We start from the raw sequence: 72,089 nt of genomic DNA, 5'->3' as shown, positions 1-72,089 counted from the left end.
CTAACAATAAACTGTAACTGCTATTATTACTATTCCTATTATGTCATGATAGCAAGATAGATTTAAACTTAAAATGTTTAATTGGGAGACAGTAAGGTAAGGAAAGCAACATGAACAAAGTGGTGTGAAGAAAAGGGTACTGGAGAACAGAAAAGGCTAGAACTGGAGACCAGTTAATCCTGAGTGCTCTGTTTCAGCACTTTTCATTTAAAATAATATAGTTTCATTCCAGGTTTCCTCAGTTTCTTAGTTCCCAGACTATATGTTTTTTAAAGTCCTTATAATAAGATATACACCATGATACTAATAGGATTTACAAATGAATTTGTGATGCTGGGTCTTATTTACCTTTTTATGTTTATAATATTTTCTATTTTTTTATTCTATTTTTTCAATTTATTTTTTATTGGCATATAGTTCATGTATAATACTAAACGTACAGGTGTACAATATAGTGATTGTACTATAGTAATATTTTCTAATTTTTTCACTATAAACCATTTTAATCTGTTTTATTTTGAATAGTTTTTATGTAAATATTTTTTAAATAAAAAGATCTATTTTTTAAATATAAAGAGTTACAGTGAAGTCAATTTTGAAAGCTGGGATCTCTTTAATAAAGTCTTCTGATCATTAATTGATATTTATTGAACAGCCTAGATGGACTGAGCAAACTCTTGGCACTAATGTCTGTCTCAAACCACCAGCAAACCACGGAGTCATTAAGAGTGAACAGGTGGTTTCTCCAAGAAGCTGATGTATCTTCCAGGACAGGAACTGATGGTACCCAGGTAAGCAAAGGGAGGGGCGAGGGCCACAGCTTTGTTCCCAGGCTTCTGGAACTCAGTTACTTTCCCCATCACTTTTCACATCATGTCCCACCAGAGAGAATTTCTTTCAGTCTTGGATAAGTATTAGAACTGGGTTGAAATAAAAAGCTATTTATTTAAGACAAGTTTTTAAGGCTTTGCTTTAGGTTTCTTTCTGAGTTTATCATGCTCCTTTGCTTATAAAATGCAATAAATGTTTGTTGATGTGATATGTTATCCAAAATATGACAACTATAATAGCAAACAGTGATTGTTACAGCTACAAGGCAGCTGTATTCAACACCGTTCATATAATTATGCTCCACTTCACAATAGTTACAACTGTATTGTACAATACTGGAGGCAAATTATCAACAGTAGTGATTTTAGCATTTAAATGTGTATACAGCTTAGTTTGTTCCTTCTCTTATAACATGGCAGAAAAACAACTATTTGAAAAGTTTAAAAATTCCATCCAAATGGTGATTTAGAAGAATGTAGGTTTTTTAATTGTATGTACATAGACACAGCCTTACACTGAAATTTCGATATGTGCTATGAATTGGAAAGTTCAGCTGTAATTTGGTCCAGTTTATCAAAAGGTTTCCCACCTATCCTGAATAACTGAATTTAACTAGTCAACATGCAGCTAACATTAGTAGCTTTTGGAGACATTTTTTGATCAAAGGATTTGTTTTAACTTTACACCGAGGGAAAATAAAGACATAAAGGGAGAAAATGCTGTTCGGCCCTTCTTAAGCTAAGCTTTTGGATTGTCTCCCTCTGGGACTTAGTCACAATGATTAAAAAAACAAAAAAACTAGCTTTTATTGAGCACTTAACTCAACATCGCTAATCATCAGAGAAATGCAAATCAAAACCAAAGTGAAAGGGGGATTCCCTGGTGGCGCAATGGTTAAGAATCCACCTGCCAGTGCAGGAGACACGGGTTTGAGCCCTGGTCCGGGAAGATCCCACATGCCGCGGAGCAACTAAGCCCTTGGGCCACAACTAGTGAGCCTGCACTCTAGAGCCCGTGAGCCACAACTACTGAAGTCCACGCACCTAGAGTCTGTTCTCCACAACAAGAGAAGCCACCGCAATGAGAAGCCTGTGTGCCACAACCACTGAGCCTGCACTCTAGAGCTCGCGAGCCACAACTACTGAGCCCATGTGGTACAACTACTGAAGCAATAATAAGTAAATAAATAAAACCACGGGCTTCCCTGGTGGCGCAGTGGTTGAGAGTCCACCTGCCAATGCAGGGGACACAGGTTCGTGCCCCGGTCCGGGAAGATCCCACATGCTGCGGAATGGCTATGCTTGTGAGCCACGGCCACTGAGCCTGCACATCCAGAGCCTGTGCTCCACAACGGGAGAGGCCACAACAGCGAGAGGCCTGCGTACCGCAAAATAAATAAATAAAACCACAATGAGAGGGACTTCCCTGGTGGTCCAGTGGTAAAGAATACGCCTTCCAATGCAGGGGACACAGGTTCGATCCCTGGTCAGGGAAAATCCCACATGCCGTGGGGCAACTAAGCCCACGTGCCACAACTACGGAGCTCGCACGCCTCAACTAGAGCCTGTGTGTTGCAAACTACAGAGCCCACAAGCTCTGGAACCTGTGCACCGCAACTACAGAGCCCACGCACCCTGGAGCCTATGCACTACACTAGAGAAGAAAAAACCCTCACACCACAACTAGAGAGAAGCCCGCATGCTGAAACATAGAGCCCACACACCACAACGAAAGATCCCGCATGCCTCAACGAAGATCTCACATGCCGCAACTAAGACCCGATGCAGCCAAAAATGAATTAAATAAACAAACAATAAATTTATCTTTAAAAAAAACCCACAATGAGGTATCACCTCAAACCTATCAGAATGGCTATCATCAAAAAGTCTACAAATACAAATGTTGGTGAGGATGCAGAGAAAAGGGAACCCTTGTACACTGTTGGTGGGACTGTAAATTGGTGCAGTCACTGTTGAAAACATTATGGAGGTTTCTCAAAAAACGAAAAATAAAACTACCATGTGACCTAGCAATTCCACTCCTGGGTATATACTCAAAAAAACCAAAAACACTAATTTGAAAAGATAAATACACCCCAATGTTCACAGCAGCATTATTTACAATTGCCAAGACATGGAAACAACCTAAGTGTCCATCAACAGATGAATGGATAAAGAAGATGTGGTAAATATATGCAATGGAATACTATTCAGCCATAAAAAAGAATGAAATTTTGCCATTTGCAGCAACATGGATGGACTTGGAGGGCATTATGCTATGTGAAATATGTCAGATAGAGAAAGATAAATACTGTGTGATATCGCTTATATGTGGAATCTCAAAAATACAACAAACTAGTGAATATAACATAAAAGAAGCAGACTCACAGATATAGAAAAAAAACTAGTGGTTACTAGTGATGGGGGGAGCAATATAGGGATGGGGGAGTGAGAGGTACAAACTACTGGGTGTAAGATAGGCTCGAGGATGTACTGTACAGGATAGGGAATACAGCCAATATTTTCTAATAACTATAAATGGAAAATAACCTTTAAAACTGTATAAATATAAAAAATGTAAAAGTAAAATTTAAAAAATAAAATATTAAAGGTTTAAAAATCTAGCCTTTATTGAGCACTTACCATGGACCAACAACGTACTGTGCAAAGTGCTTTCCATACTTCGCCTCTTTTAATCCCTCCCCAGTGATCCTTCACAGGTGAAGAAACCATGACTCAGAAGAAGTAAGGGACCTGCCTAAGGTCACCCAGCTGACAAGCGGCAGAGCCAAGATTTAATCCCTACCTGTTCAACTCCAAAAGCCCTTGCTCATGACAACTCCACTCTGGTCTCAACTCACGTGAGCCTGAGCCATCCTGAGTGATAAATGGCCAAATCAGAAGCTGCATCAGGCCATTTGCAGTGGTGTTGTGTGTCTTTCAGGCCATCTTGGAGATGCTGTATGTCTCCTATTAATGTTCATGTCAAGTAAAAACCATGCCTTAGAGAAAAAGACCAAATTTTTATAGTATACACTTAATGTAGCATTTACTATATGTGGCAGGCACTGTATAAATATAATAATGTTTATTTTTAATCCTCAAAAGCCTACACATTAGGTATTATTACTGTCAGCCCTAATTTACAGATAGTAATTTAAAACAGAGAAATTAAGTAAATTGCCTAAGGTGACATGGCTGGCAAATAAAAAATCTGAGATTCAAAGGCAGTCAGGCTAGTGACAAGGGCTGGATCCCAACCACCACCTACAACCCCCTCTCAGAGACCAGGTTCTTGTTTTCACATCTCCCACTGTCTCTGAGTAGAGCAATGACCAAGGCTTCTGGAAGGAGCTTTACTAACTAAGGTTTGGAAATAACACACTTCTTAGCAAAGTGTTTTGGGATGTAGAGATAAATTATCCAATTCAATAAATAAACGTTCTGTTTGTATGCTCGTGTACTTTTTTGTACAAAACACTCCAGAGTTATATTTTCTTTGGTAAGACCTAAAGGGGAAATAAAGAGGAGAGAAAAATCTTAGTGAGAAAAATGCTATGACCGTAATAAAGTGACTTTTTAAATATATATAGACCCCAAGGCCTTTCTTTTAGTCAGATAATATATAACTGGCTATAGGAAGATTAACAAGTGTAAGACAATGCATTTGAATTGCAGACAATTAATATTTAATTTGCCATCCATGGTACATTCTCAGGCACAGGACAAGGTGATTTTTAAAAGCAAAATAAGGAGATTAAAAAAAATAAAATAAAAATAAGGAGATAGCACAGTTCACATAACACTCAGTCGTTGTGAGCCACCTCTAGGGCCAGATTCACATTAGTTATAATCAGTCTATTAATAATTCAACCACCTATATGAACGCTTTTCCTCATATGATCTCATAACCTTTGGCCCCACAGAAATGGAACTTATACAAATCAATTAAGCCACTGCACACTGGCTACCTCAGGCAGAAAAAAAAAGAAAATCTCTCATCCAACAATGTTCCAGGGCAGAAGAGAGATGCTGGAGGCTGGGAACAAACCCATTTTACTGAATGCCCCCTCTCTCCTCATTTAAGTGTACTGCACTGAACTGACTAACAAGACCAAAATGAGAAAACCCATCCAGTTATTAAGAATAGCCCTTCATACACCATTGGCTTGATTCACTTTGGAAAGCAATGCAGATCCAAGCAATTCAAATATTTAAGTAGACTCTTTTCCCTGGGAGAGAAATGGTCTTGTCACAGGGTTGAAATCATCCTGCAGTACAAGACAGGGTACACAGTGCAGAAAACTGGGACCCTGGGAACTAAAAGGCAGCCTAAAATAATCCAAAGAAATAGCAGAGCTCTATTTTATACTATGTATGGTTGCAGAAATAGAAATAACTGTCATTTACTGAGAACTTACTATGTGTGAAGCACTTGCTAAACACTGGTGGGACGTAACATATTGAGACAGACACAGTATTAGTAATCAGACAGCCTGGGGTCTAGTGCTGATACCTCCACCTGTGTGGCCTTTTGATGTTTACTTCCCTTTGTAAAAAGGGGTCTAATGACACTCACCTGAGTCACTGTAAGGATCAAGTAAGATAATGTATATGTGGCAGAGATTGCTATAAGGACTCCCAATTTTTAGGTAGATGCTTTGCCTACCTGGAATAAATACTATTTCCCAGACTCCCTTGCAGTGAAGTGTGGGCATGGACTACATTATGGTCAATGGGAAGCAGACAGCTGTAGCATGTGGTAGTTTTCATTCACCACCTTTAACTCAATCATCCTCATGAGTGCAGGCTTTGCCTCTTCTTTATCCCTTTCTCCTGCAAGCTAGATGGCCAGGTTGCCATGTTGGACCATGCAGTTGTGGTCACACGCAGTCAAGCAGAAAGATAGAAGGAGGGGTCTCTGACACTACAGAGTGACACATTCCTGATCCAGCTGCCCAGACTTTACCAGAAAGGCAAACAAGCTTCTATCTTGTTTAATTCGCGGGTATACTTTGGTTTTCTATACAATTCTGTTGTCGCAGCTCAGCAAACAGAAAGCAAACTAGGTTCTTCTCAAATGTACCCTGAGGGACCCATCTTGTAAACCTATAGCCTCTTCCTTTCCTGTATATCTACATTCACGTGGTCTGGCCTCCAGCTCTAAAATGCTATCGTCCTATTGTTGCTCCCACATAATGTGAGCTCAGAATAAGAGTCTACCCACCAGGGAGACTTAAGGTCACCACCCCAGGAAATGCAGCAAAAAAACTCCCTAGGACCAGCTGGAAGAGGAAGGCTGCAGCAGTGTGGAGCCAGGCAGGGTTAGGGCTCCAGATACGGCTTTACTATGTGGAGATAAAGGGCATTAGACAGACAAAAGGTGTGGTTGAGATCGCAAAGGGATAACTCTCGTCACCCTCTGGCTCAGAGCATGGATCCGGCTTTACAGCCCACCTGCCCACATTGAACACAGTCCCGTGTGTTGCTGATGTCCGTGTGAGTCCCTGCCACACTCACCCTTCTCAACCTTATCCTAAGTATTGATGATCAAATCTGGCCCCTCTACTGCCTTCTCTCACCCTCTGGAAGTGCCACAGACCTAATGCCTAGTCATCTGCCTTTATTACTGCTGCTTTCAGTTGAGACTGTTAGCCAGGAAGACATGCACACCATTGCCACCTCAGTAGTGTGACACTGAACAAGTCGGTTTCTTCAACTATAAAATTGGAGGCATATATCAATTACATCTCAATAGAACTAAGAAAATTAATTAAACTAATTAATTAAAGTGACAAAAGAAATTGGAGAACTAGAAAATCCCTTGCTAACATCCTTTCCAACATCATGGTCAATGATCACTACAGTGAACCTCAGAACTCAAGTGGAGTTCTGAGCCCTAAGTGAAGAGCAAAGGCCGCCGAAATTCTCACCAGAGTTGGCATAATATAGATTCTGCATCAGCGTGATTTTTACTTTGAAAAAAATCTGCCACTTCTGCCCACGACAGGTAAATGACTTCACTCTCACCTGGACTAATATCAGTCACAGGTGTTTAATGAGAAACTGTGCCCTCTCTCTCCCATTTTCCCACCTTTAATGCTACCTCTTCCACCGTACGTCTCAGTGCCTCTGACGTCAGGAGAATAAGGATAAAGGGTTTTTCCGGGAAGATGGCGGAAGAGTAAGACGCGAAGATCAGCTTCCTCCCCACAAATACACCAGAAATACATCTACCCGTGTAACAACTCCTACAGAACACCTACTGAACGCTGGCAGAAGACCTCAGACCTCCCAAAATGCAAGAAACCCCCCACGTACCTGGGTAGGGCAAAAGAAACAACACAGACAAAAGAATAGGGACGGGACCTGCACCAGTGGGAGGGAGCTATGAAAGAGGAAAGGTTTCCAAACACTAGGAAGCCCCTTCGCAGACACAGACTGCGGGTGGCGGACGGGGAAAGCTTCGGAGCCGCGGAGGAGAGCACAGCAACAGGGGTGCGGAGGGCAAAGCGGGGAGATTCCCGCACAAAGGACCGGTGCCGACCAGCACTAACCAGGCCGAGAGGCTTGTCTGCTCACCCGCCGAGGCGGGCGGGGCTGGGAGCTGAGGCTCGGGTTTCGGTCGGTCGGAGCGCAGGGAGAGGACGGGGGTTGGCGGCGTGAACACAGCCTGCAGGGGGTTAGTGCGCCACGGCTAGCTGGGAGGGAGTCTGGAGAAAAGTCTGCACCTGCCGAAGAGGCAAGAGACCTTTTCTTACCTCTTTGTTTCCTGGTGCTCAAGGAGAGGGGATTAAGAGCGCTGCTTAAAGGAGCTCCAGTGACGGGCGCGAGCCGCGGATAAAAGCGCGGACCCCAAAGACGGGCAGGAGACGCTAAGGCTGCTGCTGCCGCCGCCAAGAAGCCTGTGTGCGAGCACAGGTCACTATCTACACCCCCCTTCCGGGGAGCCTGTGCAGCCCGCCGCTGCCAGGGTCCCGGGATCCAGGGACGACTTCCCCGGAAGAACGCACGGAGCGCCTCAGGCTAGTGCAACGTCATGCCGGCCTCTGCAGCGCAGGCTCGCCCCGCCCTCCGTGCCCCTCCCTCTCCCCGGCCTGAGTGAGCCACAGCCCCCGAATCAGCGGCTCCTTTAACCCCGTCATGTCTGAGCGAAGAAGAGACGAGCTCCAGAGACCTACACGCAGAGGCGGGGCTACATCCAAAGCTGAGCACCTGGGAGCTATGAGAACAAAGAAGAGAAAGGGAAATCTCTCCCGGCAGCCACAGGAGCAGCGGATTAAAGCTCCACAATCAACTTAATGTGCCCTGCATCTGTGGAATACCTGAATAGACAACGAATCATCCCCAAATAAGGAGCCGTGTGGATGAAAGGCTCTTGGTGCTTCACCCAGGAGTCAGTGCTGCACCTCTGAGGTGGGAGAGCCAACTTCAGGACACTGGTCCACAAGAGACCTCCCAGCTCCACATAATATCAAACGGCGAAAATCTCCCAGAGATCTCCATCACAACACCAGCACCCAGCTTCACTCAACAACCAGCAAGCTACAGTGCTGGACATCCTATGCCAAACAACTAGCAACACAGGAACACAACACCACCCATTAGCAGAGAGGCTGCCTAAAATCATAAGGCCACAGACACCCCAAAACACACCACCAGACGTGGCCCTGCCCACCAGAAAGACAAGATCCAGCCTCATCCACCAGAACACAGGCACTAGTCCCCTCCACCAGGAAGCCTACACAACCCACTGAACCAAATTTAGCCACTGGGGACAGACACCAAAAACAACGGGAACTACGAACCTGCAGCCTGCGAAAAGGAGACCCCAAACACAGTAAGATAAGCAAAATGAGAAGACAGAAAAACACACAACAGATGAAGGAGCAAGATAAAAACCCACCAGACCTAACAAATGAAGAGGAAATAGGCAGTCTACCTGAAAAAGAATTCAGAATAATGATAGTGAAGATGATCCAAAATCTTGGAAATAGAATAGACAAAATGCAAGAAACATTTAACAAGGACCTAGAAGAACTAAAGATGAAACAAACAATGATGAACAACACAATAAATGAAATTAAAAATACTCTAGATGGGATCAATAGCAGAATAAGTGAGGCAGAAGAACGGATAAGTGACCTGGAAGATAAAATAGTGGAAATAACTACTGCAAAGCAGAATAAAGAAAAAAGAATGAAAAGAACTGAGGACAGTCTCAGAGACCTCTGGGACAACATTAAACACACCAACATTCGAATTATAGGGGTTCCAGAAGAAGAAGAGAAAAAGAAAGAGACTGAGAAAATATTTGAAGAGATTATGGTTGAAAACTTCCCTAATATGGGAAAGGAAAGAGTTAATCAAGTCCAGGAAGCACAGAGAGTCCCATACAGGATAAATCCAAGGAGAAACACACCAAGACACATATTAATCAAACTGTCAAAAATTAAATACAAAGAAAACATATTAAAAGCAGCAAGGGAAAAACAAATAACACACAAGGGAATCCCCATAAGGTTAACAGCTGATCTTTCAGCAGAAGCTCTGCAAGCCAGAAGGGACTGGCAGGACATATTTAAAGTGATGAAGGAGAAAAACCTGCAACCAAGATTACTCTACCCAGCAAGGATCTCATTCAGATTTGATGGAGAAATTAAAACCTTTACAGACAGGCAAAAGCTGAGAGAGTTCAGCACCACCAAACCAGCTTTACAACAACTGCTAAAAGAACTTCTCTAGGCAAGAAACACAAGAGAAGGAAAAGACCTACAATAACGAACCCAAAACAATTAAGAAAATGGGAATAGGAACATACATATCGATAATTACCTTAAATGTAAATGGACTAAATGCTCCCACCAAAAGACACAGATTGGCTGAATGGATACAAAAACAAGACGCATATATTTGCTGTCTACAAGAGACGCACTTCAGACCTAGAGAAACATACAGACTGAAAGTAAGGGGATGGAAAAAGATATTTCATGCAAATGGAAACCAAAAGAAAGCTGGAGTACCAATTCTCATATCAGACAAAATAGACTTTAAAATAAAGACTATTAGAAGAGACAAAGAAGGACACTACATAATGATCAAGGGATTGATCCAAGAAGAAGATATAACAATTGTAAATATTTATGCACCCAACATAGGAGCACCTCACTACATAAGACAAATACTAACAGCCATAAAAGGGGAAATCGACAGTAACACATTCATAGTAGGGGACTTTAACACCCCACTTTCACCAATGGACAGATCATCCAAAATGAAAATAAATAAGGAAACACAAGCTTTAAATGATACATTAAACAAGATGGACTTAATTGATATTTATAGGACATTCCATCCAAAAACAGTAGAATACACATTTTTCTCAAGTGCTCATGGAACATTCTCCAGGATAGATCATATCTTGGGTCACAAATCAAGCCTTGGTAAATTTAAGAAAATTGAAATTGTATGAAGTATCTTTTCCGACCACAACGCTATGAGACTAGATATCAATTATAGGAAAAGATCTGTGAAAAATACAAACACATGGAAGCTAAACAATACACTACTTAATAACGAAGTGATCACTGAAGAAATCAAAGAGGATATCAAAAAATACCTAGAAACAAATGACAATGGAGACACGATGACCCAAAACCTATGGGATGCAGCAAAAGCAGTTCTAAGAGGGAAGTTAATAGCAATACAATCCTACCTTAAGAAACAGGAAACATCTCGAATAAACAACCTAACCTTGCACCTAAAGCAATTAGAGAAAGAAGAACAAAAAAACCCCCAAAGTTAGCAAAAGGAAAGAAATCATAAAAATCAGATCAGAAATAAATGAAAAAGAAATGAAGGAAACTATAGCAAAGATCTATAAAACTAAAAGCTGTTTCTTTGAGAAGATAAACAAAATTGATAAACCATTAGCCAGATTCATCAAGAAAAAAGGGAGAAGACTCAAATCAATAGAATTAGAAATGAAAAAGGAGAAGTAACAACTGACACTGCAGAAATACAAAAGATTATGAGAGATTACTACAAGCAACTCTACGCCAAAAAAATGGACAACCTGGAAGAAATGGACAGATTCTTACAAATGCACAACCTGCCAAGACTGAATCAGGAAGAAATAGAAAATATGAACAGACCAATCACAAGGACTGAAATTTAAACTGTGATTAAGAATCTTCCAACAGGGGCTTCCCTGGTGGCGCAGTGGTTGAGAGTCTGCCTGCCAATGCAGGGGACACGGGTTCGAGCCCTGGTCTGGGAAGATCCCACGTACCACGGAGCAACTGGGCCCGTGAGCCACAAATACTGAGCTCTGTGCGTCTGGAGCCTGTGCTCCGCAGCAAGAGAGGCCGCAACAGTGAGAGGCCTGCATACCGCGATGAAGAGTGGCCTCCGCTTGCCACTACTAGAGAAAGCCCTCGCACAGAAACGAAGACCCAACACAGCCAAAAATAAATAAATGAATAAATAAATTTAAAAAACAAAAAAAAAGAATCTTCCAACAAACAAAAGCCCAGGACCAGATGCCTTCACAGGCGAATTCTATCAAACATTTAGAGAAGAGCTAACACCTATCCTTCTCAAACTCTTCCAAAATATAGCAGAGGGAGGAACACTCCCAAACTCATTCAACAAGGCCACCATCACCCTGATACCAAAACCAGACAAAGAAAGAAAACTACAGGCCAATATCACTGATGAACATAGATGCAAAAATGTTCAACAAAATACTAGCAAACAGACTCCAACAGCACATTAAATGGATCATACACCATGATCAAGTGGGGTTTATTCCAGGAATGCAAGGATTCTTCAATATACGCAAATCAATCAACATGATACACCAGATTAACAAACTGAAGGAGAAAAACCATATGGTCATCTCAATAGATCCAGAGAAAGCTTTTGACAAAATTCAACACCAATTTATGATAAAAACCCTGCAGAAAATAGGCATAAAGGGAACTTTCCTCAACATAATAAAGGCCATATATGACAAACCCACAGCCAACATCGTCCTCAATGGTGAAAAACTGAAAGCATTTCCACTGAGATCAGGAACAAGACAAGGTTGCCCACTCTCACCACTCTTATTCAACATAGTTTTGGAAGTTTTAGCCACAGCAATCAGAGAAGAAAAGGAAATAAAAGGAATCCAAATCAGAAAAGAAAAAGTAAAGCTGTCACTGTTTGCAGATGACATGATACTATACGTAGAGAATCCTAAAGATGCTACCAGAAAACTACTAGAGCTAATAAATGAATTTGGTAAAGTAGCAGGATACAAAATTAATGCACAGAAATGTCTGGCATTCCTATACACTAATGATGAAAAATCTGAAAGTGAAATCAAGAAAACACTCCCATTTACCATTGCAACAAAAAGAATAAAATATCTAGGAATAAACCTACCTACCTAAGGAGACAAAAGACCAGTATGCAGAAAATTATAAGACACTGATGAAAGAAATTAAACATGATACAAATAGATGGAGAGATATACCATGTTCTTGGATTGGAAGAATCAACATTGTGAAAATGACTGTACTACCCAAAGCAATCTACAGATTCAATACAATCCCTATCAAACTACCACTGGCATTTTTCACAGAACTAGAACAAAAAATTTCACAATTTGTATGGAAACACAAAAGACCCCGAATAGCCAAAGCAATCTTCAGAACAAAAAATGGAGCTGGAGGAAGCAGGCTCCCTGACTTCAGACTATACTACAAAGCTACATTAGTCAAGACAGTATGGTACTGGCACAAAAACAGAAATATAGATCAACAGAAAAGGATAGAAAGCCCAGAGATAAACCCACGCACATATGGTCACCTTATCTTTGATAAAGGAGGCAGGAATGTACAGTGGAGAAAGGACAGCCTCTTCAATAAGTGGTGCTGGGAAAACTGGACAGGTACATGTAAAAGTATGAGATTAGATCACTCCCTAACACCATACACAAAAATAAGCTCAAAATGGATTAAAGCCCTAAATATAAGGCCAGAAACTATCAAACTCTTAGAGGAAAATATAGGCAGAACACTCTGTGACATAAATCACAGCAAGATCCTTTTTGACCCACCTCCTAGAGAAATGGAAATAAAAACAAAAATAAACAAATGGGACCTAATGAAACTTCAAAGCTTTCGCACAGCAAAGGAAACCATAAACAAGACCAAAAGACAACCCTCAGAATGGGAGAAAATATTTGCAAATGAAGCAACTGACAAAGGATTAATCTCCAAAATTTATAAGCAGCTCATGCAGCTCAATAACAAAAAATCAAACAACCCAATCCAAAAATGGGTAGAAGACCTAAATAGACATTTCTCCAAAGAAGATATACAGACTGCCAACAAACACATGAAAGAATGCTCAACGTCATTAATCATTAGAGAAATGCAAATCAAAAGTACAATGAGATATCATCTCACACCAGTCAGAACGGCCATCATCAAAAAATCTACAAACAATAAATGCTGGAGAGGGTGTGGAGAAAAGGGAACCCTCTTGCACTGTTGGTGGGAATGTAAATTGATACAGCCACTGTGGAGAACAGTATGGAGGTTCCTTAAAAAACTACAAATAGAACTACCATGTGACCCAGCAATCCCACTACTGGGCATATATACCCTAAGAAAACCATAATTCAAAAAGAGTCATGTACCAAAATGTTCATTGCAGCTCTATTTACAATAGCCCGGAGATGGAAAAAACCTAAGGGTCCATCATCGGATGAATGGATAAAGAAGATGTGGCACATATATACAATGGAGTGTTACTCAGCCATAAAAAGAAACGGAATTGAGCTATTTGTAATGAGGTGGATAGACCTAGAGTCTGTGATACAGAGTGAAGTGAGAAAGAAAAAGACAAATACCGTATGCTAACACATATATATGGAATTTAAGAAAAAAATGTCATGAAGAACCTAGGAGTAAGATTGGAATAAAGACACAGACCTACTAGAGAATGGACTTGAGGATATGGGGAGGGGGAAGGGTAAGCTGTGACAAAGCGCGAGAGAGGCATGTACATATATACACTACTAAACGTAGGGTCGATAGCTAACGGGAAGCAGCTGCATAGCACAGGGAGATCGGCTCGTTGCTTTGTGACCGCCTGGAGGGGTGGGATAGAGAAGGTGGGAGGGAGGGAGACGCAAGAGGGAAGAGATATGGGAACATATGTATATGTATAACTGATTCACTTTGTTATAAAGCAGAAACTAACACACCATTGTAAAGCAATTATACTCCAATAAAGATGTTAAAAAGAAAAAAAAAAAAGGATAAAGGGTTGTTGCACTAAGGCCCACCTGGTGAACTCCTACGTGTCCTCAAGGTCAACTCAGTATCACCATCTCTGGGAGACTTGCTTAAACCTTCCAGGTGGTTTTGTGCTGCTTCTCAGGTACGCTGTACATCAACAGTCCCCAACATTTTTGGCACCAGGGACCGGTTTTGTGGAAACAATTTTTCCACCGACAGGGCAGGGAAGATGGGTCAGGTGGTAATGTGAGCAATGGGGGGGATGGGTCAGGAGGTGATGCGAGAGATGGGGAGCTATGGGGAGCAGTAGATGAAGCTTCACTCGCTTGCCCACCGCTCACCTCCTGCTGTGCGGCCCGGTTCCTAACAGACCATGGACCAGTACCAGTCTACAGCCCAGGGGTTGGGGCCCCCTGCTGTACATGACTCTGTTATAAGACTCAACATGTTGTGAGGTATTACCTGTGTGTGCATGTGTATCTCCAGCTAGACTGTGAGCTCTATGAGAGCAGGAATCAAATCTTACTGATTTGTCTTTCCTTTTTAGAAAAGCCCTTGACACACAACAGGAGCTTAAAAAATATCTGATGAATGAATGAGTAAATAAATGCTCTGCAATTATCATTGAAATGTATTTTTAAGCTCCAGGATTCCCTTGAGGAGGTAATTTTATCCTGTTCTTGGGTAGATGATTACATGGCCCTACATGTGGTTGACTTAACACTTTCTACAACAATTTGAGCCACTTCCCGTTGTTGGGTCCTCAGTGGAGACAGAGAACAAGTCAGCACCATCTATGCCTCACTGACCTTGTGGAAGATTCTCAGGTTTGCTTCAGGCTGTAGAATGGTCACCCCAGGAAAGGCAATAAGAAGGATGTCCACTTCAGAGGTCATCCTTTAACACCCTTTCTTTCTCAAACTGGCAGCCAACGCACTGGGGACAGGACAGAAGCAGAGAGGAAGGTGTCACCAAAAGAACCCAATAGGAGTTGGGTAGCAGTTTTGCTAATGAGCTGTAGGTTTTGTCTTTATAATCCCCAGTGAATTGCTGCAGAGACTCGACTTCTGGAATGGCCTGGCAAACCTGGGAAATGAACACACCTCCTGGGGGCTGAGAGTGGGAGGTTGGCCAGATTTAATGACTGAGCACAAGAAAATGGAAAAAGAAAATAACCTGGAAAGAGATTTTGTCTTTCCTTAGTTGGCAAGGGGGAAAGGGAGCTATTATTGTTCTGGAGAAGGTAGGGAAGAAAGGAAAATTGTGGTAGTGTCAGTAAGGGTTGGAGACAAGGATCCCCCTTATTCACACTCCCTGCTAATACCAAGGATGTGAGTAGGAGAGGATAACTGAGGAAAAGGCTCCTTGGAGCCTCCTTGGAGGAGGAGACATAGGCAGAATTGTCCTCATGGAGACCAGTGATCCCAAAAGAGGGGACCTTTTGCCTGAGCCCCCAGTGTGGCCATAGAACGTAAAGTTTCTTGACACCTTGGGTAATCCAGAGTGACGTGGTGGAAATTCAAAAGTCTGGGTTTGTAAAGGGTTCTCTTTACCAGTGCAGCCAACAGTAATTTGTGATACTGTTTTCCTTTGATAAAATCACTATTTCTATAATCATGAGTCCAAAGAGTTTGCAAAACCTCTCACAATCTGACCTTTGCCCAGCTTTGGAAGTCCATATAAGTCATTCGAACGTGCAGTTCCCCTCGTGTGTCAAGCTGTATGTTCCCACCCCTTGCAATGGCTCACATCCCTGCCACCTATTGGACCTCTAGACATCCTTCAAAACTCAGCTCAGATGTCTCCTCCTTTGTAAACCCTCTCATGATCTCCACCCTCTCATGATAGAGATAAATGCTCCTCCGACACACTAGCCATTGCAGCATTTTCATGAGGCTGCAAGGGTTGTTCACATGATTGTCTTCCCCACCTGACTGTGAGCTCTTGCAGAGTAGGGATCACACATCTTTGTATTCCCAGCATTCAGGACTTAGATATCTTAGACTCTAAACAAGTTACTGATAAATTTACTAAGTATCATTTAATCAAAAAGTAAACAGCTGTCTAGGTAAAGGGAGGTCTTCATGATCTGAGTGGACTCGAAGTTAACCTCCCCCCAAAATAAATCAGCTCTTGAATATCAGGAACATCATACCCCAGGGAGATACATGTTACATTAGCAAATCTCTTAGACTGTTTTTCATAGGTAGGACCAGGATGCAAAAGTTTGAGGACTGTTAAATACTTACACACCCTATGACCCATCAATTTCACTCCGAGGTTTATACCCAAGAGAAATGAACATGCATGACACAGTTACACACAGTTACACATAGCACCTTTATTCACAATACTCAAAAACTGGAAACAACCCAAACATCTACCAACAGGCAAGTAACTAAACTGTGGTATGTTCATACAATGGGATATGAATATTACCCAGCAATAAAAAGGGAAAAGCTATGAATACATGGAACAACATGGATGAATCTCAAAACGATATGTTGACTATTTATTCCATTTATATGAAGTCAAACAATAGGCCGAAAAAAATGTATCTATAGTGGTTGTCTTGAGTGGGAGGATTTGACTAAAAAGGGGCACATGGGAACTTTCAAAGATTAAAAAAATGTTTCGTATCGCGATCTGAATGATAACCCAGGTGTACGTACTTATCAGAAATCATTGAACTTAAGATCTGTGCATTTTACTACATGTAAATTATTCTTCAATAAAGAAAAATGTTTGAGGATTACTGCTATATAAAAACCATGCACTTCAAGAAGTAATGCTATACACATTTTCCCTTGGGAGATGGGAAACCTGGAGTATTGCTCTGTTCGAGACGTCACCTCGTAAGAGAGAATATATGGCACTATACCCAGCATAACGACAGTGCGAAATACAAACCCTTTTAAAAATGACAAACTGTCAGTCTGTTAAAGAATCAAAGAGGAAAAAGTGTTGTTCAAGAGTCTTCATTAAAATTTCACTTTTGCTTGCCTGTCATAATAGATCTTAAATCAATTCTCTGATGATGAATTGACGATTATAATATTGCCTATTATTTTTAGCCTCTTTTTTATGAAAGTGGAGAAAAATACTTTAACTTGAGGAGGCAATCAGGGAAATGTAATTGCAAATGACAGCGAACAAAGGCATTTTATGAAGCCAGAATGAACTAAGAGCTATGAGGCATGTGTCCGGTAGCTCAATAAGAAAATGCTTTCCTTTTCAACAATCTGCACAAAGACTTCAACTGGCATCAGTGGGCAACATATTTACCCAAAACCTATTATCTTACATTTGCTCCTCGGACTCAATTCAATGTTTCTCAGCCTTTAATACTAAACACCTCCTTGGTGCCCCAGTAAATACAGTAGATTCAGGAACTCCTTTACGTGTACACACACACACACACACACACACACACACACACACACGCATACATTTATCTTCCACTCACTGGGTGTGCTTTGGAGTTATGTTCCAAACTCTGCCACTTATTAGCTGTGGAAACTTGAGCAATTTATTTAACCTCTGTTTTCCAGATTCCTCATCTGTAAAATGGGATAATAACAGAATGTACCTCAGAATCATTTACAGGTTAAATATGTGTTTAGCACAGCACCTAACCCACAGTAAGTCTCAGCAAATGCTAGAAGAAAAGCAACCACACAGTGGAACTTTAGAGATGGAAGAGACATTAGACATTATCAATTCATAAATAAGGTTACTGATGCTTAAAGAAGGAAATTGACTTCCTAAAATCATGCAGATATGTGATGACAGAAATGGTATTAGAACAGAAATTTCCTGACTCCCAGACCAATGCTTTTTCCAAAATCCCTGCTCTTTTCTCTTCTGTCCCCCAACTATTACTATGCCAGGTACCCATGAATAAGAAGACCCTGTGATGAGCAGAGTCAAGAGACACATATTCTACTCCCAGACTGACATCTCCCTGAACTTCTGATTTCTCTTCTGTAAAATGAAAGGATTGGACACATATGATCGCAAAGATTCTGACCAGCAACAGCATTCTGTGAGCCCATTAGCAAGTCTAAACCCTGCACCATTTCTATGGGTGAAGAGTGGGACAGGAATCACTTACACCACAATCTACAATCTTCTGCTCTGACTGATCACTTTGTAAAGTTGTCCAGCCTTGCGCTCACCGCCTTGACATCTCCCTCCGATGTTTTCACCCTCTGCCTGGAGCAATGTGGGCAGCAATGTAATGAGCACAGGTGAGGTAGGGAAAGGAGATCTAGGGAGGTTCTCTAGAAGGAGACGTGAGGGTGTGTTCCTCGTGCCTGATGGTCTATACAACAGGCATCTAAATTAAAGAGCAACCAGCAGTTCTATAAGGGCACATATAACGCGTTTTGCGGAAATAAGCAGTAGACAAAGTCTGAGAACTAAGTTCAATTCTGACTCCAGGATAATGTGTTCCTCTTCTTCCTCTACCATGAAAAAAGTGCTCATTTAAGGTAACAAGTTATGTACACACGAATTTTATAAGAACTGCCAGGTGTAGAAAGCATGAGAATGTCATAGGTTAAAGGAAGAATAGAGGTGAGCCAGACCACCGTGATGAGACAGAAGAAGCCAACTCGTCATCCTCTCCACTGGCTTTTAGATAACTTAGGACAGACCCAGATTCAAAGCCGAGCTTCCAAAGAAGCAAGTGGCATAGAAGAGGCTGGCAGAGAAGACAGCACAGGACAGGTAAAATGAATGGAGGTGGGGGGAAGGAAGCAGAGAAACACAGTCTGTCCTCTGGGCAGAACTGGGAGCACGAAATAGCTGCCTATCTTGTCCCGGAATTCTTTTTTCCTATATACCGCACGTAGCCCATCATGTCCAAGGGCAGTGCCAGAGGAGTTGACCCACATAGGTGGGAACAGGTGGTTGATCAGCTCATCAAACATGAAGTAAAAGTAAGGACACTGAATAGTCCTACCCTTCACCCAGAGAGAGGACATTACAGGCATCTCCTTCATAGGATGAACAGAGGAAGGAACTGAGGATGCTTAGCTCAGAGAAGAGGTCAATTGAAGCAAAGAAGGAAGCTTCGAACATGAGAAGGGCTAAGCCATGGTGAAGGAGAGCAGTTACTTCTCCTTAACTAGAATGAACATAACTCTCATTGTCCCTAGGACGGTACTGGCTTTGTCTGTTGACCCAGGGCCAGTTTAGCCTTCGTCCTACTGGGAACATTTTTATTAAAGCTGCATGAAGATAACTCAGAATGGGTTTGGTAGACTTCCACTTTGTACTTCCGCCTTAATTTTCATTTAACTTTGTGTAAGACCTATATGCAATGAACAGAGATCTAACTTTTACACATGGTTTCCAACTGAAAGATGATTAACAACCCATCTCTCTTTTCCAGACTCTTTCCAGAGACAATGTAACCAGTACCTCCCTTTCAAGAACAGCATGCAGGGTGCTCACTCACCCATATGATAAACGACATTCGTATACAAACACAGGAGAAACTACCCATCTCAGGTGTGGAAGACAGATTCAGCATTGCTCCCTCTACTGGCAGCTTGGTGGACTGGCCCCTGAGATGTCTGGATGCACAAAGACGGCACACCCCCCCCAGTTCACCAAAGCAGGGGTTCCCAAGCCCCAGGCCTTGGACCCTGGGGCCGTTAGGAACGGTCCGCACAGCAGGAGGTGAGTGGCGGGCAGGCGAGCGAGGAAAGCTTCATCTGCCGCTTCCCATCGCTCCCCATCGCTCACATAACCACCCGAACCATTCCCCACCCGCACCTGCACCCACGCCAGTGGAAAAAATGTCTTCCACGAAACCGGTCCCTGGTGCCAAAAATGTTGGGGACCACCGCACCAAAGAGTGGGAAATGTGGGAAATTTAAAGCGGTCTCTGGCCTGTCCTGCCATAGACTACAACACAGAAAGTAGTCTAAACACCCTACTCCAGTGTTTTTGCCATTTATTGTAGGGAGTTTTATTATTTGGTAATGCTTTTTTATTTTGTAATAAACCTTTCGCAGCAATGATTTTTTAAGTGCTTATTAATAAAATAATAAGTACTAAATTTCTATTTTTCAAGAACGTTAAGAGTTACCATCCACCATGGGGGCTATAGTGATGTCACTGACCACATGAAAACCTGAAGACACGAATCTCTGAAAAGAGTCAGCGTCTACTTCAAAAGTTATTTTCAGAAGACTGTGCCCAAAGATAAAGGTTTAACACTTTCAACTGCACAAGATTTATTTATATATCGCTCTGTGAGACACAACTGTTGATCTAGATCAAATGACTGTTCTTCTAAATTAATTCCACTTATTTTATATTCCAAATGTTTCTGTGCAAATACCAAAAATAAAGAGAAGGCTGCATGGAATGACTCTGTAAGCAGAAAAACTTCACAGTTAAAAACTGTCAGTTTTCCATCAGGATCAGGACTGAAGTTTCAAAGAGAAAATCAGTTAATTCCAAAAATAGCTCTTATATTTTCAATATTTCTACTCATCTCACGAAGAAGTTCAACAGTGGATATTAAAATTTCTATGGTGGAAATATAATTTTCAGAGTACAGTGTCACGGTCAAAGCAATATTCTTACTAAATTAAGGAACCCATGGAGAGAGCAGCTGAAAAGAAAACCTTGATTAAAATCCATGTGTTCTAATCATGCTGTGTCAATGGCTGTTCTGATAAGTCTGATATATTTCCTAGTACAAACAACAACAAAAAATATATAGGTACAACCTATGGAGCAGAAATGACTTGGCATTGATTACAGTATAACGTAATTTATAATTATGTCCAAATAAGTTGCAACATTCCACCAACAAACATGTAACTATAATGGTAAAATTTACTAATTTTTTAATTTATATACATGGCTACAGTAATTGAACTTGAAAAATTTTTAATGAAGTTGGTGTAAAATCCAAAAAAAAAGCTTTGCTAATGAATTAGAAAACGCATCAAAACACGTTCAGTTTAATTATCTGTAGCTCCTTTCACTTTCAAAACTCTTAACTCTTCTCAAAAGTGTCCTGATGGGCACCCCATCGAAAGCTTAGGAGAACAAAATGAATACAGTTGGAGGAAGGCGGTAAGAGGCAGATTTCAATTCAAAGCAAGAAAGAGCTTTCTTATAATCAGAGGTATTTGACAGGAGGGAGCACAGTGTGGTAGGAAGATGACGTGGCATAATGTCCAGCGTGGTAGCTGATTTCATTATTGACGATGGAATGGGCCACTTGAAGAGGCCATGTGCTCACCGTCACTGGAAATGTTTAAACACTGTCAGTGAAGAGAACTGCTTGAATTGGAGGAGGATCCAGAATACCTCTGAGGCTCCTTGAAACTATATGGTTCATTCATTCAACAAATAATCACTGGTGTCTCTTGCACTGCTCACCCTAGAGGCAGCTAGCCGCCGTCGCGAGGCCTCTCACAAAGAAGGTGTGTGAGATGATAAATGTTTGTTGTTTTAAGTCATTAAGAAAAAAAAAAACAGTGCCCACTACATGTTAGGCACGGTTCTAGTGGTGGAGAACAGCAGTGGTGAGTCCATGCTGTAACAACTGTATGTGAAAAATGTGAAAATAAGTATCTGAAAATGCTCTGAAAACTGTCAAGTACAACTCAGATGCGAGCTATAATTACGGTTAAATTGAACTATATATTTATGTCTTTATCGTATATTTGATCATTAGTCATACATATGCTGTTTTATATACATGATTCTAGTCTTCCAGGTTCATGTTTTCAGATTTCTGTTTTCATTTGGGCACCTCTTAATTGGTGTTAACTTGTATTTAGTTTTGTGAAGCCATACTTCCACGTAAGAATGTTCTACCTCCCAGAATAGGTTATATGAATCTCAAGGTCAGGTCCCATCTTCCACCTTCCCACTTAGCCCTTACAGTGTTCAGATCAAGGTTTGGTACTCAGAGGTCTCTCAGGACACAAGACTGGCTGCACAAAGATACTTTCTTCCCCATTTGGTGAGAGTCAAGTCTCAAATCTTTCGCACTTTTTTTTTATAAAGAGTAAGCCCCCTTCTGTGCTCCTTCATTGTTCCTGCCTCCTATTATTTCCCCACAAAATGAAATGTTATTATGACCAGGATTCAGCAAACAAAACTAACACGACTCAAGTCCTTAAAACCCTAAGAGTACTTCTCAACAGAAGTTCAAATCCACTGATGTGCCCAGCAGCTTTTGATTCCCAAAAAGATAAAAACTTGTGCCTTAATATCTAATTCTTTTCCACTCTCCTCAATCATACTGGATCCTTTTATCATTATTTTAATGTTTCTTTGCATAAATGGCTGAGAGCCTTCATTCTGTGCTCTTGAGAGCTGATCTGAATCACACCCACACAGATCATATTGTGTGAACTTGCAATTATTTCCTGTGAATGTTCTGTGAATGTGCTGAAACCAAGCATGAACATTTCCAGCCAAACTGCAATTTTTTTTCAGGACCTTTACAGCAGCCAAGTTCTGAAAGCAGGGAGTTTTAACAGCAGTTTCTAACACAAAACTGTGGATGCTCAATTTGCAGAGGCAAAAGGTTTCCAGTTCCCACATTTATGATTTTAATGTTTAGTAAAACCATACATAGTATTTGATCAACCACCACTCCTCTTCCATTCCCAACAACTGTTACAACAGAAAACTTCCACAACAACTGTAAGGATGCCAGGGGCTCCCCACTGTCTCCTAATATGCACATAACTGGGAAAATATTTGTGAAACTATTACTGATGTATGGTTCTTGTTCCCTGGCAGCCACTCCGTTATGATGGTGCAACAGGAGGCGAAAGTCAATGCCACATCAGGAAGGAGGAGAATACGATGTGGAGAAAGGCCCTTCCAGACAGGAAGAGAAAATGGAAAGCTTTCCACTTCCAAATCCCAGGTGCAATACGGGGAGGAGAGATCAAATGCCCGTGATTTCACTGTCCACTCTGAAGTGGGGCTCTAGGAGTAGGAGGCATGTTAGAAACATCCACACAGACAGACACAGATAAGCACTGGAGCTTTTGGTAGGATTTGTGATTTGGTGTGCTTTCCTGGGCAGAGCTTGGGAAGCCTGTGAGGCTACAGGGAGGGCTTCATCCTAAGCAGCATGGGAAAAAAGTGCAGCCCTGGTAGAGGGAGGAGCCTAGACAGAGGAGCCCTGGCAGTGCTCCTGGCTGCCCAAGGCTTGAGCAAGGCATGCAACCAGCAAGGACCTACTGTATAGCACGGGGAACTATACTCAGTGTCTTGGAATAACCTAGAATGGAAAAGAATTTGAAAAACAAATATATATATATATATATATATATATATATATATATATATATATATATATATATATATATATAAAACTGAATCACTTTGCTGTGCACCTGAAACTAATTCAACATTGTAAATCAACTATACTTCAATGAAAAAAAACTTTTTTAAGAAGGCATCCAAGGGCTTCCCTGGTGGCGGAGTGGTTAAGAATCCGCCTGCCAATGCTGGGGACACGGGTTCGAGCCCTGGCCCGGAAAGATCCCACATGTGGCGGAGCAACTAAGCCCGTGCGCCACAACTACTGAGCCTGCGCTCTAGAGCCCATGAGCCACAACTACTGAAGCCCGCGTGCATAGAGCCCGTGCTCCACAACAAGAGAAGCCACTGCAGTGAGAAGCCTGCACACCACAACGAAGAGTAGCCCCCACTCGCCGCAACTAGAGAAAGCCCGCACACAGCAACGAAGACCCAACGCAGCCAAAAATTAATTTTTTTTTTAAGTTTAAAAAAAAAAAAAAGAAGGTATCCAAGAGATCTGGGACCTCTCACCTGCTCCGGAACAGGGGTTCAGAGACCAGAGGGGACCTGTGAGGAGCTGCAATTAGGACAAAATGGTTGCTGCAGTCAAGGGCTTCATGATCAGAGCCTAAAGCAAGAACTCAGTATTGGGGATCTGACCTCCAAATGAGCAGATAGGCCCTCTCCAACAGTAGCACAGGGAACAGACAGATCAGCCATGGCCCAGTGAAGATCAATGAGGAACCAAAGGACACTGCATGGGTCTGAAACTCCCATCTCTCCCCTGCTAACACGAGGTCACACACACCCTACCCTTCCATCTATCTAGGTACCATTTTAGAGTGGGAGGGGCAGGGGGGATGGGCATCTAAAAGACTGAATATTTACCCAAAGGGAACTTAGTCATCCAAGAGAGACTATTTAAACCCAAAGGTACAGAGATAGCATAAATTGACAAGTTTAAAGTTAATTTCCACACTTCCCACTACCTACCCCCACCCAGCTTGAGTGTGGTCTGGTAAAGGAAGATTACATCAGTTTTAGGAAACAAAGAAACTCCATTTGCTTTGCACATCTGTGTGAAGCATGTGAATTTTAACATACCACTATCCACAGTCCTAAGTTCTCCGTTGTTACAGCCAATTTTATTTCAAAATGTTATTTCAAATGTTGTATTTTTTGTTCAATCCCAGTAAGATTTCCCTTTTTCTTCTAGGTCTCATCTCATCAAGATATATCTGAGAAAATTTTGAGAGCTGGTAAAAGATGCCACCAAAAAATCCCAATACCGCCCTGACAAAACCGACGGGGGACGTCCCCGGACTGCCAGCCACGGGGTCCGAGGGCTACGCTGACTTAACACAATCAGAGGAAGGAAGAAGTGTGTGTGTGCAAGGTTCCAGCTGCCAGTGCCAAAGAGCTCTGCCATTCACCCACTGAAACATTCATAACCAGACTGGGGCCTCCAGGGGTGGCTAAATGTTAAGGGAGACCTTTAAATTTCCCCAAATGAAACACACAACCCCTCCAAATCTGTGAAGCCTTAACAGTGGCTGCAGGCTGACCCAGTAATAGGAGGTGAAAATGACCACCCTACACATACACACACACACATACGCACGTGCACACACACACACACACATGCAGCAATCTTCTGTTAAACAGCTCCCCACAGCCACCATAGCATGCCATCGCCATTGCTACTAGGCAAACCCGTCCCCTCCCTCATCCCACAGGCACAATCTCCCGCTTGAGACTCCACATTACCTATTTGTAAGTTATTTTCCTCCATTTGAGTTCACCCTTGATGTTCCATTAACTTCTTCAAATCCTTTTTGGAAAGAGAAAGTGAATGAGCAACTTCATTTTATTCGTATAAAAGTAAATGCCATTGGAGAGTAACCTGGGACAGGAGGAAAAAGGTAGAGCGTGTGCGCTTCTCAAGGCAGCCAAAGCCCTACAGGACAGGGCTCCAGGGTTTGACTGCTCTGTTCCTTCTACTGCTAAAGACAAGGTCCATTCCCACTCACAATTTCCTCTGCTTTCATCTGTCCAGAGCCTGCCACTGTTGTAGTTGTTCAAGCCTGAGACTCCATTCTGCATAGTGATGTCAGAGGCCTTTGCCTTCTTCTAATTAGCCTTGCTTCTATTGCTGAGGCCAATTTACACCTAACAACTTCCCTCTAAACCCTTTTCAGGGCAGCATGCCCTCAGTTATAGAAGACACACAGTTATACTCTGGTTTGATATCAGTAGTAAAGTGCTAGTTCTTTCTTATATTCTGCCTTGTAAAATGTCTCCTTTGGCTCACATGTCAGGCAATAATTAGAACCTGGGAGGCCTGTTGTTAAAAAACAAATAGGAAGGCATCCTCCTTCCACATAATTTTCTTACTCCTTGAGGTCCAAGTCTCATTGGATGAAAAGTCCAGGGCACATTGATTATATTTCCCAGTTGTTCCCTTCATTTTAACTTCTAGAAACTTAAAAAAAAAAAAAGGCTCTATCAATATTTAATGATAGCAATTATCTTTAAACTGGCAAAAGTGCCTTCCATTACAAAAGGTAAAAGGACAACACTTGTGTAGCCCTGGTATAAAGATTCTTGTTCCGTTACATCCACTAGGGGGAAAGGATGTAATAAATAATTAACTACCTAAAATTGTTGCCATGAATAATAACGTAGTCAGCCAGGACTTCCATCAATATACAAAATCAATCCTGTGAGGATGCCACCACCTGCAACCATACACACAGCCCTCTACTGCTCACTCCTGAGGCGACCCCAAGTACCTGTTTCCACCCTGACTACACCGCCTCTTCCTGAACTCGCAGCAATGAGACCTGAAATCCTGAGAGAGGCAAGATGTTTTCTAAAGGGAAATGTTAGGTGCAAGCAGAGACCTCAGCCTAACATGTCACTACTGATGCAGAGAAGCAGCCTGGACCCCAGTGCTGTCCTCACAGACTCTGTGAACTCCGGCCACTGGCCTGAACTCTCCCAGACTCTTCCAAGGACTGACTGTGTGACTTCCACCAACACAGTTTAAAAAAAGAAACAGGGCTTCCCTGGTGGAGCAGTGGTTGAGAGTCCGCCTGCCGATGCAGGGGACATGGGTTCGTGCCCCGGTCCGGGAGGATCCCACATGCCGCGGAGCGGCTGGGCCCGTGAGCCATGGCCACTGAGCCTGCGCGTCCGGAGCCTGTGCTCCACAACGGGAGAGGCCGCAACAGTGAGAGGCCCGCGTACCGCAAAAAAAAAGAAAAAAAGAAAAAAAAGAAACTGAGTTTTCATACGAAAAGTGATCGAGCATTTACATCTTCCCAAATATTTCTAGAACTCTAATCCAACAAAGCTGTTCATAAAAAATTACTGATAAAAACAAATTAGAAGCCACCTTCTTAGCAGTACAGCTGACTAGCTCTGCCATCTGGACCACAGTGCACTGTGGCTACTCACCGCTGGGGCTCTCACTATTTTGACCTACCTGGCACTTTCTGCCACTGCTACTGCAGCTCCTCTATGAAGAATGCAGCTCTCCCTGGAAAAGGAGTAAAGAAGACCAAGAGGCTATCACATCTGATCCTTTATCACCTCTTCCTGAACACGGAAGAAAAGTTCTTCACAAGGGAACCCTGAGAATTTTTCCCAGCTTCATCCTAAACCTGGAATCCAGACCTTCCATGCTTTACACTGGGTTTATTGTGTATTTTCTACTCAAAAATATCCCCGTCATTACTGCAACCACCTTCTCCACCAACACAACATTCTGTTGCTTATCCCTGTAACTAAAAGAATATGGATCATCTCTAGGAGAATCAGCTGCTAAATCCAGTGGGCAACTATTCACCTAGCTAGATGAGCGACGCTCACTTCAATAAGCACATCCAGGATTTCACTGATTGGGAAAAGGTAACAGGCCTCGGTTCAGATGCCCCACTATCTGTTTGATGTCCATAAGAAAAATATTCGTCACGGTCTTGAAGGATTCTTGCCCAAAATGGCACCATGATAAAGAACACAAGGAAGCAAAGAATCACATGGGCTACCAGAACCTGATGTAGAATATAACATGTTAGAGGAACAGAATCACGTAGCCAGTGGTGTGGAGCAGAAACTGTACAGCACCTCTGCCTGGCAGGAAAGGAGACAAATGCCAAGAGCAACTCAGATTTGAAGCTGCAAACCGAGAAGTTTCCGTAAACGCATCTCATTTTATGTGACAGAGCCGGAAGCATTTTGTAGTCTGAATGGAAACTAGTCTATATGACAGTGAAACCTTTCTCTGTATAATGTTGGTCCTAAAACTAAACCTTACCTTCACTGAAAATAAAAGTTTGGTATTTGGCAATACTTACTCAACTATCTCTCCCAACTCTACATTTTTTTCATTTTTCTGTGACTACTAATAATTAATAAAATGTGGTATGTTACTAAAGATTATCAAGTTATGACTTAACTATATAACTCAATCTGCCATCTTGAAAAGAATTAACAGCTTAATTGAGATTTACAAAATTCAAGGAAGGCAGGGAGGGCGGGAACAAGATAGAGAGGGAAGAGACTGGAAACAATCCACTCGTCTAAAAGTAGGGGAGGGGGGGCTTCCCTGGTGGTGCAGTGGTTGAGAATCTGCCTGCCAATGCAGGGGACACAGGTTCGAGCCCTGGTCTGGGAAGATCCCACATGCCGCGGAGCAACTAGGCCCGTGAGCCACAACTACTGAGCCTGCGCGTCTGGAGCTTGTGCTCCGCAACAAGAGAGGCCGCGACAGTGAGAGGCCCACGCACTGCGATGAAGAGTGGCCCCCGCTCGCCGCAACTAGAGAAAGCCCACGCACAGAAACGAAGACCCACACAGCCAAAAATAAATTAATAAATTATAAAAAATAAATAAATAAAAGTAGGGGAGGGACTTCCCTGGTGGCACAATGGTTAAGAATCCACCTGCCAATGCAGGAGACACAGGTTCAATCCCTGGTCCGGGAAGATCCCACATGCTGCGGAGCAACTAAGCCCGTGCACCACAACTACTGAGCCTGCGCTCTAGAGCCTGCAAGCCACAGCTACTGAACCTGCAAGCCACAGCTACTGAACCCATGAGCCACAGCTACTGAGCCATGTGCCACAACTACTGAAGCCCATGCGCCTAGAGTCCTTGCTCTGCAACGAGAAGCCACCACAATGAAAAGCCCGCACATCACAACAAAGAGTAGCCCCCGCTCACCACAACTAGAGAAAGCCCACGCGCAGCAACAAAGACCCAAGGCAGCCAATTAAATAAATAAATAAATAAATGTATTAAATAAATAAATAAAAGTAGGGGAATGGTAATCTATACAATGGAATATTTATGGGGCCATTAATATTATTTTCACAAAAAAGCAGTTTATGTCATGGGGAAATGTTCATGATATGTTAACTAAAAAGAAAAAGCAGGAAATAACACATTATAAGACAAATTTTCTAAAAAAATAAAACAACTTAGCCCAGGTAAAAATACCCCAAAATATTAACCTTTTTTTCCCTTTGATGCTATGATACAGGGATTTCCATCTCCTTTATATTTTTCTGTACTTCCTACAATATATACATGTAACTTTTATGTTCAGAAAAATAATGGTTTTTTAAAAGAATATCTCAATCATAAGAGGGTTGATCAAGGACTTAAGCATACAAAAAATGAGCTAAAAGATCAGAGAGGCAGACGTTGGCAGTGGCCTTCCAAGTTCCATCTGGGGTATGACCCTGCAGATGACCCCAGCCAATACTAGGGGCAAGTGCAGCGGGCTGTCACTGACTGATGCTATTCAGGATTCAGATCAGAACCAGCTCTTCATTTTGGGGATTCATTCTCTACATTGTTGCTAGAAAGTTTATTTTAGGTTCAGTTATATCTGAGTTGATTAAGTGGGTAAAATTTCTAACCTGTGATTATTCCCTAAACCGGCCATGTTTTATGATTTTCTGCAATGCTTAAAATAAGCTTTACAAGCATAGAAGTGTAGTCTTGTAGCAAGACAATCTGACAGCAAGACAGTCCCTATCTCTTTATATTGTATGGAAGAAAAATCCAGAGAAGAAATCTGTCCCTTATTGTAGAGAACAGGGTTTAATCGATTTTAATCTTTCTCAAAAATTTTCATCTTAGTTTATTGTTCAGCTATCCAAAGCCCTTTGTTTGCTTTATTAGATCATAAATCCAATTTAATAGCATGCAGAAACGAAGCAATTTTAGGTCCAAGCAGACTGTTTACTAGTTTTCCTTTAATTAAAGATGATTTTCCTCTTAAAGGAGACTCATGCTTCTGATTTTATATTTTCTTTCTCAAAGAGGGAGCTTACATTGTTTCTATATACAACGTACATGCTGGCAACAGCAGTACCAGGTATACCAGGTAGTAGCCTTCGAGCTGTGGTGTTTGAGGTGCTTCCCCACGTTATCATAGGGAAGGGGATTTGGGTTAATATAGGTCAGTGAGTCTGAGGAGGGCTAAGAATGTTTCTAGTGGACTTTTCAGAACTACTTGGCCTTCATATCTCTGCACAGAACTTGTCCCCCACACCCTACCCTTCTCTAGAGCACCAATGTTACTCCAAAGTCTGACACTTGCAGCCCTCAAGATTTAGATTCCTACTCAACATTTATCTGTGTTTTCCCAATGCCTAATAGAACTCATTCCCTAAGCAGAAGTGTATTGAGCACCTCCACCTTAACAGACACTGTGATAGGTCTGAAGGCACTGAACAAGGTAGTAGACCCAGTTGCCATTCTCATAAGGGTTCATTCAATAGGGAGAAATAGATGAGAAAATACGTAAACCCAATTTAGGTGAGTGTGAGATAAATGAAGAAAATAAAACAGGGTAATGGAATAGAAAGTGATGAGCACAAGTGTTTAGGTTGGATGAACAGGGAAGGCTCCACTGAGGAGGAGGAATTTAAGCTTAAATCTCGTGCAGAGAAGGAGCTGTCATTAATAGAGCAAGGGAGGTGCACACCAAGAAGAGAACTCGAGTTCAAAAGGCCTGAGGCAAAGCAAGTTTGGTTCGTGAAAGGAACAAGCAGGGAGCCAGCCTGGCTAGAATCTAGGGAGAGGAAAGCCAGATGACATTAGAGACGTAGACTGAGGCCAAGTCATGCAAGATCTTGTAAGAAGGAAGCTCAGATTTTTAAACATGGATGGGAAGATACCAAAGGATGTGGTGTCACAGTCTGAAGAAGCTACCACCTCATCTATAAAACTTACAAAGGATGATCCTGGTCTATATCATTTTACTTCAAGCCACCCCCAGCACTGGGATTTCCTATCAGACACAGCTCCGGGGTATCTGCCCAGGATAATAAATCAGAGGCAGGCGAGTTAGTCCTTCTGTATTCATTTTTCATCCAAAATACTTTTGCTTTCCCTTTCCCTTTGAAAGATATCACAAATTTTAATTGTGGTTAGGGAGAGTGTAACCAAGGTCCACAATCCCAGCTGCCTAACCAATACCTCCACAAGTGCCCCCATCTCAATCACAACCCACTCCCACCTGTCCTCTCTGAAACCCAGCTCTCTCCTAGTGTCCTCCACCCAAGGACCGACACCCTCACTTCTCAAGTTTCACAAGCCAGGTACTTAGGAATTATCCAACACCTTGCACGCTGTCAGCTCCTTATTTAACCCTCATCAAGTCCTCCTAAAACCCTCAATTCCATCTGCTTCTCTCCAGCTCAACCACTGAGATCTCTGCTTCAAAGCACCATCGTACAGCAAGTGTCTCTGAACTGGCCTTCTCACAGTCACTTTTGTTCTCCTGCGATACACTGCAGCCTGAACAGTCTTAAAGGTGGTTAAAGCTCTGCGGTGGCTTCTCGATATGCTTAGGACAACCACTAATCCAGCCTACGGGGTTCTGAGTGGCCAGGCCATGTTACTCACTCCAGACTCATCTGTATATCTGTGCTCCAGCCATCCCGGCCCCAATCAATTCCTCAAATCATCATGCTTCCTTTCATCTTAAGGTCTCTGCCCTTATTTTTACACCCCATATCTTTCCTTCACCTGATTAATGCCTACTCATTTTTCAGATCTCACCACAAACACCATTTCCTTAGGAAAGTTTTCTTGGGTTTCCCTATTTTATTTTCTCATAGCTTGTATATTCATTTAGCTCTTATGAAAACAGTGGAAACACTGCACAAAACTAATTCAATTGTTTTTATTTCACTTCTTGATACATGCATATTCTAGCAACCAACCCTCTACCTTAGGCTAACTGATGACTAAGGAAGGACTGAAAGGAATAGGAACTCTAGGTTGCCTGGTCTTTCCTTTTACGTACGTCATCATTCTCAGTGTAAGTAGCTGGCTAACGCAGGGAAGTAACACAGGTGAAAAAGGATAAGATAGAGTTCTCTGGTATTTTACATTTCTTAGAATGCTATCGCTAGCTTTCATCACTCAAAGCAAGTTCTGGTTCAAATGGCAAGTGTGGCTTCTCGGGTAGGGTTGCCAGAGTTTGCAAATAAAAAGTGCATAACAATTAAATATGAATCTCAGATAAATAACAAATCATTTTTTAGTGTAAGTACGTCCCAAGTATTGCATGGGACACACCATATCTTAGGGCTGTGGGTGGCCCCCTGCTTCCTCAGTCACAGGTATAACTTTCTTTTTTTTAACTGTGATAAAATAGATGTAACATAAAATTTACCATACTAACCATTTTTACAGTTCTGTGGCATTAACTACATTCACATCGCTGTGCAACCATCACCACCAAACATCCATAGAACTATTTTTATCTTGCAAAACTGAAACTCTATACTCATTAAACACAAACTCTTCATTTTCCCTCCCCCAGATCCCTGGCAACCACCATTCTACTTTCTGTCTCCTTACAACATCTGTAAGGATGTTGGGAAAAACATCTATTCAAGTCTTCAGCCCTTTTTTTTTTTTTTTTTGCGGTACGCGGGCCTCTCCCGCCGCGGAGTACAGGGAGCACAGGCTCCGGACGCGCAGGCCCAGTGGCCGTGGCTCACGCGCCCAGCCGCTCCGCGGCATGTGGGATCCCCCTGGACCGGGGCATGAACCCGTGTCCCCTGCATCGGCAGGCGGACTCTCAACCACTGCGCCACCAGGGAAGCCCCAGCCCATTTTTTAATCAAGCTTTTTGTTGTTTTTTTTTGATGTTGAGTTACATGAGTTTTTTGGATATTTTGGATGTTAACCCTTATCAGATATATCGTTTGCAAATATTTTCTCCTATTTAGTAGGCTACCTTTTCATCTTGTTGATAGTTTCCTTCACTGTGCAAAAGCTACTCACTGTGATATAGTCCCGTTTGTTTACTTGCTTTTGTTTCCCTCGCCTGAGGAGATGGATCCAAAAACTGTTGCTAAGACCAATGTCAAGGAGCGTACTGCCTCTGTTTTCCTCTTGGAGTTTTATGGTTTCAGGTCTTACATTTAAGTCTTCAATCCATTTTGAGTTTATTTTTGTATCTTGTGTGAGAAAGTAGTCCAGTATGATTCTTTTGCACATAGCTGTCAAGTTTAGGGGGTTTCCCTATTTTATAGCTTTGCTGCATTGTACCTTTCCTTTAAATCATTCATCAAAGTTTGTGAATGTATTTTAAATTGAATGCTTATATTATTGGATCAAGCTTTCCTACCAGTCTATGAGCTCCATGAGGGTAAGGGTGGTGTCTTCTTAGTTAACCATCACCGTCATCATCTAATATTGAGCTGGGCACCTAATACATGTCCAACAAATATTTGTTGACTGAATGAATGTGTTGTAACACCCATGATTATTCTATTGCATTCACATTCTATGCATAGCACAAGCTAGGTGCTATGGTAATGTAAAGTAACTAAATGTGACCCTATCATCAAGAAGATTTGGAGATGAAAACAGACATGTAGTAACAGACAAGGTGTGAGAAGCACGTGAATAACAGAAGTACCCAGAGAAGGGAGAGATTAATTCGGAGGCAAAGTTAGGAAATGTGGTCTAAATCCTCATTCATGCTTTCTTCAATCTCCTAACAGATTTTATATCCTACTCAACACTTTAGCTTTCCAAAATGAAGATCTAATTCTTTAATCTATTGATTTGTATATTGGACCAAAGTATAAAACGGTGAAATGGAAAAAAATTATCACTTTCCTTTTCAAACCTAAGATAATATATTCTTTCTTCTCTACCCAAAGCTGCTTGGAATGCCATCAGATCTCAACATCAGCCCTCACTCTGCTCCACACTTGCTGTGTGTGTTCGTCAGCTCAGGCTGCCATAACAAAAGACTCAGACCTAGTGGTTTAGACAACAGAAATTTATTTTCCCACAGTCCTGGAGTCTGGAAGTCCAAGATCAGGTTGCCAGCATGGTCAGGCTCTGGTGGGAGTTCTCTTCCTGGCCTGTAGATAGCCACTGTTGAGGAAATTCACTGTTTTTTCCTTTACTCTCATGTTCTCAACATTTCAGATACCAGATACATGGGGTTTTTCCCTGACCAATTTTCCAACTCCAGCTGAGTGTCCTACAGTTCAATACAATTCAATTCTGACACTAATTGGAGTTAGCACTGACCCCACAGGATAAAGACTCAGGCCTACAAGACTGCCTTCCACCTCAGATGTCAATCACAAGCAGTAGGTCCCCAGGTTACCCACGACCTCTGTCTGACTTGGCTATAAATCGGAAGTTCCCATGACCCCTGTCTCAGGTTTGAGAATTTGCTAGAGTAACTCACAGAACTCCAAAAACTGTTTTACTTACTACTGCCAATTTACTACAAATGATATTTTAAAGGATACAAATGAACAGTCAGATGAAGAGATACATGGGTGAGATCTGCAAGGGTCTTTCCCTATGAAGTCAGGCTGTGCCACCCTCCTAGCATGTGGATGTGTTCACCAGCCTGGAAGCTCTATGAACCCAGTACTTTGGGGATTTTTATGGAGGCTTCATCACATAGGTATGATCGCTTATTAATTCAATTTCCAGTCCCTGTTCCTTCTCCGGAGAATGAGGGATGGGTCTGAAAGTTCCAAGCTTCTAATCATGGCTTGCTCTTTCTGGTGACAAGTCCCCATCCAGGAGCCCACCAAGAGTAGCCTCATTAGAACAAAAGATGCTCCTATCACCCGGAAAAATTCCAAGGCATATTAGGAGCTCTGTGACAGGAACCAGGGGCAGGCACAACTTATTTTCTATTATTCCACAGCTACTTTTTCGCCGTGTCCTCACATGGTGGAGAGAAAAAGAGAGAAAAAGAGATCAAGCTCTATGGTGTCTCTTCTTACAAGGACACTAAACTTTTTGTGTCAGGGACCCACCCTATGACCTCATTTAACCTTAATTACTTCCCTGTAGTCCCTATCTCCAAATACAGTCACATTGGCGGTTAGGGCTTCTGCATATGAACTGGAGGGTGGGGGACACAATTCAGTCCATATGATCTTGATCAAACGCCAAACTACTCTGGTCTTCATCTTCAACTAGAGCCCACAGGCTTCTTGTTTTTGTGTATAAAGTTTTATCAGAATGCAGCCATGCACAATCATTTGCATATTGTCTATGGCTGAGTTTGCACTTCAACAGTATGGTTGAATAGTTGCAGCAGTGATCTAACAGCCTGCAAAGTCTAAAACATTTACTATCTGGTCCTACACAGAAAAAGTTTGTTGACCCCTTACCTTGGTGCTCCCTCAGGACTCTTCTAGCTCTAACGTTCTAGGATCCTATTCATGCCTTCAGCCTAGAACATCTTTTAGCTCAAGTCTGCAGGTTCCGCAAAAAGCATTGGTGACCTAATGATTGTTTTAATAAGTATTAAGTTATCAACAGAGGTGTTTTCATTAATCTCACATTGTAGCTAACCTCTGCACTGTCATTAATTGAGCCTAAGTAGACATGGAACAAAGGCTTTCCATGTAGTAAATGCACTTTATATCTCCATAACCAAATACATTCTCATTAAATCATTGTTTTAGGGGCTCTGTTGAGCAAGAAAAAAACAGAGAGAGTTAGAAGTGTTCTGGCCCCACTGGTTTCCCCTGTCTGCACTTGTATAGCCCCTCTAATCTGCACCACACTGTTTGGCACAGAGATATGTGCCATTTTGAACTGCTTGCTAGTTATGTCATTTGCATTAGCCTTTCTCCCAAGCTAGATAGTTAGTAGCTTGGGGTCAGGGATCGTGCTTTCTGAATCCAAAAAGCACAGAATTAAAGAGCTGGCAGAGATATTAATAATCATAATCCAACCTTCTTGCTTTACACATGAATAAACTGAGGCCCAGACCAAACAAATAACTTGTCTTACTTCTCTTTAACTGTCATGGTATTTATCAAGTGCTTGAATCAGAATTTCTGTTTGGCAAGGACTTGAAGAATGATTAGAGAAGGAAATTAGAAAAGGAAATAAAGAGGAAAAGGAAATTTCCTGGATCTTGGCTTGAAAGGCTTTTGGTGGAGTGTTCTAGAAAGCAACCTAAACTCTGCGTTTTCATGTATCTGGACCACAGCATTTCCTAACATGTAGTCTGTGGAACACCAACCCCAAGAGATGCTCCAAGAAAATATGGTCCAACAGTTAAACAAGTTTGGAAAAGACCTCTTTTTAAATAAGCCAAAACTAATCTCTATTTATACAGTGCACTAAGAGAGAGAATCTATGATCACCTAACAAATTTCTAATAAGCTTCTTTCATGTGAGGCAGGACAATTAACTGAATTCTACTGGAAACTTGCTGAGCTCACTTAATCTATTTCTCTCTGGCAGTGAACTAGAGTGGTGCCCATATGTTTTAACATCCTATAGCACCTTTCTCTCCCACAAGACTCCTTTAACATCTCATAGTTTCTCTGGGCAAGAGAATGTCAATTTACCAACCAGGAAACCACCTCACACCACAGACCACAAAGAGTATCTGAGACCAGGGATAACTTCACCATCTGTCTGAGCCAGAGTCACCAGGCCTGGCAACCCACGCCTGTTTTATGCACAAGAGGCAAATGGTCATATGCCAGGGAAAGTAGAAAGTCTGTAAATTATCAGCTTTGAGACTCAAGAGATGAATGATGACAAAGCTGCTGACATTTCACCTAAAACCATCATCTCAAGTGAAAAAGAAATGAATAACTAACAGCACATACATCTTTCTGCAGTTCAATGTTTTCCCTCCTTTCTCCCAAAGCATCTAAGATGAAAGTTTCTTCATTTACACATTTCACTAGGGTTTTACTACTTAGCACTTTTCAAGAAAATAATTTGTGAAAACAATTAGAGTCATTTTTCTAGGTTCAAATCTCTACAAAACTAACTGCTTTCTTAATTAAGAAAGCAGTTGCTGGCAATTTCCAACTTACCAATGAGTTTCCAAATTCCAGTAGTTTTACTTGGTCAGTCCTAGTGTGGAACTAAGAGCTTATTGCCCATGAAAACAATGCTCTTATTTATTGATTCATTCAGCAAAGTTTTAGAAGGTTGCCTATAATATTGAATCTTTGAGGAATAAGAGGGTGCAGGACATTGTTACTATACACAAAGAGTTTTCATTTTAGTAGAGGAGATACAGATATGCAAAAAATAAAATAATATAATAAATATATATAAAATATATATTGAGGGGCTTCCCTGGTGGCAAAGTGGTTGAGAGTCCGCCTGCCGATGCAGGGGACGCGGGTTCGTGCCCCGGTCCAGGAAGATCCCACATGCCGCGGAGCGGCTAGGCCCGTGAGCCACGGCCGCTGAGCCTGCGCATCCAGAGCCTGTGCTCCGCAACGGGAGAGGCCACAACAGTGAGAGGCCCACACACCGAAAAAATATATATATTTATATATATATATATGTATGTATATAGATAGATAGATAGATGTTAAGTACTAAGAATGTCATTTAGATGGCATTTCTCTTAGAAAGAGAAAGGCAAATACCATATGATATCACTTATTTGTGGAATCTAAGATATGACACAGAGAGGGCAGACAGCAGAAGCAAGAACTGCAGTCCTGCAGCTTGTGGAACAAAAACCACATTCACAGAAAGATAGACAAGATGAAAAGGCAGATGGATATGTACCAGATGAAGGAACAAGATAAAACCCCAGAAAAACAACTGAATGAAGTGGAGATAGGCAACCTTCCAGAAAAAGAATTCAGAATAATGATAGTAAAGATGATCCAGGACCTCAGAAAAAGAATGGAGGCAAATATCGACAAGATGCAAGAAATGTTTAACAAAAACCTAGAAGAATTAAAGAACAAAAAACAGAGATGAACAATACAATAACTGAAATGAAAACTACACTAAAAGGAATCAATAGCAGAATAACTGAGGCAGAAGAACGGATAAATGACCTAGAAGACAGAATGGTGGAATTCACTGCTGCGGAACAGAATAAAGAAAAAAGAATGAAAAGAAACGAAGACAGCCTAAGAGACTTCTGGGACAACATTAAATGCAACAACATTCGCCTTACAGGGGTCCCAGAAGGAGAAGAGAGAGAGAAAAGACCCGAGAAAATATTTGAAGAGATTGGAGTCAAAAACTTCCCTAACATGGGAAAGAGAATAGCCACTCAAGTCCAGGAAGCGCAGGGAGTCCCATACAGGATAAACCCAAGGAGAAACATGCCGAGACACACAGTAATCAAATTGGCAAAAATCAAAGACAAAGAAAAATTATTGAAAGCAGCAAGGGAAAATGACAACTAACATAAAAGGGAAGTCCCATAAGGTTAACAGCTGATTTCTCAGCAGAAACTCTACAAGCCAGAAGGCAGTGGCATGATATACTTAAAGTGATGAAAGAGAAAAACTTACAACCAAGATTACTCTACCTGGCAAGGATCTCATTCATATTCAATGGAGAAATCAAAAGCTTTACAGACAAGCAAAAGCTAAGAGAATTCAGCACCAGCAAACCAGCTCTACAACAAATGCTAAAGGAACTTCTCTAAGTGGGAAACAAAAGAAACGGACCTACAAAAACAAACCCAAAACAATAAGAAAATAGTAATAGGAACATACATATTGATAATTACCTTAAATGTGAATGGATTAAATGCTCCAACCAAAAGACACAGGCTTGCTGAATGGATACAAAAACAAGACCCATATATATGCTGTCTACAAGAGACCCAATTCAGACCTAGGGACACATACAGAATGAAAGTGAGGGGATGGAAAAAGATATTCTGTTCAAATGGAAATCAAAATAAAGCTGGAGTAGCAATACTCATATCAGATAAAATAGACTTTAAAATAAAGAATGTTACAAGAGACAAGGAAGGACACTACATACAATTGTGATACAATATCACTCATGAATATAGATGCAAAAATCCTCAACAAAATACTAGCAAACAGAATCCAACAACACATTAAAAGGATCATACACCATGATCAAGTGGGATTTATCCCAGGGATGCAAAGATTCTTCAATGTACACAAATTAATCAATGTGATACACCATATTAACAAATTAAAGAATAAAAACCATATGACCATCTCAATAGATGCACAAAAAGTTTTTGACAAAATTCAATGCTCATTTATGATAAAAACTCTCCAGAAAGTGGGCAAGGAGGGAACCTACCTCAACATAATAAAGGCCATATACGACAAACTGACAGCAAACATCATTCTCAATGGTGAAAAACTGAAAGCATTTCCTCTAAGATCAGGAACAAGACAAGGATGTCCACTCTCACGCCCATTATTCAACATAGTTCTGGAAGTCCTAGCCATGGCAATTGGAGAAGAAAAAGAAATACAAGAAATACAAATTGGAAAAGAAGAAGTAAAACTGTCACTGTTTGCAGATGACATACATAGAGAATCCTAAAGATGCCACCAGAAAACTACTAGAGCTAATCAATGAATCTGGTAAAGCTGCAGGATACAAAATTAATGCACAGAAATCTCTTGCATTCCTATACACTAATGATGAAAAATCTGAAAAAGAAATTAAGGAAACATTCCCATTTACCATTTCAAGAAAAGGAATAAAATTCCTAGGAATAAACCTACCTAGGAAGACAAAAGACCTGTATGCAGAAAACTATAAGACACTGATGAAAGAAATTAAAGATGATACCAACAGATGGAGAGATATACCACGTTCTTGCACTGGAAGAATCAATATTGTGAAAATGACTATACTACCCAAAGTAATCTACAGATTCAATGCAATCCCTATCAAATTACCAATGGCATTTTTTTTACAGAACTAGAACAAAAAATCTTAAAATTTGTATGGAGACACAAAAGATCCCGAATAGCCAAAGCAGTCTTTAGGGAAAAAAACAGGGCTGGAGGAATCAGACTTCCTGACTTCAGACTATACTACAAAGCTACAGTAATCAAGACAATATGGTACTGGCACAAAAACAGAAATATAGATCAATGGAACAGGATAGAAAGCCCAGAGATAAACCCACGCACCTATGGTCAACTAATCTATGACAAAGGAGGCAAGGATATACAATGGAGAATAGACAGTCTCTTCAATAAGTGGTGCTGGGAAAACTGGACAGCTACATGTAAAAGAATGAAATTAGAACACTCCCTAACACCATACAGAAAAATAAACTCAAAATGGATTAGAGACCTAAATGTAAGACTGGACACTTTAAAACTCTTAGAGGAAAACATAGGAAGAACAGTCTTTGACATAAATCACAACAAGATCTTTTTTGATCCACCTCCTAGAGTAATGGAAATAAAAACAAAAATAAACAAATGGGATGTAGTGAAACTTCAAAGCTTTTGCACAGCAAAGGAAACCATAAACAAGACGAAAAGACAACCCTCAGAATGGGAGAAAATATTTGTAGATGAATCAATGGACAAAGGACTAATCTCCAAAGTATACAAACAGCTCATGCAACTCAATATTAAAAAAACAAACAACCTAATCCAAAAATGGGCAGAAGACCTAAATAGACATTTCTCCAAACAAGACATACAGATGGCCACGAAGCACGTGAAGAGCTGCTCAACATCACTAATTATTAGAGAAATGCAAATCAAAACTACAATGAGGTATCCCCTCACACCAGTTACAATGGGCATCATCAGAAAATCTACAAACGGGGCTTCCCTGGTGGTTCAGTGGTTGAGAATCTGCCTGCTAATGCACGGGACATGGGTTCGAGCCCTGGTCTGGGAAGATCCCACATGCTGCAGAGCAACTAGGCCTGTGCGCCACAACTACTGAGCCTGCGCATCTGGAGCCTGTGCTCCACAACGAGAGGCCACGATACTGAGAGGCCCACACACCGCAATGAAGAGTGGCCCCCGCTTGCCACAACTAGAGAAAGCCCTCGCACAGAAACGAAGACTCAACACAGCCAAAAAAAAATAAATAAATTTATTTTTTTTTTTAAAAAGAAAATCTACAAACAACAAATGCTGGAGAGGGTGTGGAGAAAAGGGAATCCTCTTGCACTGTTGGTGGGAATGTAAATTGATACAGCCACTATGCAGAACACTTTGGAGGTTCCTTAAAAGAACTAAAAATATGGGCTTCCCTGGTGGCACAGTGGTTGAGAGTCCGCCTGCCGATGTAGGGGACACAGGTTCGTGCCCCAGTCCAGGAGGATCCCACATGCCGCGGAGCAGCTGGGCCTGTGAGGCCATAGCCACTGAGCCTGCACATCCAGAGCCTGTGCTCCACAATGGGAGAGGCCACAGCAGTGAGAGGCCCGCGTACCGCAAAAGAAAAAAAAAAGAACTAAAAATAGAATTATCATATGATCCAGCAATCCCACTACTGGGCATATACCCAGAGAAAACCATAATTCAAAAAGACACATGCACCCCAATGTTCATTGCAACACTATATACGATAGCCAGGTCATGGAAGCTACCTAAATGCCCATCAACAGATGAATGGATAAAGAAGATGTGGTACATATATACAATGGAATATTGCTCAGCCATAAAAAGGAACGAAATTGGGTCATTTGTTGAGACGTGGATGGATCTAGAGACTGCCATACAGAGTGAAGTAAGTCAGAAAGAGAAACACAAATATCGTATACTAACGCATATATGTGGAACCTAGAAAAATGGTACAGATGAACCGGTTTGCAGGGCAGAAATTGAGACACAGATGTAGAGAACAAACGTATGGACACCAAGGGGGGAAAGCGGCAGGGGGGTTTGGGGGGGTGTGATGAATTGGGTGATTGGGATTGACATGTATACACTGATGTGTATAAAATGGATGACTAATAAGAACCTGCTGTATAAAAAGTAAAAATAAATAAAAATTTTTAGAAAGTAAAATATGGCACAAACGAACATATCTATGAAACAGAAACAGAATCACAGACATAGAGAACAGACTTGTGGTTGCCATGAGGGAGAGGGTTGTGGGAGGGATGGAGTGGGAGGTTGGGGTTAGCAGATGTAAGCTATTACATATAGAATGAATAAAGAACAAGGTCCTACTGTATAGCACAGAGAACTATATTCAATATCTTGTGATAAACCATAATGAAAAAGAATATATATTTTCAAAAAGAATATACATATATATGTATAATTGAATCACTTTGCTGTACAGCAGTAATTAACACAACATTGTAAATCAACTATACTTCAATTTTTAAAATTAAATAAAATAAAGTAAAACATTTAAAAAAAGAAATTATCTAGTCTGAGGAACAGATATAAAAAGAATAAAGAAAAAATGAACAGAGCCTCGGAGACTGAGGGACACCATCAAACATACCAATACACACATAATATGAGCCACAGAAGGAGAAAACAGAGAAAAAAGGACAGATACAATATTTGTAAAAATAACGGCCAAATTTGAAGGAAAAAAACATTAATCACCTCCAAGAAACTCAACAAACTTCAAGTGGGATAAACTCAAAGACATTCACACCTAGACACATCATAATCAAACTACTGAAAGCCAAAGTATTCTATTCAGGACAGCAGACAGTAAAGGGTCTGGATTAGATATGCATAGAGTTCTGGGATAAGTAGAAGACTCAGTTTAAAAAGTTTGTTTGGGATTAGGCTACAAAAATAGTACTGGCTTGAAGTGATAAAGGCCTGAACTAAAATAGTAGCACTGAAAATGGAAAGGAAAGGGGACTTCCCTGGTAGCGTAGTGGTTAAGAATCCACTTGCCAATTCAGGGTACACGGGTACAAGCCCTGGTCTGGAAAGATCCCACATGCCACAGAGCAACTAAGCAAATGCGCCGCAACTACCAAACCTATGCTCTAGAGCCCATGAGCCACAACTACGGAGCCTGCGTGCCACAACTACTGAAGCCCACGCACCTAGAGCCCATGCTCCTCAACAAGAGAAGCCACTGCAATGAGAAGCCAATGCACCACAACATAGAGTAGCCCCCGCTCGCCGCAACTAGAGAAAGCCCATGCCTAGCAATAAAAACCCAACACAGCCAAAAAATAAAGAAATTTTATTTTTTTTAAAAAATGGAAAGGAAGGAATAAGAGGGGGAAACATAAAAGCCAAATCAGTAGACCTAGACACTGATGTCATTGACAGTGTGTATGGGAAACATTCAGAAATGACCCAAGTTTTCAAGTCTCAGTCACTGCAAGATGGCAAAAGTAATGAAATCAGGAATAGTTGGTTAGAAAAGGAAGGAAAAATATGAAGGGTGTGGTTTAGGATATGTGGAGCTTGAAGCCCTGAACATACATAGAGACCAGCAGTAAGGGGTTGGAAATGTGGAACTGAGAGAGACCGGGGAAAGGCTGCCATCCTGGTTTGCTCCTACTGCCCTGGCATCACATCCAGTTTCACATTTGTCCCAGACAACAATTTCCCAGTTTGGGCAATAAATTATATGACCACATTATCTCTGAGGGAGAAAGTAAAAACATTAGGGAAAAGCTCACAGCACAGAACATTGGGCAATGCCCACTGATAGGTAAGAAGAGAAGGAATAAAAACAGTTATGGAAACAGAAAAACACAATCAGAGAAGTAGGAATGTATATTCAGAGACGTGACGGAGGGAGCATGACTGAGGAAAGATGGTCAGCTTTGATGTGATCTTCAGAGGCCCCAGGAGAGAGATTCCATCAAGTGGTGGATTATTAAAGGTTCAATTTTTTTTATTTTGTCATTCAAGAAAGTAACAAGTTAGAGGATAGTTTGTTTTCTAATGCTAAGTATATTTGCTGACTGAGGGGAAGGAACTAGCAGAGATGAATTGAGAGAAGATAGAAGTAAAAGCCAAGCTAATGAAAAGAGCGAGGTCTCATAGGAGGTGAGGACAGGAGGGAAGGAAATGGTAGAGAGAGGAATTAAAACATCATATATATAAATGGAGCTTTTCTTAAGAATGGATGAAGGCAGAAAATGTTTGAAGCAATGAGAGGTTATGGTGAGAGAAGAAAGGAAGAGAAAATGAAGGCACTGTCACTCCCTGCAGTCAGGAGTGGCCCTTATTTATCGAGTGTGGTTGTGCCTGACCACTTGGATTCAAATCCCAGCTCTGCCACCAATTCCGTTATTTCGAGCAAGTTATCTGACCTCTCTGTGCTTCCATTTCCTCATCTATAATGAGGATAATCATCATTGTTGTGAGGTTGAGTGTATACAAGCAAAAGTGCTTAGAATAGTAATGCTTACTGAGTGCTTCCATAATAAGCACTCAATTGTTATTATTTGCACAGTATTGTCTGTAGCCACCCTGCCTCACATGATCATTGGAGCTCCCTAAATGTCCCATGAAAGAATGAAATCAGAATCAAGATAGTCTGCTGGAAGCTAGGATGTGTGAAGGTTGTTGAAGGATAAAGATCAAGTAGATGAGAATTCTAGAATTCTACAGAGGCAAATTAAAATGACTAATAATCAAGGTCCTGGTTAAGGGGGAGACCCCTAAGGCCAAAGAAAGTTGACGGTGACTGGCAAGTGATAAGGATGAAGGGAAGTCTCGGTAGGTGTAAGGGGATGTGAGGGGAAGAACAGAGCAAGCTAAATGATTAACTCTTCAATATTCCCACATAATGAAATGCCTTTGTTAATCCCATAGTGTCTGAGAGATCACATTACGACAACATATTACAGAAAAGCATTCGCTGAGTATGCACACACACGGAACCCAGAGGAAGATGCAAAACGTCTTTGCTTTCCCATAATGTCATCCTTCAGTTAATTCCGTCCACCTCAGATAAGCATCTGAAGTTCCACTCTCTCTCTCTGGATTTCCTCCCTCTTCCCTCTCTCTCTGCCCCACTGCATCTCATTGGTCCTTTTCTACCCCCTTCCCCTCCTTCCAAGTCCCAGCTCCACACAAGTGGGCCAATATTCCTGTGTAAAGAGGCTTCAGGACCTTCACATCTTCCTCGGTTTACATTGACAATATCTTAGAGCAAACTTACTACTACATTAATAAAAATCTCTACCTCTTTATTCCAATCTACAAAAGACCCCCTTCATACCTAAGATGAGAAAAGAAATAGAAGGTGACAGTTGCAAAGAAAATCCTGTCCTGTCAGGTAACCATTTTAAACACAAAGTTTGTCCCAGCCTCTAGAACAGTGTCTAAACATGATAGTCCACTAATAAATGTTGGATGGATGAATAAATGAATAAACACAAACTCCAAAGTAAAACATGACTGATTTGAACATTAATGACTGTTGGCATCCACAACAGTCTCTCCTGAGCCTTTTGTTTGCTAACTCACTTCATCAAACTGATTGCACTGAGTCCCAATTTTTCACACCTCCCTGTATCCACACCCTTTGGTAGTTGCCTTCTCACCTTGCCTCTGGACTTGGCCACGTGATGTGCTTTGGAGAATGAGAAAGCAGCAAATATGACTGAGCAGAAGCTAAAAAAACGCTTATACATGAACTGCCACTAACATGAGAACAAGCCTGAGCTAACCTGCTGGAGGAATGTGACAAACACAGGAAGGACAGATGAACTGTCCCTGTCAAGGTCATCCTAGGTCCACCAGCCACCAGCCTACCCACCAGCTGATCACATAATCAAGATCAGCAGCACCAAATTCATGAAATATAATAAATGGCTTTTGTTTGAAACCACAAAGTTTGGAGTTATTAAGCAGCAATAGCTAACTGATACACTTCCAAACCCCAAATCCCCCTCCGGCTACGTTAGACTGGCAGCCCCACTGCACCACTTTGGGCGGTGGGAGCACCATCGCACCATAATCTATGTCGTGCAACACAGAGCCTTTAAGGCTGCATGCAGCAGTTCCGCTGGGAGAGCACCAGAATAAGTTAAAACCCTCTCTCTCCTGCTTGCCCTTCACCTTTAATGACACAGGGAGAAAGGGAAAAGAAAGTTAAAGGCAGTTTGAGCTACCAAAACTAACTGCATATTGCAAAAGGAACCATTTCGTTTGACTGAACATTTCCAAACAAGTTTCAGCTCCTGAGCATTTTAAACACAGAGAGAAAACAATATAAATAATGTATGCGTGTATGTATACGTGTATATACACATATATACCTACATGGCTGTTAGTGAATCATTTGCAAGGGACATTTTGAATGTTAAAATGGTGTGGATTTCTACACTCCTTTCTGGCTTTCCAGGCACCAGTCCCATCAATCTCTAAACCCTGATACCAGGCAGTTCATTGTTTTTCAAATTTATGACATTTTTCAGTCCATTGTTTTTAAACTGTCACCCTCAGTGGGTAGCTGGCACAACTCATTGCTACTCTCAGCTCCCACCAAGCTCATCACCCTAGGAGTGATGTGCTAGCAAATTTTTCAGTTGACTGAGCTCCAGGATGGTAAATACTCTCTGTGTGCTTCCTCTGATGACATCATTAGTTTTGTCCTCCAACCTTTACCCAAAACAGAAATAACTAAGATTGTGATTGCCCATCCCAAACACATAATGAAAATGAGGGAAACTGAAAATAGAACCAGTCATTCTATTCAACTCTTGGTGGGATGGAAGACTAGCTCTCTCCCAGACATCCCAATAGTTTTATGTCATCGTTGCAAAAATGTCTCTAATATTGCAGGATCTATCTGGTCTACTGAGAGACTATTCTGTATGTGGTTCTCAGTTTAAACCAGCTTATTTTGATCTGCTGTATTTTCTCATTTATTTTCTGAAATGCATAACTTATGGACTTAATTCTCATCTCAGGAAATGGCCTGATTTCTCCGAGTGTTCTCAAACTAATTATATGGAGTTCAGTGAATGTGAAAGTCAGTTCTTCCTCTCCGTCCTCACCTGGACATTAGGCGTGATCTTAGGCTGGAGTATGTACCTGAATGGAGGAATCAGAAAACCAGGTCCAGCTGACTCTGCCCCTTACCAGGGTGAGGCCCTGCGCAAGTCACAATCATGTCTGATCCTCAGGGTCCTTATCTACAAAACGAGGATTTGGATCATTTCCAAGGCTCCTTTTAGCACTGAAAGCTTATTATATTATCCACAGATTTTTGTGATATTTCCTTTTACTTTGGTAGAGAGCATACACTTATTTCAACATTTACAGCATTTCCAATCGGTATATCTCTTTATCTAATTGTGTGCCTGGATAAAATTTTCATGAGTATATTTTTAGTTCCCCCTTCCATCTTGGGGTTGGAAGGGTTTGAAAAGTACTTGGGCAATTCAATCATTCAACAAACATTTATTGAGCACTTATTATGTGCCAGACCCTAGGCTAGGGGCTTGGGAAAATAAAATGAAAGTGATTATAATACTGATGTTCCTAATTATTTCTCTACAAAAACACTGAATGAGAGACTTGGTCTCAGCCTCAACCCAAAGTATATATCTAGTCTAAGAAAATGTTTAAAAAAGATCACTATGTTATACCAGACCCAAGACGCTAAAAACTTTTGCTAAAATGGTATTGGCAATATACACCCTCTGGTCCATTTTAAAGAGACAGTGTGAAAGTGATCTGAGTTCTGAGAACTACTTAAACTAATTAAATTGTCTAGCCAGTGTCTGGTACAGTAAAGAAGTACTACTGTAATTTTTATCTTCCTACACCTCCTTCCTTTCTTTCCATCTCTTTTTCCCTAAAATTCATCTGACTTCTCTCTCACTCTTCCTACCCTAGCTGTACTCAAAGGGTACACCATTGGAGCAGCAAAATCACCAGGCATCTTCTTCATTCCCACTTTCAACACTGGTGAAAGACAACTGCCTTCTTTGCTTCTAACCTAACCACATTCCCAACCTTTTGTTCAATACATGCTTACACCAACATGACCTGGAAACCAAGTAGGTGAAAGGAAATCTGGTAGTATCCATAGTTTGGTGTGTGTTAAGAAACCTGCAGAAGTCTGATATTACCCAGGAAGCCAAATAATTCACATTGGCAGGAAAATTCTACATCTGCTGTTCTCCACTCCCTGACAAGGCTCAGTAAGATTGAATCTGTTGTGTGACCACATATTTACATAACAGATTTTTTCTCTGCTTTTGTGTTGCTCTAACTAATTGATTTAGAATGCAACTCTAATCTCCAGTGCCCCTCCCCCCAGGAACTAATTCTATTAGAATTCAAGTATAATGAAGACTCATTAGTAGAGGTGTATAAGTCATTAGAAAAGATAATATACCACACAGAGAAAATAAATAATTAAATGGCTTTAAAACACAGTATTTGGCCATACTTATTTAATGAAATATATTCTAAAGACAAAAAGAAAAAAATCCCTTAACTTCTATTTAGTCATCTAATTGCTGGTAGTAATATTGGTGTAGTTATTTTTAACTATTCATATATGTAGTATGATAATGCTATAGAAAAGTATATTGCTGTTATTAAGAATCAAGGTTTTCAGAAAAGATCCAAATGTGTAATTTTTTAAGTAAAAACTCTACAAAGTTAAATTTGAATTGGAAATTTCAGAATGAACTCATGGGCTTTTTCAATGCACATTACTCAGCTCTTGTCTACTGAAAAGGCTTGAAAGCCACAAAAGCCCAGTAATGAGCACCCCTACTGACCATATTTGGGACTCAAATATTACAAACCACTAAAAAGAACCAGGACTCCTTGGAGAAAAGCGGATTCCAGGCCTAGGGCAGGAAATAATACAAGATGAGTTTGGAACATTTTGTTGCTCTAGAAAGCAAGGAAACCATCAAAGTTTAAAGGGACTTGTCAACAAGTCACAGAAACCAACTTAAGGGAACTCTGACTGGCCAGAAATGGGACAATTTGAACATCAAAGAGAATAATGATTGCAATCGGTTGAAATACAATGAATATATAAAAATCCATGATGAACTTTTTAAAAAGCTCTTTGAAGAGAATAAATTTAGAATTTATCTTGCCTGTCTTTAAAAAAAAGACTTTATTTTGGAATACCAAATAGCTCTAATTGATGAAAGAAAGCTCTTCTTTTCAGAAGACTTCCAACTGATAAATATAGCAGGAATTATAGCATTAGAAAATCACCATTTGCAACCCTTAATAGAATCGTTGTTCAGGCAACCATCAATAGTTGGCAAAACAATTAGGTAAAAGGATAATGATAACCAGATATCCATGGGGTACCAAAGTAACACCTCACTGATTATAAGGGGGAACATGCAACTTTACAACAGAAGGATCAGATGATCACTCTTAGCATCCCTAAAACCAGAGGACAATATGTACATCCTGATATAATATGAAGTACCCAACTCCACCTATGACATATTCTTGTCAAAATGTTGAATCTGAACTTAAGACTTTAACTTACAGTTTATGGAAAATACAAGGGAAAGAAGAACAGGTTAAAATCTACCATTCAGAAACAATCAGACAAATCAGAATGAGGGCTATTCTCCATGACAACTAACCCGGACTTTTCAACAAGTCAATGACATGAGTAAAAAGGGTGGTAAGGATACTGTTAAAGATTTTAAAGGACTCAAGAGACAAAACAATCAGATGTGTTTGCCTTATTTGCATTCTACCTCAAACAAACCACTTGTTAAAATAAAAAAGGACATTTTTGAGAAATTCAAACATGGACTGGATATTAAATGACACTAAGGAAATAATGCTAATTTGGGGGGGCTATAATGCCATTATTTATGCCATTATTATGTGATACAGTGGTTAAGAAGATATTCTTGGGACTTCCCCAGTGGCACAGTGGTTAAGAATCCGCCTGTCAATGCAGGGGACACGGGTTCGAGCCCTGGTCCAGGAAGATCCCACATGCCACGGAGCAACTAAGGCCATGTGCCACAACTACTGAGCCTGCACTCTAGAGCCCGTGAGCCACAACTACTGAAGCCCACGTGCCACTACTACTGAAGCCCGTGCCTAGAGCCCGGGCTCCACAACACGAGAAGCCACTGCAATGAGAAGCCCGTGCACCGCAACAAAGAGTAGCCCCTGCTTGCTGCAACTAGAGAAAGCCCGTGCACAGCAACAAAGACCCAATGCAGCCAAAAATTAATTAATTAATTTTTTTTTTAAGAAGAAGATATTCTTATTTTTAAAGATATATAAATACATTTAGGGTTCCCCTGGTGGCACAGTGGTTAAGAATCCACCTGCCAATGCAGAGGACACGGGTTTGAGCCCTTGTCCGGGAAGATCCCACATGCCGCGGAGCAACTAAGCCCCTGCACCACAACTACTGATCCCGCGCTCTAGAGCCCAGGCTCCACAACAAGAGAAGCCACCACAGTGAGAAGTCAGTGCTCTACAATGAAGAGTAGCCCCCCGCTGGCCACAACTAGAGAAAGCCCGGGCACAGCAATGAAGACCCAGTGCAGCCAAAAATAAATAAATAAATAATGTATAACTACATTTAAATATTTAGGGGCAAAAAATATCAGATTGTCCAGGATTTGCTTTAAAATTCTTCAGCCAAAAAAAAAGAAGCAGCAGCAAATGTGGCAATGTTAATAATTGTTTAAGGTGAGTATACAGAGCTTCATTATACTATTTTTCAACTTCTATATCTTCTAATTTTTCATACATAAAAATTTAAGAGTAAAGTTTCTTAAAATATGATGAAAAACAAAGCCCCTTGCCTCCTGGAGACTACTTTATGATGACTACAATTATTTTGGGTATAGAAAATGACTGCTGGCTTTCAGAATCTCTCTACAAACATCTGAAGTCTTAATTCCCTGGTGAGTATTTTGGTATTCCCTGTACTTGTTTTTCCCAAATTGGACATTATACTTCTTATGAAATCTTCCTTCCCCTAAGACCCACATCAACTTCCACCTCCTTCCCTAAATCTATTCATTCATTCAATGAACAACTATTGGGTGACTTCAATGTGCTGGATCCTGCATTAAACACAGGAGATATATTACAGAAGCAATAAAGACAAGCTCTTGACAAGTTCTCTGTGACAGCGACAAGTAAACAGGAAATTACAGTGCACAGAGAAGCAAGCTCTGATAGGGAAGCTGGAGAGTACCACAGGAGAGGGACCTACCCCAGTCTGGAAGGAGTGACTTGCACACTGAGACCTGAAGATCCAGTAGGAATGAGCTAGGGGTCGGGAGACCAAGCACAGTCCAGGCATAGGGAACAGCAAGTGCAAAAGAACAGCAGTAAATGAGAATAAGCCATGTTCTTAAAACTTGTGATAGTTAATTTTATGTGTCCACTTGATTGGGCCATGAGGTGCCCAGATATTTGGCCAAACATTACTATGTTTGTGAGGGTGTTCCTAGATGAGATTGACATTTGAGTTGATAGACTGAGTAAAGCAGACTGCCCTCCCTAATGTGCAAGAGCCTCATCCAATCAACTGAAGACCTAAATAGAACAAAAAAGGCTGAGTAAAAGAGAATTTCACTTGCCTGACATTTTGAGATTGGACATTAGTCTTTTCCTGCCCTCAGACTGGAACTTTCACCATCAGCTATCCTAGTTCCCCAGCCTTTGATTCAGACTGAAACTGTAGCACTGGTTCTCCTGGATCTCCAGCTTGATGACTGCAGATCTGAGGACTTCTCAGCCTCTATAATTATGTGAGCCAATTCATCATCATCATCATCATTTGTTTTATATATATATATTTATATATATATATACACACATACATACACAACTGACCTTGAACAACATGAGTTTGAACAGCATGGGTCCACTTATATGGGGATTTTTTTCAATGAATACTATAGCACTAAACAGCCTGAGGTTGCTTGAATTGGGGATTTGGCACTGAGGATACAGGGGACTGACTGTGAAGTTGTACTTAGATTTTTGACTGTGCAAGGGTCGGCGCCCCTAACTCCCGCATTGTTCAAGGTCAACTGCATGTTGCATGTATGTGTGTATATAAAAATAAATGTGTGTGAGTATGTGCGTATACATATTTGGTTCTGTTTCTCTGGAGAACGGTGACTAACACAGAACTAAAAAAAAACTTAGTAGAGATAGCACATGCAATGTATGTTTGGGAATGAGAAAGGTAGAGGGAAAGATACTAAGTTGGAGAATTAAGCAGAGTTCATATACTGAACAATTTATCTCAAAGGGAATGTGAAACCATGGGAGGATTTGCATTTAAGAAAGGACACGGCTGTTTTATGAAGAGTAAATTGGAGGGGGCAAGACAAGAGTCAGGGAGACCAGTTAAGAGGTTATGGCCATATCCCAGCCAATAGGCTGTCTCCATAGCACGCACATCAAGACATTCTGAGGCTCCTTCATGGCCTTCATCCCTTCTGCCTTGAAGCACAGATATTTATGCGCATGCTTTCTCTCTTCTTCCAGAACAATCTCCTTAAGGGTGGGAACAAAGTCACATAGCCTGATAATAACAGCTAGCACTTAACACTCAGGATATACTAAGCACACTGTATACATAACACCTAATTCCACAATAACCATGCCAGATAGCTATTATCCCCCGTTTACCAATGAAGAAACTCACATTCAGAACTATTTGCCAAACAAGTATATGCACCAGCCCACACAGCTGGTAAATGGTGGCACTTGGATTCCCACCCAAGTCAGCCCTGCTCCAGATCTCTCCAAGCTCCTGTGGTGATCAATAAACACACATACAGTTGAGCTGCAAGATGTCTGAGTCCAATCTTATCAAACTACAGACTTTTCTTTTGATACGTGTTTGCCTACAGAGGCAAATAAGTTACCCATATTTCAGGGTTGTTTTTTTTTTTTTCTAGAGTACTCTATACCAGGGGGCGTTTTATTCTCACAGTGAATGTGAAAGTGCAATTTGAGGATTTTCAACACAATAGTATAAGTACTGAATGGACTTGACCGGCCATGTCAGAAGAAGAGGAAGAGGATGCTGGAACCAAAGAGGAAAGTCAAGGCCAGCCAAGAGCATCAGTGGCAGGCTCTATGCAGTTCCAGGAAACATTAAAGGCTGGCATCACTCCCCGCTTAATCCATAATGTGACTGAGCCGCAACCCCAGTGATTTTGAGAAAAAAGAATCAGCAGAATTTTGCAGCTTTAATAGAATGTATAAGCAACTAAAAGTTTCAGGGAAGCCTTCACTTCATTACCTCAGCAGTCATACCCTGACCTTGTGGCCGCTCTTTGTGAAAAACCCTTTTATGTTTTTTCACATAAGTGGAATTAACACTTATATGGGGATTTTTTCCCTCCATGGCATGAACTCACGGTAGACGAATGCTTCAGTAGATTACAAGTAGTTTTTCAATGTCACATTTCTATAACAGTGTTACGGAACAAAACTAATTGTCATCAGGATTGGAGGCAATTCTATTCACAGCAAGATAAATTGGATTTCTAAACTGTGATTTCCATTGTGTTACCTCTATGTATCATGAAAGTTATCCTGATGCGCCCAGCAGTCAGGCTACGTACTTATACAGTGAGGTCCAGCTTTATGCTGAATTCATCATCTTTCCCTTCCCGAGGGAGGACAGAAGAGCAACGGAAGCATAATTTTAGACCACCATCTAATGGAAGGGGTCAATGAGGATATACTACTCTAAATATCAGTATGAACATTCAAAGACTAGAAGAAAACAGTCCATTCCCTAAGAAGATTAGACATCACTGTGAATTACCCAATTTATCACTGTGGAGTTTTGTGTGTATATGAAGTCCTCTCTCTCTCTCTCTCTCTCTCCTTTTTTAATAATACTTTTTAGACATATGCAAACAGTATAACTATTTCAGAATGCAAATCGCCATCAATAAAAATATCCCATCTTGCAATTTGTAAATTTGGACTCCACTAATCTTTTAATATATTGGGCAATGTCTTGGGTGGCATTTTCACAATCTATAAAAAAAAAATAAGATTTTCTAAATGAATTAAAAGATTAAAAATATTATGGAAAACAAGATGGATAGTGCAAATGTTCATACTGTTGTAATCAAAAGGCAAACAGGAGGTAGTAAAGCTTAGGACCACGGACTTTACAGAATCAGTCCTTCTGGGTTCGAATCTTGTCTCACCATTGTTGTGACCTGGACAAATTACTTAACCTTACTGTGCCTCCATTTTCTTATCTGTAAAATGCAGATCCTAGTAATACACACTTCATAGCAGATTGCCATGAAGATTAGAGTTAACAATATACTTAGAGAAGTTCCTGGCATACACTAAACACTCAGTGGTACAACTTATGATTACTATTGGTATTATAATCTGAAAGCATCCTTTTCTTAAAGCAAATAAGTTATGAACGACTCATAATTCTATCTCGATCACTCCAGCAGATTTCCTTACAATCTCTAGCAGGCAGTATCATGTTGCTTCATTCACATTACTAAGTATCTTTGAAAATAAGAACACTGCAGTCCTAAAAAAAAAAAAAAAAAAAAAATTCTAGATTTCAGTTTTCCCCACTTATTTTCTATTGGTGGTATTTTTCTATATTTAAAGTAAACCTAAGCTATCCAGCAAATACCTGGGTCTTGTTCCTTTATGTCCTGTCAAATCCTTACAGGATCTTGGAAAATACGACTACCTGCAACATTCCCCACTATGAGGACACAAGATAAAATTCCTTAATTTTTGGCATGGATCATTTATGTATATGGGAAATCATACTTATGTTTTATTTGCTAAATGCTAAAGGGAAAGGAGACATTAGACCCTAAAGTGTTTCAGAAAGAGGTAAAATAAAAAAGAGAATGCTTTAAAAGTAACATTTTCCTAGTTCACTTGGATTAAGTAGAATCTATAAATACACAAGATGAGGTTTTCACAAGCAGCAAGTTAAAGAAGCTATCTCCATATTTTATCCATGCAAAACTGCCAACTGATTTTTCCTAAAATTTAAATGTTTCTATCTAACAAAACTGATTTTCTTGGGTCCAGGGAGGGTGCATTATTCATCCAGGTAGTATCTACCAAATATATAGAGTGTACAATAATTATTGACCTAAATAAATTTGAATGAACACATAGCACAGCACTGGGCTCAAGGGAGGCACTCAAATATTTTTCGAATGAATGAACCAGAGGAAGATGGATGGAAACTGCTTCCAGGTCATCTGTCTTGCAGATTGTAATCAAGATTAAGAAAGAAATATAGGAGGGCAGAATGGATACCATCCCAAAATAATACACACACGTACGTATCTAACATATGCATTCACATACACAAACTGAAGCAATCTCAATAATTAACATTCAAAAGTAACAGGAACTTAAACTACAGAAGAAAGACCAGCAATTCATATAGATAATGACAATATTAAGCAAATTGCCTTGGATCTAACCCACTGTTTAAAATAGCCTTGATCAGTTCTCAAGGGAGAAAATTTCACCAATTTATATAGTTTTGGCTTTTAAATCTGAAAAAAGGAAAGAAAGTTTCTGAAATGTCTGAGATCTAAACTCCTGTATCCCCTCCCAACAAATTCAAGTCTAGGGTAACCATGTGTCAGCATCATTCCCCATCACTGGACCTGAGAGCTCAGTTCGGTCCTCCCATTTGTCTTTTTTTTTTTTTTTAACATCTTTACTGGAGTATAATTGCTTTACAATGGTGTGTTAGTTTCTGCTTTATAACAAAGTGAATCAGCTACACATATACATATGTTCCCATAACTCTTCCCTCTTGCGTCTCCCTCCCTCCCACCCTCCTCATCCCACCCCTCTAGGTGGTCAAAAAGCACCGAGCTGATCACCCTATGCTATGCGACTGATTCTCACTAGCTATCAGTTTTACATTTGGTAGTGTATATATGTCCATGCAACTCTCTCACTTTGTCCCTGCTTACCCTTCCCGCTCCCTGTGTCTTCAAGTCCATTCCCTGCGTCTTTATTCCCATCCTGCTCCTACGTTCTTCATGACCTGTTTTTTTTTTTTAGATTCCATATATATGTGTTAGCATATGGTATTTGTTTTTCTCTTTCTGACTTACTTCACTCTGTATGACAGACTCTAGGTCCATCCACCTCATTACAAATAGCTCAATTTCATTTCTTTTTATGGCTGAGTAATACATCATTGTATATATGTGCCACATCTTCTTTACCCATTCATCTGTCAATGGACACTTAGGTTGCTTCCATGTCCTGGCTATTGTAAGTAGAGCTGCAATGAACATTTTGGTACATGACTCTTTTTGAATTATGGTTTTCTCAGGGTATATGCCCAGGAGTGGGATTGCTGGGTCGTATGGTAGTTCTATTTTTAGTTCTTTAAGGAACCTCCATACTGTTCCCCATAGTGGCTGTATCAATTAACATTCCCACCGACACTGCAAGAGGGTTCCCTTTTCTCCACACCCTCTCCAGCATTTATTGTTTCTAGATTTTTTGATGATGGCCATTCTGACCGGTGTGAGGTGATGTCTCATTATAGTTTTGATTTGCATTTCTCTAATGATTAATGATGTTGAGCATTCTTTCATGTGTTTGTTGGCAATATGTATATCTTCTTTGGAGAAATGTCTGTTTAGACCTTCTGCCCATTTTTGGATTGGGTTGTTTGATTTTTGATATTGAGCTCCATGAGCTGTTTGTATATTTTGGAGATAAATCCTTTGTCAGTTGCTTCATTTGTAAATATTTTCTCCCATTCTGAAGGTTGTCTTTTCATCTTGTTTATGGATTACTTTGCTGTGCAAAAGCTTTTAAGTTTCAATAGGTCCCATTTGTTTAGTTTTGTTTTTATTTCCATTTCTCTAGGAGGTGGGTCAAAAAGGATCTTGCTGTGATTTATGTCATAGAGTGTTCTGCCTATGTTTCCCACTAAGAGTTTGATAGTGTCTGGCCTTACATTTAGGTCTCTAATCCATTTTGAGTTTATTTTTCTGTATGGTGTTAGGGAGTGATCTAATTTCATTCTTTTACATGTAGCTGTCCAGTTTTCCCAGCACCACTTATTGAACAGGCTGTCTTTTCCCCATTGTATATTCTTGCCTCCTTTATCAAAAATAAGGTGACCATATGTGCGTGGGTTTATCTCTGGGCTTTCTATCCTGTTCCATTGATCTATATTTCTGTTTTTGTGCCAGTACCATACTGTCTTGATTACTGTAGCTTTGTAGTATAGTCTGAAGTCAGGGAGCCAGATTCCTCCAGCTCCATTTTTCGTTCTCAAGATTGCTTTGACTATTCGGGGTCTTTTGTATTTCCATACAAACTGTGAGACTGTTTGTTCTAGTTCTGTGAAAAATGCCAGTGGTAGTTTGATAGGGATTGCATTGAATCTGCAGATTGCTTTGGGTAGTATAGTCATTTTCACAATGTTGATTCTTCCAATCCAAGATAATTGTATATCTCTCCATCTATTTGTATCATCTTTAATTTCTTTCATCAGTGTCTTATAATTTTCCGCATACGGGTCTTTTATCTCCTTAGGTAGGTTTATTCCTAGGTATTTTATTCTTTTTGTTGCAGTGGTAAATGGGAGTGTTTCCTTAATTCCACTTTCAGATTTTTCATCATTAGTGTATAGGAATGCAAGAGATTTCTGTACATTAATATTGTATCCTGCTACTTTACCAAATCCATTGATTAGCTCTAGTAGTTTTCTGGTAGCATCTTAGGGTTCTCTATGTATAGTATCATGTCATCTGCAAACAAAGACAGCTTTGCTTCTTCTTTTCCAATTTGGATTCCTTTTATTTCTTTTTCTTCGCTGACTGCTGTGGTTAAAACTTCTAAAACTATGTTGAATAATAGTGGTGAGAGTGGGCAACCTTGTCTTGTTCCTGATCTTAGAGGAAATGGTTTCAGTTTTTCACCATTGAGGACGATGTTAGCTGTGGGTTTGTCATATATGGCCTTTATTCTGTTGAGGTAAGTTCCCTCTCTGCCTACTTTCTGGAGGGTTTTTATCATAAATGGGTGTTGAATTTTGCCAAAGCTTTTCCTGCATCTATTGACGTGATCATATGGTTTTTATTCTTGTATCACATTGATTGATTTGCGTATATTGAAGAACGCTTGCATTTCTGGGATAAACCCCACTTCATCATGGTGTACGATCCTTTTAATGTTGCTGTTGGATTCTGTTTGTTAGTATTTTGTTGAGGATTTTTGCATGTATGTTCATCAGTGATATTCGCCTGTAGTTTTCTTTCTTTGTGACATATTTTTCTGGTTTTGGTATCAGGGTGATGGTGGCCTTGTAGAATGAGTTTGGGAGTGCTCCACCCTCTGTTACATTTTGGAAGAGTTTGAGAAGGATAGGTATTAGCTCGTCTCTAAATGTTTGATAGAATTCGCCTGTGAAGCCATCTGGTCTTGGGCTTTTGTTTTTTGGAAGATTTTTAATCACAGTTTCAATTTCAGTGCTTGTGATTGTTCTGTTCATATTTTCTATTTCTTCCTGTTTCAGTCTCAGAAGGTTGTGCATTTCTAAGAATTTGTCCATTTCTTCCAGGTTGTCCATTTTATTGGCATATAGTTGCTTGTAGTAATCTCTCATGATCCTTTGTATTTCTGCAGTGTCAGTTGTTACTTCTCCTTTTTCATTTCTAATTCTATTGCTTTGTCTTCTCCCCTTTTTTCTTGATGAGTCTGGCTAATGGTTTATGAATTTTGTTTATCTTCTCAAAGAATCAGCTTTTAGTTTTATTGATCTTTGCTATTTTTCCTCCATTTCTTTTTCCCTTATTACTAATCTGATCTTTATGATTTCTTTCCTTCTGCTAACTTTGGGGGTTTTTTGTTCTTCTTTTTCTAATTGCTTTAGGTGTAAGGTTAGGTTTTTTATTTGAGATGTTCTTTGTTTCTTAAGGTAGGATTGCATTGCTATAAACTTCCCTCTTAGAATTGCTTTTGCTGCATCCCATAGGTTTTGGGTCATCGTGTTTTCATTGTCATTTGTTTCTAGGTATTTTTTGATTTCCTCTTTCATTTCTTCAGTGATCTTTTGGTTATTAAGTAGTGTATTGTTTAGCCTCCATGTGTTGTATTTTTTACAGATATTTTCCTATAATTGATATCTAGTTTCATAGCATTGTGGTCAGAAAACATGCTGGATACGATTTCAATTTTCTTAAAATTACCAAGGCTTGATTTGTGACCCAAGATACGATCTATCCTGGAGAATGATCCATGAGCACTTCAGCAGAAAGTGCATTCTGTTGTTTTTGGATGGAATGTCCTATAAATATCAATTAAGTCCATCTTGTTTAATGTATCATTTAAAGCTTGTGTTTCCTTATTTATTTTCATTTTGGATGATCTGTCCATTGGTGAAAGTGGGGTGTTAAAGTCCCCTACTGTAATCGTGTTACTGTCAAGTTCCCCTTTTATGGCTGTTAGTATTTGCCTTATGTATTGAGGTGCTCCTATGTTGGATGCATAAATATTTACAATTGTTATATCTTCTTCTTGGATTGATCCCTTGACCATTATGTAGTGTCCCTCTTTGTCTCTTGTAATAGTCTTTGTTTTAAAGTCTATTTTGTCTGATATGAGAACTGCTACTCCAGCTTTCTGTTGATTTCCATTTGCATGGAATATCTTTTTCCATCCCCTCACTTTCAGTCTGTATGTGTCCCAGGACTGAAGTGGGTCTCCTGTAGACAGCATATATACAGGCCTTGTTTTTGTATCCATTCAGCCAGTCTATGTCTTTTGGTGGGAGCATTTAATCCATTTACATTTAAGGTAATTATCGATATGTGTGTTCCTGTTACCATTTTCTTAATTGTTTGGGGTTTGTTTTTGTAGGTCTTTTCCTTCTCTTGTGTTTCCTACCTAGAGAAGTTCCTCTAGCATTTGTTGTAAAGCTGGTATGGTGCTTCTGAATTCTCTTAACTTTTGCTTGTCTGTAAAGGCTTTAATTTCTCCATCAAATCTGAATGAGATCCTTGCTGGGTAGAGTAATCTTGGTTGTAGGTTTTTCCCTTTCATCACTTTAATTATGTTCTGCCACTCCCTTCTGGCTTGCAGAGTTTCTGTTGTTAACCTTATGGGGATTCCCTTGTATGCTATTTGTTGTTTTTCCCTTGCTGCTTTTAATATTTTTTTTTTGTATCTAATTTTTGATAACTTGATTAATATGTGTCTTGGAGTGTTTCTCCTTGGATTTATCCTGTATGGGATTCTCTGTGCTTCCTGGACTTGATTAACTATTTCTTTTCCCATATTATGGAAGTTTTCAACTATAATCTCTTCAAATATTTTCTCAGTCTCTTTCTTTTTCTCTTCTTCTTCTGGGACCCCTATAATTCGAATGTTGGTGCGTTTAATGTTGTCCCAGAGGTCTCTGAGACTGTCCTTAATTCTTTTCATTCTTTTTTCTTTATTCTGCTCTGCAGTAGTTATTGCCACTATTTTATCTTCCAGGTCACTTATCCGTTCTTCTGCCTCAGTTATTCTGCTATTGATCCCATCTAGAGAACATTTAATTTCATTTATTGTGTGTTCATCATTGCTTGTTTGCTCTTGAGTTCTTCTAGGTCCTTGTTATATGTTTCTTGTATTTTCTCCATTATATTTCCAAGATTTTGGATCATCTTTACTATCATTTTTCTGAATTCTCTTTCAGGTAGACTGCCTATTTCCTCTTCATTTGTTAGGTCTGGTGGGTTTTTACCTTGCTCCTTCATCTACTGTGTTCTTCTCTGTCTTCTCATTTTGCTTAACTTACTGTGTTTGGGGTCTCCTTTTTGCAGACTGCAGGTTTGTAGTTCCCATTGTTTTTGGTGTCTGCCCCCATTGGCTAAGGTTGGTTCAGTGGGTTGTGTAGGCTTCCTGGTGGAGGGGACTAGTGCCTGTGTTCTGGTGGATGAGGCTGGATCTTGTCTTTCTGGTGGGCAGTTCCTCATCTGGTCGTGTGTTTTGGGGTGTCTGTGACCTTATTATGATATTAGGCAGCCTCTCTGCTAATGGGTGGGGTTGTGTTCCTGTCTTGCTAGTTGTTTGGCATGGGGTGTCCAGCACTGGAGCTTGCTGGCCGTTGAGTTGAGGTGCGTCTTGGCATTGAGATGGAGATCTCTGGTAGATTTTCGGAGTTTGACAATACGTGGAGCTGGGAGGTTACTTGTGGACCAGTGTCCTGAACTCAGCTCTCCCACCTCAGAGGCACAGGCCTGACGCCCGGCCGGAGCACCAAGACCCTGTCATCCATACGGGAAAAGAGAAATATATATATATATCATTGCTCCCAAAGTCCACCACCTCAGTTTGGGATGATTTGTTGTCTTTTCATGTATTCCACAGATGCAGGGCACATCAAGTTGATTCTGGAGATTTAATCCGCTGCTCCTGAGCTGGGAGAGATTTCCCTTTCTCTTCTTTGTTCTCACAGCTCCCGGGGTTCAGCTTTGGATTTGGCCCCGCCTCTGCGTGCAGGTCCCCGGAGGGCGTCTGTTCCTGCTCAGACAGGACGGGGTTAAAAGACCAGCTGATTCGGGGTCTCTGGCTCACTCAGGCCGGGTGCAGGGAGGGATACGGAGGGCGGGGCGAGCCTGCGGCGGCAGAGGCCATCATGACGTTGCACCAGCCTGAGGCGCACCGTGCGTTCTCCCGGGGAAGCTGTCCCTGGATCACGGGACCCTGGCTGTGGTGGGCTGCACAGGCTCCCGAGAGGGGCGGTTTGGAGAGTGACCTGTGCTCACACACGGGCTTCTTGGTGGCGGCAGCAGCGGCCTTAGCGTCTCACGCCCGTCTCTTGGGTCCGCACTGATAGCAGCAGCTCGCGCCCATCTCTGGAGCTCCTTTACGCGGCGCTCTTAATCCCCTCTCCTCGCGCACCAGGAAACAAAGAGGCAAGAAAAGGTCTCTTGCCTCTTCGGCAGCTCCAGACCTTTTCCCGGACTCCCTCCTGGCTAGCTGTGGTGCACTAACCCCTTCAGGCTGTGTTCATGCAGCCAACCCCAGTCCTCTGCCTGGGATCCAACCGAAGCCCAAGCCGCAGCTCCCAGCCCCGCCCGCCCCGGCGGGTGAGCAGACAAGCCTCTCGGGCTGGTGAGTGCCGGTCGGCACCGATCCTCTGGGCGGAATCTCTCCGCTTTGCGCTACGCACCCCTGTGGCTGCGCTCTCCTACGTGGCTCCAAAGCTTACCCCCCGTCACCCCCACCCCCGTCTCCGCCCGCGAAGGGGCTTCCTAGTGTGTGGAAACTTTTCCTCCTTCACAGCTCCCTCCCACTGGTGCACGTCCCGTCCCTATTCTTTTGTCTCTCTTTTTTCTTTTGCCCTACCCAGGTACGTGGGGGAGTTTCTTGCCTTTTGGGAGGTCTGAAGTCTTCTGCCAGCGTTCAGTAGGTGTTCTGCAGGGGTTGTTCCACATGTAGTTGTATTTCTAATGTATTTGTGGGGAGGAAGGCGATCTCCACGTCTTACTCTTCCGCCATCTTGAAGCTCCTCTCCCACGTGACTTTATTATTCCGAAGATTTTCAGGACACTGGAGGGCTGCACTGGTGGCGCAGTGGTTGAGAATCCGCCTCCCGATGCAGGCAGCACGGGTTCATGCCCCGGCCCGGGAAAAGCCCACATGCCACGAAGCAGCTGGGCCCGTGAGCCATGGCCGCTGAGCCTTCGCGTCCAGAGCCTGAGCTCCGCAACAGGAGAGGCCACAGCAGTGAGAGGCCCGCATACCGCAAAGAAAAAAAGACATTTGAAAGCCCCTTAAACTCTCTTATTCTGCTCAGCCCCTGCCCAGTCCAGCCAAGATGGCAGACAGTTTCCCGAACGGTTATGTCAAGGATTGAAATGAGGGGGGATTATCTCTTTCTACGGAGACTAGTGTATCCATCCTATGGAAGACGATAAATAGAAAGGGATAACCTATGTTTTAATCGAGGGTGCTGTTCTCCATAGTAGAAATATGCATGAAATTTCCCCAAATCTTATTTCATATGCCATCATTTCTCAACACGGATTTCTGTTCATAAATCAGCTTCACTGGGAAATGTCCATTTAGGATAGTGTATTTAAGCATTCCAAGTAGCCCAAAGAGAAGCCGTTTACACATTCTGCTGTAGCCCCAAGTAAGGTCAGTTCCACTGAGGCATATTGTAAAATTAAAAAAACATTTAAAAGGCGTTGAAAAAAGTTCATCATCAGAGGAGATCATATGTACGTTCACAGAGGAGATGTAGATGTTACACTGAGATTTGTCCATTTGTCAAGGAAAATAACTCAGGGCCAGAAGGAAGAAATTCCTATCTGCTAAGGCCGACCAAAGTAAGGGGAAGCAGCCCAGCCTACCTCTGCCAACAATGCTTTGCCCACAGAAATTAAAAACTCTGGGTGGAATACTGAAAACATCTTTTTTTAAGGCGTTTATGGGCTCACCAAGAAAATTAAGAATCCTCAAAACCCAAAAATCAAAAGAAAGTGGAAACACAGAGAAGTAGAGCCCCAAAGTTGACATTTACTCTGAGGGCATTTGCCCAACTCCAGAGTCCCTGAACTTCATTTCCTGACATTAAATATCATAAGGGTCAGTCTAAAGTCGGATGTCCTATAGGAGATCCCCTCCCTCCATAAAGTGGAACCACAAAAAGCCACACTCACAATGTCAGGGTGAACAAGAAATCAGCCAGCCACAGCCAAAGGAGGCCGCAAATAAAATTGCCTGCCCAGCCCTAAATGCTGTCACTAGATAGAGGGGGGGAAAATCTCCCTCGAGAATTCTTAACACAAGCTGATTCTTTCGAAAGTTTGTAGCCCAAACACATAATACCTTGGACTGAGAAACCTTAAATAAATACTTCAGGATAAAACTGTCCCACATTGGTAATGCCCCAGACATTTGGCAGAAACAACTGAAAATCCTAAAAGAACCCACCTTCAACGTAGGCCTCAAAAATTCCCATGGGTAAAAATTATGAAGAGAGTCAAAAATCCCTAACCACAGGAAGATTTTAACTCACCGTAAAAGAGTCAACAGAAGCAGCAAGTGACATGAACTAACCTATAAACTTCCAGATACTGGAAGAAACCTACAAGTATGTTTACTATGTTTAAGAAATAAAAGGGGGGGGGGGGCTTCCCTGGTGGCGCAGTGGTTGAGAGTCCGCCTGCCGATGCAGGGGACGCGGGTTCGTGCCCCGGTCTGGGAAGATCCCACGTGCCGCGGAGCGGCTGGGCCCGTGAGCCATGGCCACTGAGCCTGCGCGTCCGGAGCTTGTGCTCCGCAACGGGAGAGGCCACAGCAGTGAGAGGCCCGCGTACCGTAAAAAAAAAAAAAAAAAAAGAAAGAAAGAAAAGGGGAGATTGAAACTGTGACTAAGAATAAAAAGACTTTAGTGGTCACAGGAAGAGCCGGGGTCTCCTGAGTGAAAATCTGGGATGCCTACGGGTCCCGAGACTTCTTGGACAGCCTGGTACTCTCCATCAGAGAAGAAGGGAATTTAGGCCTAGTTTATAGCTTTCAGTGGAGGCCTTTGGTGGCCGAATACAAAGATGTGGATTTAAATTTATTCAGGTCAAGGAGTAGACCAACTGCAAAAGGTGATTGACACAATCAAAACCAACCCTGAAGACAGAAGAATCATTCTACGTGCTTGGAATCGAAAGATCTTCCTCTCATACCCCACCACCCTGCCCCTGTGCCATGCCCTTTGCCACTTCTACGTGATGAACCATGACTGTCCTGCAGCTGTACCAGAAGTCAGGAGACAGGGGCCTGAGTGTGTCCTTCAACATCGCCAGCTATGCCCTGCTCACCTACATGATCGCACACATCACAGGCCTGAAGCCAGGTGACTCTGTACACACTTTGGGAGATGCACATATTTACCTTGATCACATGGAGCTGCTGAAAATGCAGCTTCAGGGAGAATCAAGGCCTTTCCCAAAGCTCAAAATCCTTGGAAAAGTTGAGAAAATCGATGACTTCAAGGCTGAAAACTTTCAGATTGAAGGCTACAGTCCCCATCCCACTATTAAAATGGAAATGGCTACTTAGAGTGCTATTTTTTTTTTATTGAGGTATGGTTGATTTGCAGTGTTTGAGGTGTACAGCAGGGTGATTTGGTTGTGTATATTTATTCAGATTCTTTTCCATTGAAGGTTGTTGCAGGATGTTGAATATGGTTCCCTATGCTGTGCAGTGAACCCTTGTTGTTAATCTATGTTGCATACAGTGGTTTGTATCTGTTGGTCCCAAATTCCTAATTTATTCTTCCCCCACCTTTCTCCTTTGGTAACCATAAATTTGTTTTCTATGTCTGTGAGTCTATTTCTGGTTTGTTTGTTTTTATTTATTTTTGGCTGTGTTGGGTCTGTTGCTGCACGTGGGCTTTCTCTAGTTGCGATGAGCAGGAACTACTCTTCGTTGCGGTGCGTGGGCTTCTCATTGCAGTGGCTTCTCTTGTTGTGGAGCACAGGCTCTAGGCACACAGGCTCAGTAGTTGTGGCTCTCGAGCTCTAGAGAGTAGTTGTGGTGCACAGGCTTAGTTGCTCCACGGCCTGTGGAATCTTCATGGACCAGGGCTCGACCGCATGTCCCCTGCATTGGCAGGTAGATTCTTAACCACTGCGCCACCAGGGAAGTCCCCTCTGTTTTGTAAATAAGTTCAGTTGTATCATTTTTTTAGATTCCACATATAAGTGATATCATATAGTACTTGTCTTTCTCTTTCTGACTTACTTCACTTTGTGTGATAATCTCTAGTTGCATCCATGTTGCTGCAAATGGCATTATTTCATTCTTTTTATAGCTGAGTAATATTCCATTATATATATACCACACCTTCTTTACCTATTCATCTGTCAATGGACATTTAGGTTGCTTCCATGTCTTGGCCATTGTAAATAGTGCTGATATGAAAATGGAGTGGTATCTTTTTGAATTAGAGTTTTCATCTTTTTCAGATATACACCCAGGAGTGGGATTGCTGGATCATATGGTAACTCTATTCTTAGATTTTTTAAGGAACTTCCATACTGTTCTCCCTACTGGCTGCACCAATTTGCATTCCCACCAACAATGTAGGAGGATTGCCTTTTCTCCACACCCTCTCCAGCATTTATTCTTGTAGACTTTTTGATGACAGCTCTTCTGACTGGTGTGAGGTAGTACCTCACCGTAGTTTTAATTTGCGTTTCTCTAGTAATTAGCAAAGTTGAGCATCTTTTCATGTGCCTGTTGACCATCTGTATGTCTTCTTTGGAGAAGTGTCTATTTGGGCCTTCTGGCCATTTTTTGATTGGGTTTTTTGTTTTTTAGAGTGCTTTTTTTTTAACATCTTTATTGGAGTATAACTGCTTTACAACGTTGTGTTAGTTTCTGCTGTATAACAAAGTGAATCAGCTATATGTATACATATATCCCCATATCCCCTCCCTCTTGTGTCTCCCTCCCACCTTTCCTATCCCACCCCTCTAGGTGGTCACAAAGCACCGAGCTGATCTCCCTGTGCAATGCAGCTGCTTCCAACTAGCTATCTATTTTACATTTGGTAGTGTGTATATGTCAATGCTATTTTAGAGTGCTTTTAAAGGAGTTGTTTGAAGGATATTTACACCCAGGTAAAAGTTTACTTTGCTCTAAAGGAAGGAGGAACTAGGTCAAAACCTGTTGGTCACCTATCAATTGTTATTGATTAACCTTTAAGGATGTTGCCACTGGCACATAGAACTGTGCTGGTTCTCTTAGTAATAAAAGGCCTTGAGTTTGGTTAATTCACTGAGGATGTATGAAAATATCGAGATTGTGAATAAAGTCAGGAAAGAGAAAATTTATATATCTTAACAAAAACATGTACATGCATTTCAATACCATACTCAAACTTCCCAATTCATAATGTTTTCATGATGATGGTCAGTGACTTTCAAGAGTTATATATAACTATTCCCCCAGATTTGAGCAAGCCAAATAACACCATCAGTCACGATAATGCCTAGTGTGGTTATGAACATTTCAAGTTATATCTTTTGGGCTTCCCTGGTGGAGCAGTGGTTGAGAGTCCGCCCGCCGATGCAGGGGACACGGGTTTGTTCTCCGGTACGGAAAGATCCCACATGCCACGGAGCGGCTGGGCCCGTGAGCCATGGCCGCTGAGCCTGCGCATCCGGAGCCTGTGCTCCGCAACGGGAGAGGCCACAACAGTGAGAGGCCCGCGTACCGCAAAAAAAAAAAAAAAAAAAAAGAGGTTAAAGTTATATTTGTTTTATATCTTGCTATAATAAAAGTGTTTTGCCTTCAAAAAAAAAGGGAGGAAAAAGACTTTACAAAAAATTTTAATAGAATCCTTAGAAATTAAAAATATCATAATTAAAATTTAAAACTCAGTGAACAAGTTTACTATATGACTAGACCCACTGAAAAGAGAATTCATGAAATGGACTATAATGCTGAAGAAATTAGTGAGAATGTAGAACAGAGAGACAAAGAAATTGAAAATAGGAAACAGTTGTTAAAAAAACAAAAGAGGATAAAGTGACATACAATGGGAGATCTAAGCCAGTGAAGTAAGGCAAGAAAAAGAAATAAATTTAAGCACTAGAAAGGAAGAAATATAACTTTATTTGCGTATGATATATTATCTATATAGAAACCTCTTAAAAAATATCAATAGATTTTTTGAATAAACAGTAGAGCTCAACATGGGATCTGAATGTAAAATCAGCTGTCCTTCTAAACCAACAACAGCAAAGAGTTAAAAAGTGTACTTTTTGAAAAAGGTATCACTTATGGCATTTAAAAATGTGAATAGGGCTTCCCTGGTGGTGCAGTGGCTAAGAATCCACCTGCCAATGCAGGGGACATGGGTTCGAGCCCTGGCCCGGGAAGATCCCACATGCCACGGAGCAACTAAACCCGTGCACCACAACTACTGAGCCTGCGCTCTAGAGCCTGCGAGCCACAACTACTGAAGCCCGCACACCTAGAGCCCATGCTCCGCAACGAGACGCCACCACAATGAGAAGCCCAAGCACCGCATCAAAGAGTACCCCCGCTCACCGTAACTAGAGAAAGCCTGCACGTTGCAACGAAGACCCAACACAGCCAAAAATAAATAAATAAATAAATTTTTTTTTTAATGTGACGAACCTAGGAATAAGTGTACCAAATGATCTTCATGAGAAAAAATTATAAACTTTATTAACAGATATTGAAAATACTTAAATAAATTGAGACCATGTTAATGTATAAAGAGAATCATTATTATAAAGGTGTCAATTTTCCCCAACTTAATTTATAGATTTAAGTCAGTCAAAACTCTGGAGAGTCTTATGAGTCTTGACAAGCTGATTCTAAAGTACATATGGAAGAGAAAACAGCCCATAAAGCCTCAGGTATACCTGAAGAAGAACTGGGTGGGAGAAGTTGTTTTTTAAGTTACATATAAAGCTGTATTAATTGATATATTGTGGCATTTGTGTTGGAATAGACAAATATACCACTAGAACAGGATAGAAACCCAGAAAAAAACCCATGTGTTTGGGATGTGATTTATAGCAGAGATGCGGAAGCACAGGGCAGTGTGAGAAAGCTGGACTTCTGTTGGATTATGCCGTCACAATTAGTTACCCATGTTTAAAAAGGGGGTGAGGAGGAATCTCACCACACCCACAAAACTCACTTCTACATGGATTAAAAAGTTAAATGTAAAAGGCAAAACCATAAAATGTTTAGGTGAAAGTCTCAAAGATTATCTTTATGACCTTAGGGTACGGAAGAATTTCGTAAGTAAAGTACACATACACCTGTATACACACACATACACACACACCCACATCTAACCATAAAGATGGATACGTTTGAGTACATTAAAAAGAACTTCTGTTCACCAAAAGATACCGTTAAGAGAGTGAAAAGGCAAGGCACAGAGTAAGAAACTGACAAAATGACATGGTGCTCAGATCTAGACTATACATAGAAGTATTACAAATAAATAAGAAAAAGACAAACAATCTGATAGAAAAATAGGCAGATATGAACAGAGGTTTCCTGGAAGAGGAAGATAAGAACCTTCAACAAGCACAGGAAAAGATACCAATCTCTAGTAATTAGGAAAATGCAAATTAGAGCCATAATATATGACTTTACTCCTGCTAGATTTGCAAAAATTTAAAGATTATGTTATCAAGTGTTGGCAAAGATGTGGGATAACAGAAACAATTATATCTGCTGGTACGAGTGTATATTGGTAAAAAAATCACTATGGCATTACCTAGTTTGTCTGAAGGTATACACAACATAGGACCTATCAACTTCATTCCTAGATAAACTTGAGAAACTCTTGCACATGGGCACCAAGTAACACATACGAGAATGTTCAGAGCACCACTGTTTGCTGAGGTATAAGCCAGAACTAACTCAAATGGGCATCAGCAGAGGAATGGATAAATTATGCTATTTCATGTAATGGAATTCTGTGCTGCCATGAACTACAGCTACGTACAAAAAAATGGATGAACTTTAGAAACACGTTGAATATAAGAAGTCATCAGAGAATGCTTACCCTTATGATTCCATTTATATAAAAGTCAGAAACATGTAAACTAAATAGTATATTATTTGTGGACAGAGATTTATGTAGTAAAACCATAAAAAATGGACCTAAAGATTGTGATACTGAGTGAAACAAGTCTGTCACAGAAAGACAGATATATGACATCGCTTACATGTGGAATCAAAAAAGAGGGGGGGTACAAATGAACTTATTTACAAAACAGAAGTAGAATCACAGATGTAGAAAACGAACTTATGGTTACCAGGAGATAAGGGTGGGGAGGGATAAATTGGGAGATTGGGACCGACATATACACACTACTATGTATAAAACAGATAACAAATAAGAACCTGTTGTATAGCACAGGGAGCTCTACTCAATACTCTGTAACGGCCTATATGGGAAAAGAATCTTAAAAAAAAAAAAAAAAGACTGGATATATGTATATGTATAACTGATTCACTTTGCTGTACACCTGAAACTAACACAGCATTGTAAATCGACTATACTCCAATGAAAAATTTTTTTTAAAAAAAGAATTTTATAGAATTTTAAAAAAATAAAAAAAACAAGGGAATGATAAACTCAAAGTTCAGGGTTGTGATCCCTCTGAATGTGGAGAGAAGGGGGTGGAACGAGACCTCATGAGTAATGAGAAAGTACAAGTTTTTTAACTGGGTCATGAATTCCTGGGAATTTATTCTATTGTCATTCTTTGGCATTTAAACATATTTCATATATACTGTTTTACATCTCTGAAATATTTAATTTTAAAAATTTTAAAGAAGACAAATAAATGACAGAAAATATCTATCACATATGTAAAACAGAAAAAATTTAAAAACAAAATAAAATGATCCTCTACTAATTACTAAGAGAAAATGAAAACACAATAGAAAAACGAGCAAAGGATAAGAACATGCAGATCACACAATAAGAAATACAAATGGCCAATAATATACGAAAAGACATTTAACTTCACTAATCAGTGCAAATGAAACAGAACTATATTTCACCCATCAAACTGGAAGCATTTTTTAAAATGTGATAATAGCAGGATTAGTAAGGTATGAAGAATGAACTGACAAAGTCTTTTGGAGGGCAATCTGATGTTATCTATCAAAATTTTAAATGTAAATACTCTTCTGCTCAGCAATTCTGTATCTAAGAACCTATCTGATAGAAATACATTTTGGTCACGTTGTATATAAAATGTTCACTGTAGCATTATTTGTAATAATGGAAAATTGGAAGCAGCTTAAATGCCCATCAATAAAGAAATAGTTTATTTAGAACACAACTGCGTTTTATCATTTTGGAATGTCTTCAGGTACAAGCAGAAATTGTGCCTTAAATAAACAGGGGCTCTTTTTTAAATCACATAACAAGCTCTGAATAAAACTCATGCCATTGTTTGCTCAGTTGCCCCATGTTTTCACCAAGGACCCAGCATCTTTTCATCCCTCTGCTCCTCCATCTTTGAGTGCCGACTGGATTATTGTTCTCAGCTCTGCACTCTCTTGCTCTGTAGTATAACCTTGCAGTGTGCTAGAAAGGGCTGACGTAGGACTTGGCCTTGCAACCTGGATCAGCCAATTGAATGTGGGTGGAAGTAACTCTGTGTGTGCTAGTTCTAAGCTAAGGTCTTAAGAGTTATCTCGTGTTTCTACTCACTCTCTTGCACTCCTGTGATCCATAATAAGAAGAACTACCTCAGAGAGCCAGTGATGCAAGAAAAATGAGGAAATGCATAGAACAGACCTGAACCTAACACACAGCTTGGAGCCACGCCCAGCCGATCTCAGGTGAGCCCAGCAGAGCCAGAGATACCTCGCATACTATGAGCAAGAAAACAAATGTTTATCCTTGTAATCCACTGAGATTTCAAGGTTGTTTGTTAGACAGAAATATTAACTAATAAACTTGGCATGTTGACTTTCCATCCTTATGCCCGTGGCCTTGTGGTCTCAAGTTAGTTTCAAGCTGCAGAAATTGCAGTTGTCTTCAAAGCAGGAAGTTGGGGATGTGAGAAGAGTGGCCAGAGCAGAGAGTAACCTCCTTGTGATGCTTTTGGGTTTTTTTGCGGTACGCGGGCCTCTCGCTGTTGTGGCCTCTCCCGTTGCAGAGCACAGGCTCCGGACGCACAGGCTCAGCAGCCATGGCTCATGGGCCTAGCCGCTCCGCGGCATGTGGGATCTTCCCGGACCGGGGCACGAACCCGTGTCCCCTGCATCGGCAGGCAGACTCTCAACCACTGCGCCACCAGGGAAGCCCAATGCTTTCGTTTTTTATCAAGGAATAAAGAGATTTCCCAGAAGCCTCTCTGTCAACTTCCCCTTACATCTTATAGTCCAGACAGTGTCACATGGTCACTCTAGCTATTACAAATACCTGCCAAGGGGACCAAGACTGGCTGGAGAAAAGGCCTGCCTTCCCTGAGATCAAGAGATATCTGCCCTCTACATGGACAAATCAAGAGGTTATGGCAAAGCATGTATAACTGTGTTGTCTACCACACATGTTCTGTAATACTGGGCAAAGGTCAAATAGAATAAGGTAGATTTATATGTAGTAACATGAAAAAAATTTTAAGATGATCATTCAAAAAGAATAGCAAATGGCAGAACAATACATATAATATTCTCACTTGTTTAAAAAATAAGAAATTCAAGTTTGGGTGCGTATGTATATACATAAATACACAGAAGAGGGTCTGAAAAATATACATCAAACTCTTTCATAGCAGTCACTGCTGAGGAAGAGGTGGTTTAGAAAGAGGCTGTGTTTAAAAGGACCTTCTCTAGTTGCTCTATGAACTTATTTCTGTATCGTTTGAATTCTTAAGAACACACAATAATTTATGGATTACTTCTTTAAAAATTTACTTTTCATTAAAAAA

At 40.9% G+C, this 72,089-nt stretch overlaps 1 pseudogene; it reads left to right on the top strand.

Annotated features, from left to right (window-relative positions):
* Nucleotides 1–18,721: 18,721 nt before the first annotated feature.
* On the top strand, nucleotides 18,722–64,695 carry LOC137202917 (thymidylate synthase-like; annotated as a pseudogene).
* The last annotated feature ends 7,394 nt before the right edge of the window (nucleotides 64,696–72,089 follow it).

This window comes from Pseudorca crassidens, chromosome 11 (assembly GCF_039906515.1).
Source record: "Pseudorca crassidens isolate mPseCra1 chromosome 11, mPseCra1.hap1, whole genome shotgun sequence".
Lineage (NCBI taxonomy): Eukaryota > Metazoa > Chordata > Mammalia > Artiodactyla > Delphinidae > Pseudorca > Pseudorca crassidens.
Note: the sequence above shows the minus strand (reverse complement) of the source record. Positions and strands in the feature narration are given on the sequence as shown.